Below are 70,348 nucleotides of genomic sequence, written 5' to 3'. Positions count from 1 at the left end.
AGTGTTAATCAGTAGGGATGTTGTTTTCAATGAGTCTGAATTTCCCTGTTTATCTGTTCCTTTACCTACTCCTGAACCTGCCACTGCTCCAAACAAGGTGGAGCATTTACTTGGTCCAAGTCATGATTCTGAAAATGTGCAGAATGTTCCTGATGTGAATATTTTACCTGAAAATCTGTCTGAATCTGTTTTTGATAATCAAGTTGATGCTGATGTGCATGAAGAAATTGATGAAAATATTCCTGAAACTGATCTTAGTGATTGAATGATTATCAATTGGCTAGGGATAGATCTAAAAGAAATATTAGGCAGCCACAACGATTTGATGATTTTCATATGACTTCTCATGCATTTAGTGTGTTTGAATCGATTGATAATGTTGAACCTAAGTCATATGAAGAAGCTTTAAAATCTGAAAATTCTGTGCAATGGTTAAATGCGATGAATGAAGAAATTAATTCGCTGCATGTTAACAACACTTGGATTCTTGTACCTAAACCTGAAAATTGTTCTGCTGTGGACTGTAAGTGGTTATTTAAGGTCAAGAATGAATGTGAATCTGTCAGATTTAAAGCTAGGTTAGTGGCTAAGGGATTTACTCAAAAGGAAGGGATAGATTATACTGAAATATTTGCTCCTGTTGTAAAGTTTACTACTGTGAGAATTATGCTTGCCCTTGTTGCTCAGTTTGATTGGGAGTTGAAACAATTAGATGTTAAAACTGCTTTTTTACATGGTGAACTTGATGAAAAAATTTGTATGAGGCAACCTGATGGTTTTGTTGATTCTAAGTATCCTGATCATGTTTGTTTGCTAAAGAAATCTTTGTATGGATTAAAGCAATCTCCTAGACAATGGAACAAAAAGTTTGATGAATGCATGCTCTCTATGAATTTTACTAGAAGTAATTATGATCATTGCTTGTATTTCAAACAAAATGCTAAAGTTCCTGTTTTCTTGCTTATCTATGTAGATGATATGCTATTGATTAGTTCTTGTGTGAAAACCATTGATCATGTTAAAAATTGCTTAAGTGCTAAATTTGATATGAAATTCTTAGGAGATGCTAAACGTATTCTTGGCATGAACATTTATAGAGATAGAAAACGTTCTGTCATTTTGTTGAATCAGGATACTTATGTTAAGAAAGTTTTGAGTAAATTTTCTATGTTAAATGCAAAACCAGTCAATGTGCCTTTAGCTGGTCATTTTGTTCTAAGTAAAGAGCAATCCCCTAAAACTGATTTTGATGTTAAAAACATGAAGAATGTGCCATATTCAAATGCTATAGGTTTTGTCATGTATTTAATGGTTAGCACAAGCCCCGATATTGCATATTCTGTGAGTTGTTTGAGTCGGTATATGTCTAATCCTGGTGTTTACCATTGGCAAGCGGTCAAATGGCTTTTGAGATATCTGAATGGTTCTGTAAAGTATGGTTTAAAATTTTCAAAGTCTGATGTTGGTGTTAAATTGATTGGATATGTGGATTCTAACTATGCAAATGATAGGGACAATAGAAAATCAACAACTTCTTATGTGTTTACATTGTGTGGTGCTTGTATTAGCTGGAAATCTCAATTACAACACATAGTTGCTCTTTCAACCACTGAATCTGAGTATGTTGCTGTCACTGAAGCTTTAAAAGAAGCTATTTGGTTGAAAGGTCTTATTTCTGAAATTGGTTTTCTTGAAGGTGAAGTTGTAGTATTTTCTGATAGTCAGTCTGGTATACAACTGTGTAAGAATCCTGTTTTTCATGATAGAACTAAACATATTGATGTTAGATTCTACTACATATTTGATGTGGTTGCTAAAGGCATAGTCTATCTTGAAAAAATCCCTTCTCAATTCAATCCTGCTGATATGGGAACTAAGTGTTTGTCTGTTTAAAAATTTATATCTTGTCTGAAAATTTTAAATTTTGATACTTCTGACTGATGTGTTCGGTTTATGTTCTTTTAGTGTAGCTTACTTAGTGTTTGCTACATATTGTCACTTGTACTAACTTTGTGTTTTTCTGCAAGTGGGGCGATGATGATGGCTGTAGGTGACTCTCCTGACCAGTTGAACCGGTGTTGGACCAAAAGGTGGAGAAATGTTGGGTTTGGCCCAATATTTTCTTCCGGCCCATTACCATAGCCTTTTCCCTTCCTTCACATATGGGCTGTAGGGCTTTAATAAGTTATTCTTCCTCTTATTAAAGCAGCAGCCGATCGTTTCCTTTCTCCCCAAGAGAGTGAGCAGCGTGAGATTTATGAGAGGCAGTAGCTTGACAGCGCCGTTCTCGTCATTCTTCTTCCAAACGTAGTGTTCTTTGCTAGGTGCTTGTGAGCTATTCTATTCATCTTCTCTTCTCCTTTTTCCTCTCTATTTCTTAAGTGATATTAGAGTGAGTGTGTGAGATCGGAAACTCCCTCGGCTCGTTGCACTGTCTCGATCAGTGCATTTTCGGCTCTTGTTTGATTGTTGCCTACTGTGTGTAGAGTAATCGGGGATTTGATAGGGAAATCTTTTGTGGTCTTCACCTTGGTTCACTGCGCATTTGGAGAGGTCGTATCAGTTTGTCTGAGCCTCGTTCAATTGCATATATCATAGCTATATATACATGCTGCTGTATTTTTGTTGCTAGTTGGTTGCAGGTTGCTACGGAAGATAAAGGCACGAGCTAGACGATCGATACTCAACAGTATATGGTGTGTATACACATATATGTATATGTATATGTATGTATATGGTGATTTGAGATTTTAAGGTATCAATAATTCTTTGAGCATAAGATATAAATATATATTACAACGAAGTCATATACGTGATGACGTAACGATCAAGTTTTAATTAAAATTTTAAGAATGTTTATATGATATTAAGTATGAAAAGAAATATTTTTAGTTTTCCTTGTAATTTTTATTATATCAAGTCGATTAATAGATTAAATAACACATAAACATACATATATTAAAGAATAAATTTATAAATTTTCAAGTTATAAAAAACATAAGTTTGAAAATCACAAATTATGTGGAGCAAATTTTTGCCTATCATTGTTAGGTCAAATGTTATCTCCTAATCGCAAATAAATGAAGGGTACATGAGCAATTTTATTTTAACGCGTTTAGACTTTTTGTGAAAGATTTTATATAATTAATATTTATTAATTAAAATAAAATTTAAAATCCATTCTTGGCTTAAGCAGTTAAGCTTAAAAGTTGAGAAAAAAGTTTAGAGTAATTTTTTAGTTAAAATTTTAACTTATTAATTAAAATAAAATTTAAAATTCATTTTAAAAAATAAATTAAAAGTTTATCTAAAAAAATTACTTTAAACTTTTTTTCTCAACTTTTAAGCTTAAGCCACGAATGGTTGAATGTTATACGATGACATATACCTAAATGACGGGGACAAAAAATTTGTGTGAGATGGTTTAACGAGTCGTATTTGTGAGACAGATCTCTTATTTGGGTCATCTATGAAAAAATTATTTTTTATGCTAAAAATATTATTTTTATTGTGAATATCGATAGGGTTGACCGGTCTCATTGATTAAGATCTGTGAAACGGTATCATGTACTCAATGATGGGACCATGATTTTGAGAAAGCTTATAATTTGACTTAAATAAAGCTAAATTAATTGGGATGCAACACTGAAGTAATTGACTCGATAGAATTTATTTTAAAACGATCGTGAACACATTTATATGCTTTTGGACAATTACGACCCAGCTTTCTAGTAGTATCATTAAAGTCATTCCCCTACCTATTTTAGGTTTTAATTGAAAGTTATAGTTAAATCTTTCCTTTTATTATGTCGGTTTTCCGATCATAGAGTCAAATTTGGTAATTAAATTTATCTTTATTGATTTTTAGTCCTATTTCGTGGAATATTGCAGAATTGCCGAAAATTCATAACATATTAATGTGATATTAAATATTATTGAAGATTTTACGTGCCCTACAAATCTTCAAAAGCGAAATAAACCAAAAATATCTAATTTTTTACTATTTAAAATATCATAATATAAAATAACAAATTTACATGATTTGTTTTGACAATTTTTATCCTTTTAGGTACAGTTTGGTATATATAGTATAAGGATAAATCAAGGATAAGTATAATGATAAGATAATATGTTGAATGTTTGGTATGATTTTAACAAGAGTGGTTAAATTTATATATTGAATTGTAATGACAAAATTAACCCTATCACAAAAACTTATATTTCACTGTTATCAAGATCTTGTATCTGCATATCTCAATTTTTAAATTATATATATATATATATATATATATATATATATATATATATATATATATATAGAGACACACACACACATATATATATATATATACATGTGTGTGTGTGTGTATATATATATTTGTGTGTGTATATATTTGTATATATGTATGTATTTAATAAACATTTAACATTAAATTAAATGCATTTAAATTGGGGGTAATTATGTAATTTGTAATGTATTTTATCATTACATTAAAATTATCACACCTCTTACAAAGGATGTTTTATCCTTCTTAAAATTTATTTATCAAGAGCCTATGATATTATCATGGGTTTTTTAAAAAGATACCAAACATGGGATAAATGAGATTATTTATCAATCCCACCCTTATCCCATGTACCAAACAATGCCTTAACCTTTACACAGGGCAACGATGCTACTTTGTTTAAATATGTATAAATACATCAAATTAATCCTTTATTTAATTTATAAGTTAATTTCTGATATTCAATTTGAAACTTTTCTAACTTAAAAATTATTTCTATGGTAGTAATATAAAGATTATTTGTTGATGTATGTTGTTTTTAAGCATTTTATTTTATCATTTTGAGTCTAATTCATGCATGTTTTGTCTATGTTGTGTCTATGTTTATTTGTTTTCATTGAATATTCTTCGTATTAATTGTTTTTCATGTCTTTGGTTTGAGTTGGTAATTTGATCTAGAAAGGTGGATTTAAGAGCTGAAATTCGAAGAGTACGCGCTGGGATGGGTAGGGCGGTCAAAATTACCCTCCCCAGTACTAATAAGAAGAAACAAAAAATAAATCAATTTATCATAGTGCACTGGGCAGGCAATTTCAGCCTCCCTAGCGCTCTTGAGTGACACGGAAAAAATGAATTTGTGCAGAGATTGTGCTGGGGGATGAACTTATCCTCCCGAATGCGATCTGTAAGATGCAATTTTTTCCAACTTTTAATAAAGCGGCAAACGTTTGGTCCTACAAAGTGTCGTCTGAACCATTGTCGAGTTCTGTCCAGAATTTGCATAGGATCCATCCAAGTTTTGATCAAGTTTATACTGCTCGTTCAAAACAGCTGTAAGTGGGTTTATGTATTGTTATAAAGTATGATATAAGATTTTAGATTCGATCGATTACTATATGTTTTCCTCAGTTTGTATTGCTTTATGATATGCCTTACTTTCATAAGTTTCGATTTGATGAGTCAATCTATCTATTTAGTTCCAATTTGGTCTGTCCATTCCATTTTGTAATGTTCTTTCATTCCTACGTGATACATCCGTTTGAAATTATTCAAATAATGGTGCATCGAGAAATCCTGTGAGAGAAAAAGTTCAAAGGGATCCTGCTTATGGCAAAAGGCCCTAGAGAGATCCCGGATGCGGGAAAAATCCCCATAAGAAGCCCATTTACAGGAAAAATCCACACAGGGAGTCCAAATCAAGAATATCTCATGATCATTATAATGTGATTTGTTTCGATAAAATCTGATAAGGTTTTGTTCCGATACGTTCTGATTTGATAAGGATTTTGTTCTGATATATTCTATGTCGGATACGATAAGTATTAAATTTTGTTAATATTGTTCTGTTGAATTTCGTTATGCATTATAATTTTTTTAGAAGATATGTATAATATGTTATTCTAGAATTAGATCAATCCTCACTTGCTGAATATTTCCCAAAATACTCACCACTCTTTACTTCCCTCCCCGGATAATAATGAAGAACGGGTGAATGAGACAAAACACGATCAGTTTTGTGGCTGGTGAATAAATCCAGAGTCATGAATACCAAATCTTTGATTTCAAGGTTATAGTTTTTCCTATTAGCTTCTGCATTTCGTACTTGTCTTTGTAAGAACAGCGTCCGCATTATTCGTATTTCTCATATGTAAAGACAACGTTCTTTTATGAATTAGTATGATTTTGGCTATTTGCTATGATGCTTATTCTTTTCAATGAAAATGCTAGACAATGTCGGATGTCATATACGCGTTAGTCTCGAGCCATGACATTCTGATTTCTTGTATGTAGAGCAAAATCAGATAGTCAACTTTTATGATAAAGTAGGAGAGATCCTTGAAAGACGAGTGACTTATACCGTTTTCAAAAGTTATTCAATAGGGTGAACGACTGGGTAATACTTAAGTCACAGACTTGTATGCTTGAGAGGTTGTGTATATCAGTTGGTAAGACTGAAATGGTTGGATAGCTTTTTATTTTGAGACTGGTTGAATGACTTCTTCTGAATTTTCAGTACGTATCAGTAATATGTGCAAAGACAGTTTGATCTAGTACAATAAGTTATTGTTTGTTATCATCAGAACTAAGAGATGTAACATGAGATCCTTTCTATAATTTATGACATATTTTCTCAGCATTACTCCATGCTAGACCATGTAAAAAATTACTTGGCGCCTTCTTATTGCGATATTGCTCATCGTTCTGTAACCTCAAATTCATAAGTATCGAAAATTTGCAATTCATCTTTCTTCTTTGAAATATTTGGCAAGATGGGTTCGTTATACTTTTTAGGTTGTGATATTTTGTAGTTTATATAATGAGTGGGTCTCATGTGAGACCGTCTTACGGATCTTAATCTGTAAGACAGGTTAACCCTACCCATATTCACAATAAAATGTAGTACTTTTAGCATAAAAAGTAATATTTTTTTATGAATGACCCAAATAAGATATCCGTTTCACAAATACGACCCGTGAGACCGTTTCACACAAGTTTTTGCCTTATATAATATATGAATTGTATCTGGATTATTTAAATTGCGGGTACAAAATTTTCGGTGAAGAATTTACAACTTTTCCTTTGATTTAAACTCGATAAATGCTTGTAATTTGTAGATACATTCTTACGCATACATTTTGTAAGGAGCCAGTTTCTAATGGTCCTTTAATTTTTGAGCACGCATACATTTGTTATAATTGGATTTCGAATCATAGATATCGTCCCAGATTTCCGTGGCGGAGCCACATTAGTTTACACTTGGGCTTTAGTTCGGGTGACCCAATTTTTTTTAAAAAAATTATGTGTAAATTTTGGATTAATTTGATATTAACTCGGGTAGATCAATTTAAAATATTAAAAGATTCTAGATTTTAAAATTCTAGCCCGAATAGAGTCATATTTCTGGCTCTGCAACTGCCAGATTTGAGACATTGGTGTCAAATGAGCTACAAATCATCAGGTTTTTTTGTGCATTCACTTGAACCTCCATATTGTATGAAATTAATGTATGATTTTAAATTCTTGCTACATATATAATTATTAAAAGTTTTGAATTGCCCATTAAACACGTTTTTCTCTCATTTTCATGATTTCAACCAACATAACATAATTATTACTTTTAGGCATAGTTTGATAAACTTTGATAAATTAAATTATTAATCATATTTCATTCCATGGTTGGTATATTTTTAAAAGCCCATCAATATCAAATAGGCCATTGATAAATGTTGGTCAATGTGAAGAATACATCACTCTAAAGTGAAGTGATAATTCCATAATATGAAAAGAAAAAAAAAATCATTAATTGACATCTTTGTCCTCAATATTATTTATGATATATAAAATTAATTAAATTTGATGAAAATCGCTATACATGAAAATTAATTATGATAATAGTATATGCCAGATATTTTGAAAAAAAAATGTCGTAATAATAAATATATAAAAATTACAATGAGAAAACGTCAGTTTTTTTATTGCATTACTAATATTTCTTTAATGAATTATATAAAAATCTAAAACCTAAAAAACAATTTTAAATATATGATGGGTACTAATTTTAGTACCCGACACTAGACATGGCCATGGTTCGGCTCTGACCCCGGACCCGAACCGGATCTAGCCAATGGTCAACGTGCCGATTAACCAGGTCAACATGTTTGACAAGAACCGTGATCGTAACTACCCAACCATAGACTGGTTATATTTTATGGTTACGAAACTCGTTGTCCCGATGGGTCGAGGGGTACCAGTCGAGTTGATATTTTCTTATTTTATATTTTTTTAAAAAAGAAACATGATTATAAATTTTACTTTCATTGTTTGATTTTTATTTTTTATTATGCAGATTTTTTAATATTTCATATTAAATTATTTATATTAATTTTTTAATGCAAATAAATAAAACGACTTAATAATTTTTCAACATTAATAAAATACTCACTGTATCTTAAAGTCTTATATTTTCACAATATTATTTTATTTACTTTTTAATGACAGTAGAAACAAGAATATCACGAAATTACAAGCCTAATATATAGTCAACAATAATAAAATGATCTCTCTCAAGTCCAAGAATAAACACATTGAATGGGTAGGTTGAAAAATTAAATATGTAATCAATTGCGGCAGAAATAGTCAATATTTGGACACTCAATGCTCTTTGTACCATTTTCACGAGCAAAAAATAAAAAATTAATTAATAAATTAAATAATAAATCACCATGAAAAAACCACCAACTCCAATATCAAATGCATATATATAGTATATACACACACATGTGCAAGTATTTTTTAAAAAACTAATTTTGTTTTTTAAAAATTTTGTAAAAATAAATAAATAAATTGAATCAGGCCAAATCGGACCGAACCCTTCAATTAACAGGGCCAGGACCCGGACCACCGGTTCTATAACCAGTCATGAGGGGCCGATTAAGGGTCGGGCTTTTCTCGACCTGGACCCGGCCCGTGGCTAGGTCTACCCGACATTAACCCGAAAAAATTTGGGAGTGTAATATTTAAATATGGACATGTATAAGAATTTATTTTCGAATTATAGTATTATTGTAAAAATAATAAATTCGAAAATATTAAATAATACATGTATTCAAAAAAAATTTCAAGCTAATAAATACATAAAATTTGAAATACAGTGCAAGATACACAGTAAATTTGAAAATAAGGCTGGATATCAACTTAATTAGAAGGAAATATTGCGTACAAGATAGGTTTTTCAACAAAAAAGCATCTCAATATTTATGGAAGGAGTATCTCAAAATTTATGTAAGAATCATCTCTAAATTATGGAAGGATATCAATCAAATAATGGTAAGATTTTTGCCACCCGTCTACAAATAGGATAAGCTTTCATTCAAAATTTGTAGTGCCCAAATTTAATACACGTATAACCCATGCATTCATTTAATTATTAAATCATTTAAATTAATTTTAAATGAGTTTTAGCGATGCATGATTTACTTAAATGCGTTATTTTCAAATTATCTATGTTTATGTGATGCACGTTAAAATGTCTTTCGAGTTCCATGTTTCAGGCGATCATTCGAGGCGGGATTGAGGAAAAGACCCGGTGACGATTTGTGGCAATTTAAAATGTGGTATTTTATTTTAAATTGAGAATGGGGCGTTTTAAATAATTTATTAAGCTGTTGGTATTTTTAAAGCTTTAATAATGTATTGAGTGAATTAAGAGTTTAAGACCTTTAAAATTAGTGTGTAGATATTTTAATTGTAGAGTTTGATTCAACTAGTGTGTGTTAACTTTTTATTATTATTTTAAATAGTTTATTTAGTTAAGAGTTTCTCCTAATTAAAACACACACACTTTACACACACTCACACACACTTACACGTTTTTACACACACTAAACATACACACTCACCTTAAGTTCAGTTTTTATTATTTTGAGGAGAGAAAACCTAGGGTTCTTACTCCTTCAAGCAGCCGCCCCCTTCCCTCTTCGATTTCCAGCAATTTTTCGTGTGTTTCCTTCGAAGATTTTAGCGCCACGTTCGTCCCGGATCAACCTCGCTTCCATCTCCGCTTCGGTGTCGTCGTACGGTATTTTTTAAATATCAAAAGGCACGTATATTCTGTTCTTTCTGCATCGATCTTGTCATAGTATGCGTTGTGTATTTTTATGCGTGAAAATTTATGTATGACGTTCGTCGTTTGAGCGGAAACTGATTTGAATGCGTTTGAAATACTTTTTAGATCTGAAATCTCGTAACTTGCTGTTCTTCTCGAAACTGCGATTTTTCCGTCGAAAATTTGAGAAAACTTTCAACTACAAAATTGTAGAACTTTTCGATACCTTCGTTTTGATATAAAATTCGAGATTTTTGGATGCAAATTGAGTGAGTTATGACGTTTTTCGTGGGACTGCTCAAACTGCAACTTTTATGAAAATTTGTGTTCTTGAAGTTTAATTGTTGCAGGCTCCGTTGGGAATCGACGGGCGATCGTTGCTGCGTTTAGGTACGGTTATCATGTTGTTAGGAGTGTTATTGGAGTTTCGTTTCATGTCGTTAAGCACTTGAAATAGTGGGTAGACGTAGGAAGTCATTTCGGTGTCAATTGTCTTCTTTTTGTACGATATGCGTCGTAAGGTGAACATTATTGTTTTGGGAGTCCATACGAATGTGTTTTAATGTTATGGCAAGCTAAGATGGGTCTCGAGGTGTCCACTCATAGTCCGTACAATCGAGTCGAGAGCGTTAAACAAAACATGTACAGAAGTTTCGTAAGTTTTCTTGTCCCGAGGGTGCACGGACCCTCACCCGGACCCCCACACGGGGTCCGTGCCTTTGATCCTTCAGCAGTGTCTAGGACCCGAGTGTACACGGACCCATACACGGACCCAAGCACGGGGTCCGTGCCTTTAATTCTTTTCGGAACCTTTTCCCAGAGTCTACACGGACCTTTATCCGGACCCTGGCACGGGGTCCGTGTCCACCCTTCTTTCCGAACCTTTTTACCCGAGTCTACACGGACCCCTACACGGAGGTAGGCACGGGGTCCGTGTCTTGTATATTTTGGGAAAAATATTTTAGCACGGTTTTGATGTCATGGTTTTGCCAAGGTCGTGTCATGGGAAATTTTAGAACGTCCTAAGTAATGATTGAACTTGAGAGTAGTATGATTTCTACGTCTAAGGGGTGCAAGTTAAGTATGTGATTTCATGTTAGTATGTGCAGCAACGGCCCCGATCGAAGTCCAACGAATCCCTCAATGCCAAGTAAGTATGTTGACGTGCAAAGAAAATATTTTAAATTTTTGAGGTATGCTAAATGTCTTGTGACCAAATTATGTTAGGATTGGAAAGCGTTAAATTATGAACGGGGACCAATCCGCCCGTTAAATTATGAACGGGTTAGATCATGGTTGGAAAGCGTTAAATTATGAACGGGGACCAACCAGCCCGTTAAATTATGAACGGGGATCTTATGTATGTGGCAGTGGATACGTCCTTGTCAGCCCAGTACTGTGGTTTGTCTGATCAGGCATTTATTACGTTATGGGTCACTTGCTTTGAAACATGCCTCTACGCAAAATGATGAAGTTATGTATGTTTACGTATGCAGTATGTTTAAGAAAGTTTATGTTGATGGCACGTCTAGTTTTGTATGTACGTACGTTCAAGTTCGAGTTATGTATGTCCTATTTTAAAGTTGCATGTGATCTTATTACGTAGTACTCGTTATTCGAGTTTATACGTGTTGAGTCTTTTTACTCACTAGACTTGATCGATGCAGGTGAGTATGTTGATGAGGAGGCAGGAGGTGGTGACCAAGGGACAGGCTTGGACTGAGCGGCAGGCTAAACCCGAGGACCGCCCATGTTATTTTACGATTCTTTTTATGCAAGTTTAAAATACTCTGATGTTATGTTTCATTTCAAAACTTTTGGAACAGTGTTTCCTTTTAGCAAATTTTATTGGTGATGTTGATTTCAAATATTTTTATTGATGAAGGATGTAGTGACGACCGTATTTGATTTCATTTCCGCATTTCATTTAGTTTAAAAGAAAATTTTTAATTTTTCCGCAAATTTTAAGTAGTAAAGAATACGGTTCGTTACAAAATTTACACCTCATTTCGAGTTTTCTCTCCATATTTCCAAAATTTCCTCTCCAAAATTATGCTGCAATCATCAAAGTTCTATCCGCGTTCAGAAAATTATTTATCTCGCTCAAATGCTCATAATTTGATCTCCACCGTTCAGAATATACTTTCATATGTTTGAATAACATATCCAAATTTCAGCTAAATCCAATAGTTATTTTTTGTTTATAGCTTTCGCAAGAGGACTACTCAGATTTTAGTCGGAAACTATATTCTTACGATTTTTCGTCCATAAGCAGGTTAGAGGCTTCCAAATCAAATCTTCACCGTTCATAAATTATTTGACGTACTAGCCTAATCCAACGGTTCAACAAGCCACAATGAATTTTATAAAGTGATTTTTCGGTAGATGTGTTGTTGCATTTTCGAAGTGTCGGTTGCATGATTTTTTTATAATTTCTGAGTTCTTCACATTTTCTTACAGATCTAAGGTAAATGGGGTTGTTTTAAAATATGTTGCGTATGAATTATTTTGTTTTTGAAAGTTTCGGTCAAGTACCGTTATTCTGTTTCTACCACTTCTTGATATGATTATCGTATGTTTTATGTTTTGGGCAATGTGAGGATCAACTGGATGTGGGTGGGGATCTCAATATGTATGATACGTTTATGGCCCTTACAGTGGGATTGCAACTGTTATATGACCTCGTCCACTTAGAGGGGTAAAAACTAGGGACTGATATCAGTAAACCATGAAAAGTAGAGGAATCTCAGTGCCTCGACCAAAATTATGATTATGGTTATGATGATGACATGTTATGAAAATCATGTTAGGCATGATATGATATGTGGTTTTCGAAATTCATTTGTATTTGTTATGTATGTGTTCGAACGGCCCTCAGTTACTGAGTGACGATCATATCACTCACCTCTCTACCATCCCAGATTATTCAGAAGAGGAAATCGAGGAACATGAAAAAGACCAGTTTTGGGGCTGATATTAAGATGAATCAAGAAGTTATTTTAGTTTTCGCTTAGTAAGATATAAACGCTTCTGCATATTTTTATCGTTTTAAGAATTTACGTTGTAAAGATAACAAGGTTTGTTGTTTTCAATTGTGTGGTTGTAAAACAACGCCTATATCGACTAACCCCGATCTCAAGATCTGACAGAATTTAGATTGGTTTCGGATTGATTCAATATGTTAACCCTACCTATTTATGTCTAATTTATCCTTATACTATATATCTTTAGGACTTATCTTATCCTTTGTAGTTTAAATTTGATAATCATTATTAAAATTATTATTATTAAACTACACTTTTAAACTTCAAAATACACACGCCATTAAATAAACTAAATTTGTATAGAATTTGTGACTTCAAGAATCCAACATGTTACACGTCAATAATATATTTATAATAAAATTATAATTATTTCCAAGAACCAAAAAAAAAAGTGAATAATCGTCACATTCTCTGAGATTATAAGTCCTGCATTAACACGTAAAACCCATTCTATATATATATATATATATTACATGTAATTCTGAGATGTTGGCTTATATGTGTAATTTATTGTTGAGCAAGCTGACTGATGTCGAATGGAGATGCATCGAGTGGTGAAATAGCATTATATGATCTGGCAGCTGTCGCCTGATTTATAATATCCGTGGGATGATAATTGTCATAGAAAATATACTGATCCCTGTCGCTACATGGAACCTGGTTGGGAACACACTGGCCTCCTGATGATACTATACAGCATGGTGCATTGAAAACCGTAATACCTGCATAATTCAATTTATATAAATAATGAATGATCTTTTTGTTTCTCCATAAACAACAAGTAGTGAGCAGAAATAGAAATAAGGTGATCGATCCTCTAGCCGTTTCAGTTTTGGCAATTACCCAGAGCAGAAGGATTGAAACTGAGTGAAATGCTGGTGATGTTTATGTAGGTAAATTTTGCACCGGGTAGATTGGTATTGAGGTCGTCCACCAGAGGCTTCAACCTATTGTTGAACAGTTGCACGTAGTTGTTTATGTAATCGACACAGCCCGATGCATTAGCCGGAGTTGTGGCCAACACTTGAGGAATGCAGCCTAGCAGCCCAAGACCAAAAACTGCCACCTTTCTTGCCCCACTCTTGTACAAGCTCTGGTGACAAATAATGAAGAAAGAAACTGTTAATTAACCAACCAATCACACGTGAAATATCAAAAATATAATATGCTTAATTTAGTTTCTTGGAATTGTACAATAAGTTGCTCCCAAACAAAATGAGTGTGCCGTTAAATAAATAAAACTAAGAAAAATTGTATTTTTTGTTATGTATATTGGAATTTTTGCGATTTTCGTAATCTATGACGTGAAAATTGGGTTTCAGCCCGTTATGTTTGTGTGTAATGTTACGCCAACACTCTCAATGAAAAATGTCTAAAATGCAAAAGCTTGAAAGATACTGTAAGATTAATACTGAACTTTGATAACACGGAGGGCCAAAAACGGAAATCAAGAAGCACACGTGACTAAAAAATTTAATTTTTCCATAATAAAAACAATAGTAATCACCTTGAGCTGTCGAGAGTATTGTAGAATCAAGCGTTGAGCAAACTTATCTGGTGTAAACAATTTACTTGAGGGATAATATTGTGGCAACAAGTAATTGTTAACATAGTCATTGCTGCCCATATTCACTGCATACAAGCACTTGTTGAGGTATGAAGTGACTCCAAACGGGCCACGTATAAGCAACAAACGAGCGATCGTAATTTGATGATTTAATAACTGTCTGTTCAAACTGATTACATCACCCTAGCAAAATACATACAAAAATAATTAGCATGTGCATCGATCCTTTGGATTTTATGATCCTAAAAATTTAAAAATAAAAGCAAAAACTAATGAATCTAACGAAGCAATATATATATGTAATAATTACGAGAGCTCCTCCTGTATCGTCGAGGATTCCTGCTGCTCCTGATGCATAATTAACTCCTTTCTGGACAGTTGTTCCTGTTGCCGTTGCGAAAGGCGGGACGGGATTAGCAAATCCTAGCGACTGAGCTGCATACACAAACTGAACATGTATACGTACGTACACATTATACAAATAACATGATGAAGAGGGAGGAAAGATGGAATGAAATGAACCCAAATAATCTGGAATGTTTTTCTTGTTGCTGAATCTTCCGGTCGGGCCGGCAGGATAATCAATCCCGTAAGGTTGATAATTTGCCTTGGCGACTGTGATACGCATGTTATTATTTCCATTATCTGATAAGGAATCTCCCATGAAGAATAGACAAGGGACTTGCTGGCCACGGATCATTACTCGGAATTTCATAGAAATGCAGCACAGCGTAAAGAACAAAACCCATTTTGCATGAAAAATGATAATTCGATCCATGAAAAGAATTATTGTTGGATGAAAAATTAATTGGAGAGCTGGGAGATAATGGATTAGAAAGTTTGCATTGGATAGCTATTTATAGAACCTGTAATTACAAAATCTTAAGCTGTGCAAGGGTGGATTCAAGGGAGATCAGTACTAGTGTATAAGCTTTTGCATTTTAATGAAAAATAAACTAAACTTCGATCTAATTATACACTGAAGATATACATATATATAATGAATTTAAAGTCAAAGGTTGTGCTTTGGTATAACAACGAGAAGTTGGATACATCTATGAACGAAGGGTAGGTCTCTTGTGAGACGGTCTCACGAATCTTTATCTGTGAGTCGAGTGAACCATACCGATATTCACAATAAAAAATAATATTCTTAGTATAAAAAATAATATTTTTTCATGAATAACTCAAATAAAATATCTATCTCACAAAATACGACAAATATGATACTGACCGAGTAAGACGAAGCTTTTCTTTTTCAAGGCGAGGTGGTTTTAGCATCCGATCTATGTAATATAATAGGTTTCCCGGTATACTATGAAAAGGAAAGGCCTGACATGAATCGGCAAGGGTAACCTTCCTCATAGGGAAAGGGAGGCCTACCTACCAATACCATAGAGAGGTGAAGCTTATTTCTGACCTTTTTTTCTCTTACTTTGATTTTTGTGGCATTTTTTCTCTCCATTTCTTAAAAAATGAGAAAGTAATGGTTTTTTTTGTCATTATGTTATCGAGAAAACTGTAATTTTGGTCTATTATATTTGTCTATGTGTGATTTTGATAATATATATATTAGAGATATTTCAGTTTTAGTCATTTATATTTTATTTTTGGTAATTATTTTTGTAATTATTCCGTATAAGTGTATGTTGATGTGCCAACATCGCAAGAAAGATAATATAATAAAACTGAAATTAGATAACATATGGATTAAAATCACAAAAAGAGACAGAACAAATATTATGCCATATTATGTGGGAGAGACTTGAAGTGAGGGGGCTATAACTGAAATATATGAATGTTGTATTAAGTCAAGGAGGGTTATAATATAAAAGAATTAAAGAATGTTATTGATTAAGAAATAAATATTGGAGAAAAGTAAGGTTGAAACCACTGTAAATTAATATCAAAAATCTAAATTTTTGCCAGAGATTAATGACGGTTTGAATATATTAAATTCTTAAATAAATAATAGAAGGCAAAAACTTGTGTGAGACGGTCTCACGGGTCGTATTTGTGAGACGGATCTCTTATTTGGGTCACCCATGAAAAAGTATTACTTTTTATGCTAAGAGTATTACTTTTTATTGTGAATATGGGTAGGGTTGACCCGTCTCACGGATTATGACCCGTGAGACGGTCTCACATAAGACTCACTCATAATAAAAAGTACACTCAGATAGTAAGAGGAAGTTTGACATTAAGTAGAGGGGAGTATTATTCACATTCCAAAGCATTGATAGCAACTTCTTCTTATATAATTAGTCAATTGCAAGACAAATTTCCTCTTATATTTACTTTCTTTCTAGAGTACGTCTCTTGTAAAACAGTCTCACGAATCTTTATCTGTGAGACGGTCGACGGGTCAACTCTACCTATATTAACAATAAAAAGTAATACTCTAGCATAAAAAGTAATATTTTTTCATGGATAACCCAAATAAGATATATGTCTCACAAAATACGACCCGTGAGACCGTCTCACACAAGTTTTTGCCTTCTTTCTATTGTAAAATTTTGATTTATATTTAAAAAATCTAAATATAAAACTTTTGTACATTAACCACTAAGAATTTTATTTTAAAAAACAACTAAAAATGTAACATTTTAAATTTTTGTCATAACCCTTTTATTGTAAGAATAAAATATAAAATAATTAAAACTCGATCCCAAATTTAGTAGGGGGACATAAATTTTGGTTTAATATTTTCTCTTCCCAAAACATACATAAAAAATTGAGGTGCGCAAAAGTTTATTAATCTTACAACACAATAAGTATATTTATTTCAATTATATTATGTTTTTCTAAAAAAATTAAATTTATTATGAATTTTATAATATTTAATTAAATTGTATTATCATTTAAACATGTTTAAATACACAACATACATGTCATCATTTTTCCAAATAAATAAAATATAATCGAATTTATATTAGAATTTTTTGCTCCTTGCACAAAATTTTAATTCCAATTATCAAAATAAAAAATTAATGAACTAAAATCTGCACAACATAAATATTTATTTTAAACTTAGATATATTTGGAATATTTAAATTTTTCAATAAATAAAGAACCAAAAATAAATTAGGTTTTAAATGCTTGGTGATCAATATATCAAATTAAACGAAATAAAATTCAGACAGGTACTACTGAATTTAAATCAAATGTACATATGTCCAATAAAAATTTAAGGTGTAATTTAAATTATATTAATAAAAAATTTCCTTTTGTTAATTATATAATTTTATAAAATAAAAATTATATAAATCTTAAAATATAATTTTATAATAGTTAATGAGAACATCAATGTATAGTAAGTTTTGAAAATTAACTAACATTTAAGGTGGTTAATCTTCATAATTAATTATATAAAAATATAATTTGAAGTGTATATAGCATCACTAGATAGATTTATGTAAAGAAGGTTGACTACAAAAAGAGAATTATTATAGATGCATCCAAAATTAACATCAGAATTTTTGTTGAATGGTTGATAGTTACTATTCATCTCACTAATGATATTATCTGATTTAATTTACATGCCTAACGACTTTAAAATACGTGTATAAGAGTTGTTACATGTTCATTTAAATGTTCAATATATCTCTTGTGACATTTATGTGTAATGGCTCATATGTCAAATAAAACAATATCAAAATGTGTTAAATCTTAACATAATATCTTAAAAAATCTCCTTGAATAATGAATCTGTCTCGTAAATCCCAACAAATCAAATCAAACTATACGTATGGTAAGTAACAATCCAACGGACATAAATTCAATTTTTGACATTACTCTATATCCTTCGTTTTTTTGACATATCACTTTATGTTTTAATTCATTAAATTCTTTAGTACTGGTAAATATTCATTAATGGTATTATCTTTTTTGAAAAAACTATATATGTGCTTATATATTTTGTTTTAATATGTATAGAAGCCTTATTTTATATATAAATTTAACACTTATAATTTTCTAAGTTGGTTTTCCAATTTCAATTTGAATTATTGCGATATTTATTTTAATATTATCGTTACGAGATAAAACTAGTAGGAGCGTTTAATCCCGTCAAACACAAGTAGTCAAAATTGAAAAATTAAGTTTTATACAATTTTGTTGTATAGAAATTTAATTTTATACTAAAACTTCTATGTTTCTTGAAAAGTATTTCAAAATTTGAACTTTTTTTTTGTTCTGTGAGAATGCTAATTTAAATATGCATTATGAAAGTTAGTTACTTATCTGATAATATTTAATTTATTTATGTAATGCAACAATACAAATTTTTTTTTCGCGACAGTTTTTGCGACGGATAAATCGTCGCTAATGACGTTAGCTTAGCGACGATTTTCCGCAACGCCGCTAAAGTCATCGTCGCTAAATATTGTGACTGTTTCTCAAAACTCGTCGCTAGCAACGGTTTCTGAGAAAAATCTGAGAAAAATATATTACATAGATGAAAAGGTGTGATAAAATGGAACGAAATGCCCAAATTTATAGACAATTTGCGATAGTTTTTTTGAGAATCCGTCGCTAATAGCGACGGGTTTTGAAAAAGATCGCTAATTATATCGACATTGCAAGAGAACCATCGAGACCAGTCCCCTTGCAATGTCGCTAATGAGCGACGGAAAAACTTATTTTTCATTAATTACAGGTTAGAAAAGAGATGAACGGTAGCTCGTCAAAAAAAATTGAGATGAACGGCCTAACACGTTTTGACTTTTTGGAACAAATTTAGAATATTTATGTATTCATGACTTGGAATTAGTGATGCTATCATTTAGAATATTGAATGGAGCTTTGAGTTGGAAAAAAACATTAATATTTACAATTTAATTATTGTATACCTTTTATCATAATTTTTTACGACACTTTTTTTTAATAATTTGTTTCAAAGTGGTGGTTTTTTATTCAGATTTCTTCCGGTACAAGCATACTGAATTTTTCTAGCAAATAATTCCTAGATGATCTAGAAATTTGAGTATTTTACTTTGTAATTACCTTACTTTATAGAAAGACAGATGATTTTCTGTTAATTTATATATATAAGCCAACTCATAACTTTGATTCATAACATGCATGATCATTTGTTATGTTCTGATTCACAAAACTTATAATAATTTGAATAAACATAATGTATGCATCAACACAAATGAAGAAAAGAAAAATCATCGAACCGATTCGAGAAAGAAAGAAAGAAATTAAACAATCAAACACACAAATTAATCACACATTAACAGCACTCCATTTGATGCTTAAACTCGTCTCCTAATTGAAGAACTGCCATGAATGGCAGCTATGTAAAAGAGTTGAGTAGCTGAAAGGATTATCATGAAAGCTTCCATTGTTCTCTGTAAAACAAAATGATTTCATTATATATCTCACAGTTTGATCAGTTTAGTTTTCTGTCGGAAAATCAAATATATCTTCTGAAATTACTCACCAGACGGGCATTTCGATTATGTAGTTCAATCTCCTTGCATGCAAAACTGACCCAAAAAAAAAGTACAAACAGTACTGTTAGTCGTCAGCTGAAACTAAAACATGCACTAGAAATATAATACAAAATGGATTTTAATTATATTACCCCATGGCTAGGAGTGTAAGAGTCCAGGCAATGCTGGCAGCCGACGCAGCAGCAGGCATGCTATCGGCATCCCAGTATCGTAGATGGATTAACCCGGATATAGCCGATGCAACTCCCACCACGCCTGCTATCAAAGCAAACACCACGAAGAAACCGGTGGCTGCGTTCCCCATTGGAAAATATATCGGCGAGAAGTGTGCGGGTAAATCGAATCCCGGACCTGTTACACCCCAAGACCGTGAGTGGATCAGTATTTATAAAACTATTGGAACTATCGTGTGCTCTCTCACGTAATTTAACTAATTGTATATCGGCAAACTATTTAATAAATAACTCAATAAAGTAATCTAGTTAATTATGAGTTTCCAAAATATTAAATAAATTAGCATGATCTACCTTACGTGTAAAAATCCAGCTCAATTAAGCCTTGTGACGGGTCGAAGACTTCTAAGATCATAAGGTTATGATCTCCGCAGCACAAAATATATAACACATAGTACACATATTCTAGATCTCTCTATTTCTGTCATATAATGCAATAATAAAGTGGTCGATTTTCTGTTATGTTGGAAGATCGGTTAGTGCAACACTAGATTAATCAATACATTATGACATGCATTTACTGTTATTTATATTTTTAAATAATTCGACATGGATTTATCAGTGATATATGCATGTATTCAATCAAGTGGTTTAAAAATTTATTTTTATTAATTATCCAACAAAGACTACTTCTATTTCAGTATATTGAGCTGTGCTTGTTGCATGTACAGAGAAAACGAAATTCTTTACTTGAAGAATGTTGAATTCACATACCGATGACGAAACTGTGATCGATTGCTCTGTTCATAGCCCATCCGCCAATACCCAACACGATTGTGTACATGCAGAAGTTGAGGAACAAAAGCAGTCCCGCAACAGGCTTAAGCTGCTCTGATCCTGCCATTCTTGAATCTGCGTATGGAAACTTTTCAGAGATCGAGGTGCTGCAGAATGAATTGAAAAGGCTAGCCGTTATATACAAGTTACAGGGATGCCGGGCTTGGTTCTTTTCTTGCAAGGCTGCGTCTTCTAAAGGGCTTTAGTTGGGTTGTAAAGTAGATGCCTTGTGTCGAATGCAGGAAATGGAATCCTATTACTCTGTTCTTGGATGCTGACAACAAGGAAATTAAATTGTAATTTTAATATTATAAGTCGGACTGTTTTTTTATTTTAGTCATGCAACTTGTCAAAGTTTGTTTTCATACAGTAACTTGGATTTTTTTTTTTTTTTGATTATTTTTTGTCTGAAACCATTAAATCCATCGATGTATATATATTTGACGTTAACTCTAATGTATATGACATATGTGATAAAATAAAGCTTATATAAACAACAATAAAGAGAAACAACAAAAAATGATCGAAACAAAAAAGTCCAAATTACCGTATGAAAACCAATCTTCGACAATTTACATGACTAAAACAAAAAGCAGCCTAATTACATAATTAAAATTGCAAGTTTTCCTTGACAATAATAAGTTTGCAGTTGTGTGGTTTCTTTTTTCAAGGGTACAATTCAAATTATTTTGGTTGCATAAATATCAAGATAATCAAATGAGTTGGCCTATTTTAGAATTTTGATTATATTGGATAGACTTTGGTCTTGATTTTTATTTTTTTTGGTAATTTTGATCATTTTTGGAACATGTGTACGAAAATATGTTTCGCTGGCTCGACTAACTTTCATTAAGACTTGTTGTTTAATCTTTTCTTATACAAAGAATGATATAAAATGATTACTCCAAAGGTGCAGCGAAGCATTCTCTGCTTGGTTGTGCATTGAGTTAAAGAATATTTTTAGCTAGACTAATTTACACGAAACAATTAAGGTTATTTTTTTAAAAAAAATAGAAATTAATACCTCGATTTCTTCGTTATGGGGTTGTCTAGTTAACAATGGATTAATAAAATTGTTCATTCTTTTTAAACCCTATTTGTCACGCCCCGAGACGGTGTTAGTTGACACCGGCGTTGCTCTCAAATATTCATTCGAAAACAACAAGCCTCAGAAGTACAGAATTTCAGAAAACCAGTCTTTTATTCATAATAATCGTTGTCTGTTACAACTCAAGGATAAATGTTTTACAGCGGAAATGTAAAACCATAAAATTACAATGTCTGACGGAATATAAAACATAAATCAGAACTAAGAACAATGATCTTCATCACCAGCCCCAAAACTGACGTTGCTCCTCTTCTCCTATCGACTCTTCCTCGTTCTTATCTGAGATGGGTTTGGTGGGTGAGTGATATGATTGTCACTCAGTAAGCAGGGGCGGGAATAACTCCCAGTTTTCGAAATCGTTTTCAACAGAAACAGAAATACAATAATATACTGAAAACTCGTATTTCATAACAGAAATCAGAATTCAGAATTTGCAGGTTTCAGAACAGAATTCAGAATTAGTAAGCACTGAACATGTTAGTGAATTTCATGGCTAAACTGATATCAGTCCCCTATATGTTCTCTCCTCTAAGGGGTGAGGCCAGAATCAGAATCAGAATTCAGAAATGTTCAGAATATATATTCCTACCATTAGTTCACTAGGGAGTTTCAGTGCTTCAAAATCATATATCAGAAATCATACAGAAACTGAACTTTAAAACAGAATTATCAAACGGATTTCAAGATATTTATACATAAGCCCACTTACCGTAATTTGCTAAAAGTATTTCGGTTGAAATCTGAAGTCTGCTTGTTCTTGCTACTGGTTTCTGCTGCTCGAAAATCAGCACTCTCTTAGCTCAAATATTTCAAGTGACAACTCAAGATTTTGGTAAACCAATTCAGGTGTTTGAGGGTGATATTTATAGGCAATGTTTCTGACTGTTAGACTCTCAATTAATGGCCATAATCTGCCATTAACAGCCTTTATTCCATGTTAATGCTTCAGTTACAAGTCCAAGCTGAATCAGTAACTGTCTGCTGGAATCTTGCGCTGCTGAATTCTTCTGCTGCTGGATTCTATATGCTGGAATTCTGTCTGCTGGAATTGTGTCTGCTGGAAAAATATCATCTTCTGAATTATTGACTGCTGCTGGAATTGTTAGCTTCTACTAAAATTTTCCATTGCTACTGAATAATGCTGCTGGAAATTCGGGTTCTCACACTATTTGTAAGTTGAATTCACACACAAACTTATGAATTTTTATTTTTTAAAATTTATCAAAATAACTTATTAAAAATATAATATTTAGCGGCACGATTATTAGTTTTTATAAAAATTTAGCTGTCACGCCCCGAGATCGGGGTTAGTCGACATCGGCGTTGTTTATCAATCACACAATTAAAAACAACCATCCTCGTAGCACAGTATAAACCGAAAACCAGTTTATTTCATAATTTCTCAAAAAACAACTGTCTTTACAACTGAATTAAAATAAATCTGCGGAAGCGTCTTACATAAAATTTAAATTTGCTAACTTCAAAAAAAATCCCTAATATTAAATCTCGAAATAACAATTATTCACCAGCCCCAAAATTGTTCAGATTCTTTTTCTTCTACCTGTTCTTCAGATTTATCTGGGGAAGATTGTAAGGGGTGAGTATTTTGGGAATACTCAGCAAGTGGGGAAATTTGAATACCACATAACATTTTATAACAATTTCGAATCATAACATAGCATGTTTTTCATAATCGTAACGTCATATTCATAACATAATAACACTGCGATTTTTCACCTTTCATGGTTTACTGACGTCAGTCCCTAAGTTTTGATCCTCTAAGGGGGCGAGGCCGTAAAACAGTTATATCCCACTGTTAGGGGCCATATGTTGGAATTCCACCCATTTTCAGGGAATCCTCACAGTGTCAAACAAAAACGTACCAACTTTCATAAAAACGTATAGACGGTGTTCGACCGAATTTTTAAAACCAAAACCGAAAATTCATATGTATAAAACCGAAATTTAAAACAGCCCATTTACATTAAATTCTTGATGAAAAACGTGAATAACTAGGATTGCTTGCAAATGAATTTTCGAAAATTCCTCTTCGCCGGCTAGACGGCGGCAGCGCTTCGCTGTGCTCGAAAATTCCTAGGGCGGCTAGGGGAGAGTCTCGAAAATATGGAGTTGAAAATGGTGTGATTTTCGAGTTATAGGGCCCTCCTATTTATAGGGATTGGCTGTTATCCCGATCGAGTGATATCGCGTTTGAATTTGAATCAAATCTTTATCGAGAATCGTGATAAAATCGTGATAACGGGTGATATTCTAAATCTTTCATCTCAATCAAATCTCGAAAATATACACGATATTAATTTAAATTTATCCCAGATTACACCATCCTAGCATAATCAAATTATTAATCTGATATTAAACTGATATGATCACGATACTACAAAATCTCGGGTTTTACATCAACCATTTGGCGGGAATCAAAATATCAATAGTATATGGGATTTTATACCAAAACAATAAATTAATTAATGACCATACAATTTATTTTTCGGTGATACCTTGAAATCTTCGATAAATGCAAATGAATCTTGCAGCAAAATTGATGAATTAAGGTAAGTGTTGAACACTATTTTCTTAAAAAGAATTTTGTCTCGTCTTAGTGCTTTGGTTTATGGCAATCCTTCATCAAGAACCAACAACTCTTTTTTACAATAACAATATGTAAATTGGAATAACAATAACAAGAAAAATGAAATGTACTATTTTTCAAAAGAATGAAGCAGAGGAAGAAAAAAATGAATGTAATATATGCAGAAAATCTAATGATCAAAAGTGCTTTCTTATTATCTTTGATCGTGTATTTATAGATCTCAATCATTAGGGACGTGTTGTTTCATTAAGTGTTGTCTTTTCGTCAAAAAATCTAACGAAAAATGTCAAGGAACACCATTTAGATGCAAGACATCATAAAAACTTGCAATTTATAGTCAATTGATACCGCCGGACACCTAGGCATCTACCTCACAGCCTTGGAAATTCCAAGGCACATAGGCAGGTGCTAACGCGCCGCCCACGGTCCTGGAATAATCCAGGGCAATGAGAAGCGCCTCCACTGCACAACAACAAGTGCCTAAGCACCTCCAGGCCGCACTTTCAAATTAGTCCTTAATTAATAATAATTAACTTAAATAAATATTTCAAAAATCAACAATTATTATTTTTAAAAATCGAATTATTAAAATAGTAAAATAAATATTATACTATTATTTAAATAATATTTATAATTTTTAATACAAATATTTATAATAAATACAGATAAAAAAAATTTTAAAAAAAAGAAAAATGAAACAAACCCCTGCGCCAATTTGGCGCAGAGGTCTGCTTTGGCGCAAGGAACCCCATTGGAAGAAGAAAGACTGCACCAATATGGTGTTTGGTACATCCTTGGAGATGCCCTTAAGTGCCTCCCTTTGCATTTGAAACAATCTTTTGAATTTTTCTTTGCTTAATTTCGGTTTAATAAGTCTTAAACTATTCCAACACAATATACATTCAAAAATTTATTTAATATTATAATTCTAGAATTTTGTTATTACATTTTCCTCACGTTGATTTGGAACACATGATAACATATAATATTTATCATTAAAATTGGTACTAAGGTATCCTCAATAAACAATTGACGTGGGATAAAAATCTTGTAATCAATGAGACGAAATCATCTGTTATACTTGATATTTTAAATTGTGCTACACTTTATTCAAACAAGCCTTGTTTGTAAAAGATTACTAAAACTAAATGCATTAATACCGTACATGAAGAAAATATAATAAATTACAGATAAAACATTCGATTTATCTATTTTTTAATTAAAATCATAAATATATTGTTTTAATCATTTATCATTCTCGAGATACAATTTATTGTTAATTTCTGTCAGGATCGAGATTAGAAATTTAGAAGGGGTGAATAAATTTTCTTTGAATTGTTTTGATTGTGTTAATAATGCTGAAACTTTATTCTTGTCGATAGAGTTTTCAAAAAGTCAATCAGTATGAATTTTGCGGAAGTAGACTTACTGAATCTTATTTGAACAAATGACTACTCAGATTGATGGTTAAGAGAAGATAGACTGAATGCCAAATGAACGCATGAATTCTTATGGATGTTCAGAGACTTCAATACTCCTACATCACCCGTTCTTCCTCAAGGAAGGTTTATACTAAAATACTTAAGTAATTACAATTGATTTGAAATTACTCACTTCAGTTAGGATTCAACGTTATATAGCTAAAACTCTCAGTGAAACTGAAACGGAAGACTTAGAGCAGTAGAGTTCCTTACTCACAACATATATGAATTAAACAGAAGAATTTTGTACACCAATATGATGTTTGATATGATCAGATAAATAACGAATCAGTGTGTGCTTCTTCTTTAATCTGACTTGTAATATTTTTGGTAAGAGCTTTGGCTTTGTTTTCAGTTGAGCATTCTTGTGTTTGGCAAGTTCAACTGATCCCATATATAGTCCCAATTTTCAATGGTAACATGTACAAAAAATATCCGTTCATGACTGCAAATGTACTTATTTTCTATTCATTGTCTTTTTTTGGTATCAGTTGACTTCTGACATAGACTGTCACTTTGATCCTTAACACTAATCGATATAAACAAAAAACTGTATAACTTTAGGTTATGATACTTAATCAATGATCGATGAGGTCCTTGTAACAATCTTGTTTAAAGTGATAGCTTGTCGGTTTGAATTAAGTAGAAGTCTCTTAATCAGTTTAGTCGGTTGATTTTTACGCCGAATATCAGTTTGAACTATCGATCGGTTAGGTTACTGATTTCAGTTTTTGCTCGAATTCAATTGTGATAGTAAGAACTATATTGTTCGACAGACAATAAAATATATCTAATATAACCAAATCAATATAACATGCAAATTTGTGTTTAATCAGAATTAAGTATTGTGCCAGATGTTACAATATCTTGGACAACATGCAGCGGAAAATTAAAGTTTGTAACACAAATTTACTTGAAATAAATGCGATGGACAAGATTGAATATGCACAAGTATTTATGGCAAAAATTAATCATTAGAAAACGTTTACACAAAAACCTATCACTAGCGATTAAGATTAAAATCAATTTCCTCAACACGTTGAGAAAAATAAAAGCTTTCTAAAACAACCAACAATAATAAAACGTAATTAAGAAAACAAAACGCGAAGCCAGAAGCTTGGAGCAACAAAACGATCTTCAACCAACTTCGTTACAGCTGTTTTCTGCAGATATCTCCAACATTCAAGGCAACACGAGCAATGACACTCTTTAAATCAGCACGTCCTTTGGAAGATGTATTTCTCTGAAATCTTTTACGTGCAAATTGCGTGTGTATATATGATTGCAAGCCGGAAGAAGCTGAACTCAATGTCCTTGTTTCTCTATTTATAGACTCAATGTCCTTGTTTCTCTATTTATAGATATTATCTCTCATAGAATTCATCTCAACAAGGAAACCTATTAAACAAGGAAAGTAAGAGTGTTATTGGAAATAAACTTTTTTTAGGCATTAATATCACATCTCATTAAATCGTAGTCATAAATAGCATATCTAAAATATATTTGCTTAATTATCTCATTATCTTATAAAGGCAAAATACATACTTAATATTATACTCAATTCAATCAACAAAGAAAAGATATTGTTAGTTAGCAAAATAATTTAAATCAAGAAATATATCAACTAAATTCGGATATATTATTTCTCTTCAATGATATTTTTATCAAACACCAAAACTAAATGTTACAACAATTTATTTTAAAAATATAGATTAATCAAATGTTTAATCAATGATTACTTGTATTATACAATTGTGACGATCTCACAGATTTTTGGTTGACTCGATTCATATTTATAAAATAAAAATAATATTTTTGACTTAAAAATAATATTTTTTCATAGATTGAGATGAAGATCAATATCACAAAATTAACACGTGAGACGATTTATATTAGCTTTTATGTTTGTAAAATTAAATGATTTTGTTAGAAGATTTTGATTAGTAGATCAATTTATTTAATTTTTCTCTATCAAATGAACTATAGAAACACAACTATTAAATAAAAAATATTTGTTTTGTACACGTTTCTTTAAAATTCAATCAAGAATATCTGAGTCACTACAATTAATTAACCCTTATCTGAATGGAATTTCAAGCTTTAAAGAGGTCAAATTTTCAAATGGTTTACCCACCCATTACCTAGTTAGCTAGGCCGACATATCTACTTTTTTTTTTTATCCTGACATTAATTACTAAATTATATTAAATTTTATTTTTGTCAAAATAATTTTTTTTTTATAAAATTTCATCATTACATTTTGATTTATTTTAATTAACTACGAAGATTCATGTTATTTTTAGGATTTATTTGTAATTATATGCAAAATAAAATTTTTATTTGAATAGTTAGGTATTAGTTCGTATCAGCTACAAGTTGACAAAATCAAATTTCATTTACAATTAAGTTATTTTTTTAATTCAAAAATTCCCTTTTCACAAATTTAACTTCTATATAAATGATGATTTTTTAAAAATTCTTTTTATTAAATATAATGTCATATTTAATTTTGTTGAATATCATGACTATATCGAAATTTCCAAAACAAAATATGTACAAATATAATATATATACTTACAATATTACCAAATTGCTTGTACATATTATAATATAAGATACATATATATAAGACAAAACTCGTGTGAGACAGTCTCACTAATCGTATTTTGTGAAACATATATCTTATTTGGGTTATTAATGAAAAATTATAATTTTTTATGCTAAGAGTATTACTTTTTATTGTGAATATCGGTAGGGTTGATCAGTCTCACAGATAAAGATTCGTGAGATCGTCTCACAAGAGACTTACTCCATATATAAACCCTTTTGGCCACTTAAATATATCGATGTAAATTCAAAAAATATATCACCCTAAAAAGCAAAAATATATATTAAACAAAAGGAAACTTTATGAAATAATTGAAGTCTAACAAGTCTTTACGATATATTAAAATATTGTGAAACCATGCAACCTATGCTCCTAAACCACTTGACTTTAACTAAAAACACCGCACAAGGATTTTGAAATTGATATGCACCAAGTTTTAAATTAATTGCTTTTGATTTGAAATACTACCGATATGTTTACTTAAACATAAAAACTCTCGTGAAACAAATTTTAAATCCGACCTAATTAATAAAAAAGTGAAAAAAATATTTTAGCAAAAATTTGTGTGAGACGGTCTCATAGGACGTATTTGTGAGACATATCTCTTATTTGGATCATCCATAAAAAAATTATTTTTTATGCTAAGAGTATTACTTTTTATTGAGAATATCGTTAGGGTTGACCTGTTTCACAGATAAAGATTCGTGATACCATCTCACAACAGATCAATTCAATATTTTTGCATATATGAGCCGGATCTATATGTTTCGCTTCATAAGAGTTTTATTTTTTTAAAAATGATTAACTTGATCTATAAGTATATTTTATAATAAATATCTATAGTGCAAAATAAGATTAATTTAGTCCATATTTAATTTATTTATTTCGAAAGTATATTATTGAATAGAATATAGTAATTTTTTGAATTTATCTCATTTTTTTTTGTTTTATAATATATAGATATTTAAAATTGAGCGAGAGAAGAAGAGAAGAGGGTTTTCGAACCGCATACATCTACGGATAAATCTTCCATTGGCTTGCGAATTTACATAATATTTCTCTTCTATCGGATTACTTGCATCCACTGGAAGTCTCCGAAAGTGTGTTTGTTTGTTTTCTACGAGGAAAATTACTCATTGCGTTTATCAATTTGTGCAAATAAAGTGAAGCAGGTGATTCAAGAACCGGAAAGGCGGAACTTTTGGCATTGCGAGATAGTTGTAGCGTTAGATCTGTTCGGAAATATGATGAGTACAAGCAGGCGAAGCAGCGGCGGTTCTGGGGTACAATCCATACCAGATGGGTCTCGGAAGATGGTGCAGAGTTTGAAGGAAATTGTGAGCTGTCCGGAGACTGAGATCTACGCTGCCCTAAAAGACTGCAATATGGACCCTAACGAGGCAGTCAATCGCCTCCTATCTCAAGGTTTTTTTTCCCCTGGGAAATACCTAATCTTTTGAAGTTTTTTCGATGTGACATTAATTTTGGTTGTTTGGTATCCCGTTGTTTGGGGTTTAGTGGCTTAGGAAAAATAGGTATTTAGAAATTAGAGACTTGAAATATCTTTATGTTATATGAGGCCTATGTTTGAATTTATTTGGTTGATCCTCGTCTTCAAGATGTTTGAAGAAACGGTGTTTTAATTTTAGAAATGTACGAATTAGTTCTCTTTTAGTATTTGTCAACTGACCCTATTTCAGTCATGAAACAGAATAATGTTCCTGATTCTTGTAGTGTTTGTTGGCATGATAATCGGCTAGCATTAGTGATTTACTTTGCCGAGTTTCTTTCCTTTGCTTTTATTTATCTCGCTCAACTTTCTGTTGCAATTTGAATTCCCTCATCTTTATACACGTGATGACATGAAAACATTTTACTTTTTTTTTCTGAATTATTTACATTGTGAATTTTGGTACCTTGCTAAATCATGTAAAATAAGTAATCTTGGTCTTTGGGTGCATACTTATATGTCTTCACGTGTAGATTAGTAGTTGTGTGGATTAATGTTACATTTCTGTGAAGGCAAATATTCATGTTTCCTCTTTCTGTTATGACTTGATTGGGTTCAACCTTTAAGATGAAAAAGTTTCCTTTTATTGCTACAACAATGGAATTTTGTTTATCTTTCGATTGTTTTATTGTTTTTGCAGATGGTTTTACAGCAGAACCTGATTTTTTCTTAAACAGAATATTTACGTCATTTTAGCTTTTTGGCAAGTTTAATTGCAAAACTAAACAATGTCTCTTTCTGTGGTATATTAGAGCTAAAATTTTGTTACCTTTATTTATTTGACCTTATTTCTGATGCGGTGGTTGTAATTGTTTAGATCCTTTTCATGAGGTGAAGAGCAAACGAGAAAAGAAGAAAGAGGTTCGTGAATTACATCAATGCTTTTCACTGCTGGTTCTCCTCTTTCTTAAAATATTAATTGAGAAAAAGGCAGGTTCATCACCCTGCAGGGGTAGTTCGTTGGCTTCTAGAATTCTCAGCCATGTGTTATAAGAGTGTGGATACATACATCTGGGTTCACTTGGGGCAAAGCATTCTGGAAACAAAATGATTCATTTTCTCTTCTTGAATATCGCCCTTAAAGCCATAATTGCTTGGTTTTATCACGACGTTTTGGATTAATAATTCATATACATATGAAAGTTGGTAATTTTGTTTTTCTTTTGTACTTTTTTTAGGGCAAAGATACTACTGAATCTAGGCCTCGTGGTACTAACAACAGTTCGAATCGAAATGGAAAGAATGCTGTTGATCGATACCTTGGTCGTGGTAGTTCAGCACCATACAGTTCCTATGGTACTTTTAACTTCTGTACAATTTTTAAGTCGATCAATTGTAAGTATAATCGAGGACATTGAAAACCTATTGTATCATACATCTTCCTTGTCAGAGTCAGCTCCTATTCATGGAAAGGTGGCTGATAAGAAAGAGGATGGATCAACTCTGCATATGAGCTATTTATCTTCAGCTCCAGTTGTTGCCGGAAATAACAAAAGCAGTGGTCCTCCTGGCCTCAGGTTGTTCCCATTTGACCATGTCAAAGCACATCTTGTAAAGTTTGTATGAGGTTGTCTCAAGGGTCGTAAAACTTATCATTTTGAATTGACAAACTACTGTCTGGTATTCTGAAATCTTTTTTCTTGTTGGCCTTCTTAGTAGAGATGCTGCCAACTGCCCTTTTTTCCTTTTTAGTAATCCACATTTTTGCTGTTTCAGCTTCTGTGATATATTAAAAGTTGAAACCTATTCCAACAAAAATGTAAAAGACGTGCACACATGCTTATTGTACTGTATTCTAGTGATCATGCACCATTTACCTTACAATTGGATAGTTAGGTCTTAAGATTTAATTGTTTTGTTATATGCAAATCATGTCTTCATTTTGGTGATGCTTTAACCTTTATACTTTCTTGTGTTTGTCTGCCTACTCTGTGATGTAAGGTTTTCAAAAACCTTAAAAAAATTTCTTTGCCAGCAGTCATATATTTGTAGTGCTGGCTCTTTGCTTTTGATGGTCTTTCACATCCATTGCTTACTCATTTTTATTGTGTCATATGTTGCAGTGGTGTATCCATTGACAGTGAGCCATCAGACACCCAGCTATCTTCTGGATTTCAAACTGCATGGGGCGGTGTTCCTAATCAGTTGTCTATGGCTGACATTGTGAAGATGGGTAGACCACATAATCAAGCACCTAGTGCTCCAAATGCATCTCATAATAATATGAATGACCAAAATGTCCAGGGTCCTATGACAGCTGCATTACATCAGAATCTGAGATTTTCAGAAGATCAAGTTTCTGATGTTCACGATTCAAGAGTTTCTTTGGCCCAACAGGTTCCCACCAACGATGACTGGCCAACCATTGAGAAGCCTGTCCCTAAGAACATACTTTCTTTATCGGAGTATCATGTCGATTCTGAGCTGCACTCTGAGCCATATGATGCTTCTGTCAACAGTAATAGTCAGCAGTTTGAGTCCGAAGAGGTCCAAGATGCAGAAGATGTTGTCAATCCTGGAGCAAATGATGTAGGATCTGCTTCTATCTCCGGTAGGTTGATACAAGAGGATGAGTCAGGAGCTGCATCTATTTTTGAGAATGACTCACGTGAGAACACGGGTTCGTTCCAGCATCAAGTTCGTGATTTCGAGCATCATGAAGGTGAATTTTCTTGAATTTCATTCTACTTCAGCTCTTAAATAATAGGTGTATTCCTCCCTTGCAAGTTTTGATGATTATAGATTAATTTTTACTAAAGTAGATTTTGGCATAAGCAATTAAAATTCGAAAATGTCACTAATGATTCTTTCTTAGTAAATTAAGTCATTCGATTCTAATCCTTATTTTTTAGTTATGCTAAATTAAAAAAATGAATCTTGTGTTACTTTAATTGAGGATTTCAAGATGTGTGGATATCTATGTGACAAACTATTTTGTTTTACACCTGTGTGTGTACTAATATTTGTGGTTCAATAAAGGTTATTGTTTTGAAAGCTGACTCCTTAATGTGATATTGTTTCAGATGAACCTGGTGCTTCAGTGTCATCAGTCTCCAGAAACCTGGAACAATTAAATATAAAGGACGGGAGAGGATTACCATCTGAAAGAGATGGTCCATCCGTTATAATTCCTAAACATTTGCTCGTTCAAAATGTGGACTGCTCACACTTGAGCTTTGGTAGTTTCGGGTCTGGCATCAGTGCTGCACATTCTTCCGGGCCTATGACATCTGTGCCTTTAAAAATTTCTTTGGAAAAGACACATGGTGAGGCTGATTTGTCATCAGTTGGGTATACAGACTCCAGGTATATAAATTATTTATCTTTAGGAAAATGTTGTTCTTTTTCTTGTTAATATTATAAGTATTCATGCTCCAAATATTTTTCATCCCAAATTCCCAATTTTGTCGCAGAAATACTGTGTATTTTGTTGATGATTCCATCCGAAATACTTCTGATGGTAACTTATTTCATACGCCTGGTGCAAGTTCTGGGAGTTATGATGCATCATCTGCATCACAGCCAGAAGATTTGAAGCCAGAGCATGCTGAAGTGGCTGATGGAAACCAGTATCCCTTTCAAGCACCCAACCCTGATTATACCTATAATGAGGTCCAACAGCTGAATGCAGCGTTCAGTCAGTCCCAAACAAGCTCCCAGATGCAAACACTTACTCCCTTTTCTAATGTTATGGTATTACTACATATTTGAGACGTTCTCTTTGAAGATGATTCTTTTGATGACTCCAGTGTCATTATGTTAGGTGTCCTAAGGTCTGGATACATTGCTTCAGTTTTGTTGTCGGCAAGTAAGAAAGGAAAATGAAAATGTTTCGATTGACATTTGTACATTCATTATCTACCCTTTTTTGGTTCCATAGATTTCAAAGTTTATATTCTTTCTGTGTTTGTTTTCATATATCATGTCATCTGTGTTTGTTTGCATGTATCATGTTATTAGGGGTTTTATGGTTATCAACTTCTCTGCATTTAATAAGGATGAGGTTCCTACTTTATACAGTTGTTCCGTAGGAATCTGATACATTTAAATGCTTGTTACAGATCTTCCTTTGTTTAATACTCTTCTCGCATAGTTCTTTGACGAAATTCAAACTCTGTTTTTTTAAATATTATTGTCAATTAATCGATATAGTTGGGCATAAAGTTATACTACCTAAACGAATCTGTTGATACGAGTTATGTTGGAATCTGTTGATATCAGTTTTTGCCTTGCTATTACCGTGTATTTGTGTGCCTTTGAGCTAGTTTTTCGAGGAGTTTAGGTGCTTATGATTCTCTATGTATAGTTTGCACCCTCTGATTGTTTAGTAAAGCACTCTAAGTTGGAAACTGCGGGGTACATATAGAGTTCAAGAAGTGGTGATATCTGTATGGATCTTCAATTACATTATGATGATTGAAACTTTGGTGTTTTTTATTCCAGTTTTTTTCATTCTTCACCCACTGCAGATTTTATATCGACACTATCTCTGTGATAATATGTTGCTTTTCGTAGTCTATTATGCTCGTTTTTTCTATTTTTATTTTATGTCATCGTTCTTTTCATTTTTGACTTCTACTGGGATAAAGTTGCTTTATTATTGAAATTTTTCCTTGGATTTGTTTCTTGTATTGTTACCTTGACAGCAATCATACACAACACCATTGCCAAGTACACTTCTGGCATCAAATGTACCTTCCAGTAGGGAATCTGATCTCCAGTTCTCGCCATTTTCAATGGCACAATCATTATCAGCCAAATATGGCAATTCTGTCTCTTCTATTGGTGGCTCAGCAATTTCTATATCTGAGGTAACCCATGTTAATTTCGTAGCTGGAACTTTTCCTGTCATTTTCCCTTCCAATTGTATGCATCTTGTTACCACTTTGTTTTGGCAAACATTATTGATCTCCAAAATATTTGGATTTGCCATTTTGTGGGTTTAATTTCATAATTACTGGATTATTATATTATAGCAATCTATCAAATAAGCTTGTTTTGCATCACTGCTGCCCAAGCCCCATCATCATTGACAAATCATAATCTACTGGGTAATTTTGTCTATTATTGTATGAACGAAATAACTGGACATGTACATGAATCCCGAATGACACATTGGGCATAATTGCATAAACAAATGTATGACCACCTTCTCATCAGAAAAATTTCAACCTCTTTAAGGTATGGCTGATAGAGTTGTGATAAAAAACTGATTGTTTCTGACCAAGTTCAGTAGCTGATTGTGTAATTGGTATCCTACAGGCTTTAAAGACTGCTGGTTTTTCATCAATGCAGTCTTCTCCACAGGCCATTTCTGGAACTAATGTTGCCGCTGGACCTCCTCTTCCTCAACACCTTACCATGCATCCATATTCCCAGCCCTCTCTTCCTTTGGGACCATTTACCAACATGATTAGCTACCCATTCTTGCCTCAAAGTTATACTTACATGCCCTCTGCTTTTCAACAAGCATTTCCAGGCAACGGTACATATCATCAATCTCTGGCTGGAGTACTTCCTCAATATAAAAATAGCATTTCTGTAAGTAGTTTACCTCAGTCATCTACAATTGCTTCTGGTTATGCTGCCTTTGGGAATTCGACCGCCATTCCTGGAAACTTTCAGATGAATCCACCTTCTGTCCCATCTGGTGCAACTCTAAGTTATGATGATGCTTTGGGTTCCCAATACAAGGATAACAATCGCCCGATCTCGTTACAGCAGGTATGCTGCAATGGCTTTAAGAGTGCTTAAATGGATTCTTATACATTGATGATTTTCAAGCTCCATATTTTCTCCATAGAAGTGAAGCATATTTATTGAATCAGACTGACTGAAAGGCTTATGAAATAACTGAATTTACTTTCAGAATGATAACTCGACCTCGTGGCTTCATGGGCTTAATTCCAGAACAATGTCAGCTGTTCCAGCCAATACATTTTATAATTACCCGGGGCAAAATCAGCAATCTGGTGGATATGGGCAAAGCCAGCAGCCACCACAGAATTATGGAACTCCAGGCTACCCTAATTTCTATAATCCTCAAGCTGTCACTTCACTTGATCAGCAGCAGCAGAATCCAAGAGAAGGGTCACTTGGCAGCTCCCAAGGTCAACCTAACCTATCTCAGATTTGGCAAAACGGCTACTAATCTCACCACCTCCTGCTCTTTCCAGGCTTGCAGTGAGTTTGAAATAGGCCTTTCAAGGAGCTCGATATGATTTGACTGGCCTCTACCCCATGCTTTGAGCTTGTATTTACGTGTTTATCGTTGTTGATGCAATGTGGGCATGGGTGTTGTTCGCCTGTCGGTGGAGACCCTTTTTCTGTTCCACTCTTAAATTTTTCTTTAATTTAGTTTCAATCCTTTGAGAAATCTTATCTTGTTAACTTTGCATAAGTTGAATGTCTAATCCTGGTTCTGCATCTTTTAGAAATTGGAATCATCCCCTGTTGATATTAACTAGTTTTTGGCTGATAATCGAGTCCCTGGTTTTTCTGGATACGACAGCTGAGAAAGTTGCTTCTGAATTCATGTCACATAACCTGCATCAATGTTAAATGTGCTTGTGTCCATAAAATCTCGCACTTAAATAATTTGGTTTAGCTGAGAACTTATTAGTGGATGTTTGCATGCATTAATTAGAGAAGTATCTTAGTGCTTCGTCAACTTTGGGTGAAGACGGTTTAGTTACAGAACTGGAAAGCATGTACTAGTATAATCGTTTTTGGACAAGAGTCGCAAGTGAACCCATCGATAAATTGGATTATGCAAGTACTGGAAGTCAACTATCTGGTGGAGCAGGTTCTTGAAAGAAAGCGATTATGTATTTATTCTTTACAAAAATATCCTCAATTAGTCACTTTTTAAAGAGGTTTAAATCATTCCCTTGTACTCGAGCTTGTAGTCAATGTAATTGGTACAAACCCACAGTATACAAGCAACGTGAAGATCAAGTTGGACATATCAAATTGAAATACTTGAGAAAGCGAGTGTGATCATGTACAGTTAGAGTTGAGTAGTCCAAACACTATCAAGATTCAAGACTTACAACATTCACTCATTCACACCATAAGCTACATTCCAAGCATGTCAAACTTCGACCCAGTGAAATTATACTCAATGGTTTTGATAGCATCCGGGCTAACCTAAATCCTTTCTTCTGAAGTTCCCCATTCCAGATGCCTGATAATGAGGCTAACAATTAATGATGTGATCAACTAGTGAGGATCAACGCGAACTTTTGCATAATTTTCGTAATATGCTGAGCCATATCGAGATATTGAGAAAATATGAAGGAATTCACAAGGGTGCATCAGACATTAATCATAATTTGGTTAATCGTCATCATTTTATAAAGAAACTTAGATTAATAATTAGCTGAATCGAGTTTGTAAGGCCCCCCCGCCCCCAACCATGGATCCGGAGTGACATTTATTCTTTTGCAGCTTTCTCTCCAATAGTTTTACAACATAGAGATCATATGCCAAAATCGTAAAATGACAACAGGCTAAAGATACATAGATTCTACAAATGAATTCTGCAATTTCGTATTCTAACTCCAATCACATGGATCATGAATGACATCTTGTCATACAAGGAAACCAGGTATTCAATATCTTCGTTCCAAGCCAGAACTAAGATACATATCACCAAATCTAGGATAAATTTACCTTAAATGGGTGACTTATGATCTTGTCAACGGCTTCTGCAAGAGGGCGGTCATATAAACTTCCCCATTCTTGACCCCGCTGGAATCCGTCTTGTTTCCCACAGCCCACTTAACCTTCTTGTACCCCAACTTACCTATCAAAGGTGTGAACACTTTCTCAAGATCTGCTCTTTTGCTGAAGAAATGATCCAACAACAAGTACCCTCCACCCCTCAACACCCTATCCACGTCAAAAAGCAAGAACTCCATAGATGTGATGGGTATCCACCGGTTTACGGCATGCCCACACCGCACAAGATCCATCACCCCATCAAACATCGGCAGCCTCTGCTGCAAAGGCACATGGAGTGGCACTAATCCCCTAATTGCCACAGCCTCGTTATACGGCGCACCAAGATTCATTGTAGTGGTTACTACTGTAGCATTCCGCAGCTTCATTTGAGCCGCAAACGTGCCGGTACCACCACCAATGTCGAGCGCGAGACGAATGGTACTTTTAGCTGAAGCAGCTAGCTGAAAAAGCTGTGAAATTGGGAGATCAAGATCTGATTTGTAAGTCAAAAATTTTGATTGCTCAGTTTTCATGTCAAAACCCAAGTCGGGTTTCATCCCGGAAAAGCAAGAGAAAGTCTTGCAGCTGTAATGGCCGAGTAAAGCTGTCTTCTCTGGGAGAGCCGAGAAAGGGTTGGTGGGAAGTGAAGTGGGGATACTGGGAAGGGTTCTTGAAAAGCAGCGGCGGCGGGGGAGAGGGTGGCAGCCGCGGAGAATGAGATCCTCGGCAATGGGAGCATCATCGGGGCAAACTGAGAAGGGTGTGTAGGTCATGTACTGGTGGAGGAGTTTGGGGTGATCTCTGCAAGAGGAGGCTATAGGTAATATACTGGTGGAGAGGAGTAATTCTGAGGGGGCGGAGGCGGTGGAGGAGGGTGTTTTCTTGGTCGGTGGAGTGGAGGACTGAAGGGTGGTGAGGTGGTTGATGGTGGCTCGTATGGTGGAGAGCTGGTGGATGAGGTGGTCGGGGACAGGAGGAGCGGCGGCTGGACTGGAGTTGACGGTGGAGGAGAGGTGGTATAGGGATAGAATGTTGGTGGCAACCATAGCCAGTAAGAGTAGCAGATTTAGACCCATTGTGAACCCCATGGATCTAAGATTTTCTTGATCTGCTGCTCTTTTCTTCTTCTTATTAAATCTTAACTCACTATTACAAATAATTTGTTGTCATAAATAGTATTAGAAATTAAAATAATATTTATTTGTTAATGATTGATTAATATTTCAGTGCTAAAATATATTTGGAAAAAAGGTTGTTTCACAACAAAAATACACTTGTAAACATATAATAATATCATTAGCTTATGAGATTTGATATTTACGTTTTATTTTGTATCATATGAACTTTATTTTATATATTAAATATGTGTCCACGTTATTTACAAATAAAATACAAATAATAAAAACTGTTATCAAATTGTTGTAGCACGAGTTTTTAAGAAGCAAGAGCGATTGAAGGGAACTGTATGGAAAGCAAGAGAGAGAACCCGGATCCGAATCACCGCGTTATTCGGACGCTAGCGCGGGCCCGTGTTCTTCCCACTGATAAATATTTCTTAATTTTCATCTTTTTGATGATTATTTTCCTCACAAGCAGTGGCTTTCTAATCTGCAGAAACTAATGGTAACCATTTCCTCTTTCTCTATGATCGAAATTTCTTGTAATATATGTCTCCAATTGGTTATGAAATTTTTTGTTAGGGTTTCTTGCCACAGCTTTGTCTCATTTGTTTTGTTTTTTTTATTGAATCATGATGGCGCTTTGTCCTTCTCTTTCATACCTCGTGCTTTCTGTTCTCGAAGATTTTCTGTGCATTAACGGAAATTTTCAGTTCGTAATTTGGGAATATTGGGCATTTTGCTTATCATGTGTGTCTTGCTCATATTGTTTGCTGAATTTAAAGCTTTTTTTTCCCTTCTGAATTTCCTGTTTCGGAAAAAATAGATGATTAAACTATAAATGGACTTATATGGTGTGGACTGTGGACTTAGAAGACCTGTAGCTTAGTCTTTTTTTATTATTAGTATATTGGGGGTTGGGGTGCTTTTTGTTTTAAGCTAGTTCGAACCTAGGTCTCTGTCCTGTTGGGAGAGGTTAATGCCATTGCACCACTAGGGGTGGTGGCTGTAGCTTAGTCTTTTGGTTCCAAACATAATTTCCTATTTGTAGATCTACTCAAAGTGCTAGTTAGTTGTTTTGAAATCAGGGGCAGTAAATATGTGGAAGAAAAATTAGACAGGCGGACAAATTTTGTGTTCAAATAATTCGAAGAAATCCACTCGACTTTTATGAATGCTTTTCGAATCCTATAACTGGTATTTGTTGTTATTGTTATGAATATGGTTTCAAGTTCCTATTTTTCAAAATGATTTGAGATCACTTCTCCCTATCCTTCTTTTAAATAAAATCTTTTAATCTGAATACATTCTTAGAGCCTCGGATAGCATGCCTTCATTATATAGCACTGGCCTGGTCCAGTATGATTCATTTGGTTAGCCCTATTTCTCAGGAAGTTACGCAAGTTAATTTATCAGGGCTTCCAATTGAATGCCAAAAGGATCTAGATTTTGACAAGTTTGTTTCGGTTGCAAATTCTCAATAATTTGCTTACAATATTGCGTATAAAAACTCAAAATATATTCAATAATTCGTCAAAAGCTTGTACATTATGTATACATTAATGGGTTAACTTAAATCAAACTGCATGGACCTAGAATAATACTTAACTAGCCCATCAAGCCCGGAATTAAGATTTTTACTCTTGTATTTGAGCTAAGTGGATCCACTTCGGCTCTTCCTAATTAAATTGGCTCAAGTTGCTAACTTGACCCACCAACTCTTAAATTATCCCATTAAGACCCCTAACTCTTAAATTAATTATCCCATTATTGGATCTCAGTTAGGCTTCTTAACTTCTTGAATTAGATCCAGTATGCCACAGTTTTGAATAATGACAGTCATGAGCTTTCCAAATGGTTGATTTCCAAATTATTAGAAATTGGAATTGGATGGTCCCCTTCAATAATTATATGGTATTGTCGAGAAAATGCATAAAAACTGTGGATGGAAATAAGTCAGGAATCCTAGTTTCTATGTTGTAATTTAAATAGCTCCTCTGCATGAAATGATCCCTTCTTCCCCTCAAGAAAGTCAAAGAAGGTATGGGAGAATGGAAAAGAAATCGGGTCAGGTGATATTGTATTATTGTCTAGGTAACCTTCAATTGGTTTTGTGCCATAATTTGTTAATGACGAGTTGGGAGTAACAGAATGTTACTCCTTACTGTGCAGCAGAACATCTTATTGATTTGCTATAAAAATCTTTGTGATCCCAATTTTTTGTATTTCCAGGCTGACCCAGAATTAGAGGCCATCAGGCAAAGAAGAATGCAGGAGCTAATGGCTCAGCGTGGTGGCGGCACAGTATGACTAAATATGTCCTTGCTTTCTGTCCATTTTTTAGTTTATATGTATGCTGATGGACTTGTTAATTTGTAGGGTAATCATCAGAACCCTGAACAGCAGAAAGTCCAGGAGGATGCTAAAAGGTGAACTCTCCCGGCTTCTTTTACTGTTTAGGTTGTTATGCAATTACTGATGTTTATGTATGTGTTGGAATATCTGAACGGAGAAATTTGATTGAGCTAGGGAGGCAGAGGAACAAAGGCAAATGATGCTTACTCAGCTGTTGACATCAGAAGCACGAGGGAGACGTACGTTGGATAATGAATAGGGCTTCATTACATTGTGTTATTTCATAATCTAAAGATCCTTGTCTCATGTTTCTATTGAAAGTTTATAACAAATAAGCATTTTTATGCTTCACGCTCTATTCAAATTTGATATATGATTTATTTATTTTAATATATTTGTGTTTGCAGTTGCTCGGATTGCACTAGTAAAACCTGAGAAGGCCAGAGGAGTTGAGGATGTTATCATAAGAGCTGCTCAAATGGGTCAGATTACTGAGAAGGTACCTAGCTCTTTGCTACATGGTATATGCATTTCTCTCGGTGTTTGTCCTATATTGCAACCCAACGAACTCTGACTTTGATGCAGGTATCTGAGGAGAGACTCATATCATTGCTTGAACAAATCAACACCCAAACTAATAAAGAAACCAAAGTAACAGTAAGTCAAATTGTCTCTAATTTTATGGCAGTCTTCTCTCATTCACTGCAATTCTGTGATTCATTCACTAATCATCCAGTTCTATTCTGAAATTTCCCAGATTAAGAGGCGCCAAAGTATTCTTGACGATGACTAGACTAGACGTAGTTCGGTGATCGACCTCGTGTTTATATGGATTGCTTGTACAATTCATAGAGATGAAGATCGTGAGGGGAAAAACATCTTTCTTATGTATTTATCGATGTCTTATCTAGATTCTCCTTTCATATCATGCGTGAGATATCATGCTATTGACTTGGAAGTGACGGCTGTGAGTTCGATGTAGAATTTTGAGAACTATGCTGTTGACTTGTTTAGTGTGTTTTATCCATGGATATGGATTTATCATACACTCTTCACGGTGCCATCCTTCTAATCAAACGGTGGCTAAGAGTACTAAAATTAATGGGATAATCTGGTCAAATCCCATATTTTTTAACTAAAATATTTTTTTATCCAAATCTTTGAAAAAAATTATATTAATATTGGGTTCAAATCCCATGGGAGATGTCTTAATTAGTATAGATTTAGATTTAGATTTAGATTTAGATAAATAAATTCTCCACCCCATTATATAGAAAAATATAGTTATTATCTTATGTCATTCTTTCCCAAAAATTATTTTCACCCATTTTCTAACTCCCCTCCATAATAATTATTTAATTCGTTACTTCACAAAAACTTATTTTCATGGCTCAATAGACCAATGCCGAAATTTAAAATCCTTTGCTCCTTATCATTATTTAAACAAATATAAAATATAATGAAAGTACAATTGCTAAAATCTGATTATGACATCTATAGAAAAAGTCGAAACAATGACATTATTACTAGACAAAAATGTGTCTGACACGGTTTCACTAGTCGTATTTTGTGAGACATATATCTTATTTGAGTCACCTATGAAAAAATATTACTTTTTATATTAAAAATAATACTTTTTATTGTGAATACCGGTATGATTGACATGTCTCAAAGATAAAGATTGGTCTGACCATCTCATAAGAGACTTACTCTTATTACAAAATAACTTTTTGAAACGCATCTACTTAAATACCCTTCTCTAAAAATGTAATATTTAATTCTAAAATTACATTTTTGTTTCAGGAAATTATTTCTTTCAACAACCTTTCCCAAAAATATCAATTTTGTGCAATCAATAAATTGTAATTATTTATTTCATGTCAATATTAAGAATGGGTAAAAATGAAAATTAGAACCTTCACTAGAGATATTTGTTGAGCTGCCATTAATGATCAATATTTCAGATATACATGAAATATAAGAAAACATTAATATATAGGATATTATTATGTTCAATGAATCAGCCATTAAGCCAAAATCAGGAACAAATTAATTACTCCAAACGGCTATTACTTTACAAATGTTTGTTTATGTCACACTAATCATGTTTATTTCGATGCAAATTGGCATTATAATCGTGTTTAAGTACCTATTTAATTCATCATCCTATTTAATTTATGGAATGTCTAAATTTATATTATTTAAATAAAATATCATATAATATCTAGTATTTAATCTATCTGATATATTAATTAATGTTTCACGAAAACTTTTATGGGCGGTCTCATGTATCAATTTTGGATGTGAGACATATCTTTTATCTGATTTCACATGTTTTAGTTTTCACAAAAACTTGTGAGACGATCTCACGGATCAATTTAGTGAGACGAGTCTCTTATTTGGACCATCCATGAAAGATTATTACTTTTTATGCTAAGAGTATTACTTCTTATTGTGAATATCAATAGGGTTGACCGGTTTCACATATAAAGATTCGTGAGACCGTCTCACAAGAGACCTGCTCTTTAGTTTTTGTGTCAAAAATATTACTTTTGACTCCAAATATGAAACCGATCGACTCATCTACTAAATATGAAAAATGTAACTTTTTTTAGTTATTACTATATAATTGAAATAAATGACATAATGAGGATTTGAGAAAGAGGGACACATCTGGACCGAGTGCTTGAAAACGACGACGTCCCTCACAAACCCCACTCCCTCATTCGTCCTCACTTAATGCTTCAGATCTCTGCAATTCTATTCTATTTTTGCTTTCATTCTTTAATCTCTTGTGTGTATATATGTATATATATTCCTGCAATCTCTTTATCTTCTCCACCAGCAGTTAAACTGTCTGGAGTTTGGAGTCTGTATACGTATTTTCGTGTTGCATTCGCTTGATCGACCAGAATTCTCTACACTTGCGTCTTGGATCGTTTGCTCGTTGGGATTTTACGAGAGAATGGCGGTGGGTTCTGGACCTGTGACGCCTGGGCAGGTATAGTGTTGATTTTTAGAAATTCTGGGCTGGTGATGGTTATTTCAGCTTCTCTTCTTGCATTGGCGGTGCATTTTAGTTAGTTTACGTCTCATTTTTTTTTAATGTTGGCGTGCAGTTTTGGGAAGTTTGTAGTGTTTCTGTTTTGAATTTTCACTTGTAGTTCTTTTTTCGTTTCGTTTTCCTTTTTGTGGCGTGATTATAGTTTGTTTTGTTCTCTCTCTTATTATTATCAGCACTAGGAAGTGATGTTCGGTTGATCGATGGTATTGGGTTATTCACGTGTGATTGGTTGACGATATTTTGACAACTATTATGTAGTGACATCCGTTGCTTTGTTAGGTTATTTTTCTTGAATTTATTTTGTTTAAATCTGCTTTTGCTTTTTGCTTATCTGTACTGCTTGTTAAGTTTAATCTTTCCTTGAACTATGAATCACTAGACATACTGTGAAATCATTACTTATGATGTTTCAGGTGTCATTTTTGCTTGGTGTTATCCCAATTTGTATTGCATGGATATATTCTGAGTGGTTGGAACATCAGAAGTCATCATCCCCTTCAAAAGTGTAAGCGTAGATTGCTTCTTTTGTCCTCTTCTTACCTGCAGTCTACATATTTTCCATATCTTGAAGCATTATACATGGCAACTGAAATGTGTGGCTTTTTCAAGAACTGGAAGGGTAAAAATTAATTATTTTGCATTCTCGCTCCTGTTTTGGTACCGAGTTGCTTTCATGACAGTAGTCATTCGGATATAAATCTTCTCGAATTGGAAAATAAAATTGATAAGGAAGATGATCGAGCTGTGCTGCTGGAAGGTGGTTTTGCTAACTCAACTCCGCAGAAGTTGTCCACCCCGTCGATTAAAACTAACTTAATCAGGTGAGTGTGATGATTTTGAATGGTAAATTTGGATGGTTTTGTCACATTTAGAAGTCCTTCGACCTTTTTGTGGATTTAACATTTCAGGTTTCTCACAATGGAGGACTCATTTTTGCTTGAAAATCGACGACTTTTGAGAGCAATGTGAGTTTGTTTATTATTTTGATTTCATCGTATAAGGTTCTTTTCATATTGTGAATGATGTCAAGATCTTTTGCAGGGCTGAATTTGTGGGAATTATAGTTTATTTCTATTTGTGTGACCGCACAACTTTTTTTGCGGATTCCAAAAAGGTGCCTTTCATCTTTATCCATCCTTTAATTTTTGGAACTTTTCATTCATTTGTTTAAGTAATGTGTGCAGTAACATGATTCTGATATTATTTATTAGCATTTCATTGACTTCTATTGTTAATCAAGTGGCATAAGGAGAGATACACTGTTATTCTTATTATCAACTATATTTTAATGTATTTTTTTTCAACCTTTTAACCAACCATGTAAATGATCGTAATAGGTCTATAAACTAAAGCCAAATTGCTCCTATTTCTCATCTTTTGACTTGTAATACATGTTATACGTAAATTATACTCTTCCTCAGTCAGTGTAAGCTTATTATTTGTTTTTCCTTGTTGGACAGAGTTACAGTCGAGATGTATTCCTTTTTTTGTACATTCTTCTCATCATAGCTTCAGCAATGACATCTATCAAGAAACATAATGACAAGTCAGCATTTTCTGGAAAATCCATACTTTATCTTAATCGCCATCAGACTGAAGAGTGGAAAGGATGGATGCAGGCAAGTATTTGTGGCAAACCGTTCATATATATGGTTTAGAATCTTGAAAGAGTTGTGTGTGAAGCATTTATCTGGATTCTGGTTGAATACTAAGAAAGGAGAAAAACAGAATAAAAACTACTGCATTCAAGTTCTCTTTCATAAGTTGCACAGAAATGTTTAAGCTCTCGCAATGTTCTTTCTGCCAGATGGAAGTTGGGATTTTTTTACTTCGCACCTGTCTACAATTATCTTCTGTTCACCAGCATCTGATACTTTCATATCATTTTGATACTTTCTGTGTGTGTTATTTCTGTGCATTCACACTCTGTGTGCAAAGTTTAAGTTTTTCCTTTCCTATTATTTATCTTCTGCTCGGCAGAAATCGGATACCTGTAGATCATTTTGATAAGTCTGTGTGGCTGCTCCTGCTGCGCATTTACAGTAACACGCCTTGTGCACAAGGCCTTTGACAGTTGTATGCCTTTTGCCATGTTTTATAGGTTCTGTTTTTGATGTACCATTACTTTGCGGCATCAGAAATTTACAACGCGGTTCGTGTTTTGATTGCTGCATATGTGTGGATGACTGGGTTTGGGAACTTCTCCTATTACTATGTTAGAAAAGATTTTAGTATTGCTCGATTTGCACAGGTGACATTGTAATCTGCTTTATATTTTTTCATTGAACTTGATTTTCTTATATTTTGTTTTCTTTTTACGTTGGATTTGGTTTATTAAAACAATTTTCTTAAGACAAATATGATTTGTTGTTTGTGCAGATGATGTGGAGGCTAAATTTTTTCGTGGCATTTTGTTGTATTGCTCTCAACAACGACTATATGCTTTACTATATCTGCCCAATGCATACTCTATTCACTCTTATGGTATATGGGGCCCTTGGGATTGGCCACCACTATAATGAGATAAGATCGGTGATTGTTTTGAAATTTTTTATGTGCTTCATTGTGGTGATTTTGGTGTGGGAAATACCTGGAGTTTTTGACATAATCTGGAGTCCTCTGACTTTTCTGTTCGGTACGTAACCATCAGTGACCTTGTACTTTTTGTGGTTTCCCATGGCAATTTTTTTAATGTGATGAGCATTTAATCATAATTGGTCAAAATGAGAAATTTAAATTTATTTTTAATTTCTAGTCTGATTTAAGCCTCAGCTGCCTGATTGTTCTTTTATCTTAATGACAGGGTACAGGGATCCTGCCAAACCAGATCTTCCATTAATGCATGAATGGCATTTTAGATCTGGGCTTGATCGCTATATATGGATCATCGGAATGATTTATGCCCATTATCACCCAAATGTACTGCCAAAGAGAGAGATTAAATTGCTGATGGTACCTTCTTTTGTGATCTCTTTAATCAATTTTATCCTTGTAGGTTGAAAAGTGGATGGAGAAACTGGAGGAGTGTGAGACTAAGCGGAGACGGTCAATTAAGATATCCGTCGTTACGGTCGCCTTAATTGTAAATCATTTCATTCACGAAACTGGATTTTGGATGATTCATATTTACTTCGAAATCTAATCTCTTGCTAATTTCCTGTTTTAAGCTGGGCTATTTCTGGTATGAATGCATTTACAAGCTGGACAAGATTGCTTACAACAAGCTTCATCCTTACACATCATGGATGCCAATAGCGTGCGAATCAATATTTTTTCTTAGTTTATCTACTTATTCCTAAATTATCTTTTCATTCTATTTGAGTGATAAATTATTTCTATAGTTGGCAAGAAAGAGGGCTTTATAGCAATGTCCAAAACCATAAAATTTAGTTTGCTGATCGGTGGAAATCATCTGTGTTTTTATCTTTCAGCGTCTACCTATGTTTGAGGAATTTCAGTCAGCATATTCGAAATTTCTCTTTGACTCTTTTTGCGTAAGTTTTGTTTTTTGTTATATTTTTATTTTAACTGTCTAGCTCTTTCAGTGAAAAAAATTGTCATCTTTTTTGGGCTAAAGCTAAACCCAGGGGTTGTTTTCCATTTTTTTTTTCTTGTTGTACCACTGTTTTTGATTACCAGGTGGCTTGGAAAAATTACTCTGGAAACCTACATTTCCCAGTTTCATATCTGGCTGAGGTGTGTGAGTTTATTCTCTTGCTTGTTTGTCGATATTTACTTATTGGAATGATTATTTGATACAAATTCCATTGCTTATACATGGTCTGTCATAGTAATGTATTCACTTGTTTGCTTCTATTAATATGATAAACGAGAAGTACTTTTTCCCCAGTAGAAGGCATATAAAATTTATTTTTAAAATGTTTTCAGTGCTTATTCCAAGATGTTTTCTTCTTGTTCGTCTGAGGAACTAGGGAGTTGTGAAATTTGCCACGTAGCTAACACTATCTAAATCACATGGCTAACGAGTTTCCTACAATATGCAGATCAAATATGCCAAATGGACAGCCTAAATGGTTGCTTTGTTTCATTCCAGATTATCCATTACTTAACTTCATGCTCACCACCTCCATTTACGTCTTGGTAAGTAAATTTCTGCTTTGTTCCAATTCTTTTCTCTATCTTTTCGATTGCAACTTGAGGGAGAGCAAGTTTTGTTCCTGCGGGGTTTGAACCCCGACCTCTCCCCCGATGGGGATAGGACTGTACCCACTTCACCACACGGGTGGTGGCTGTTTTGTTCCAATTCTTCAAGTTAATGACTGATTAAAATTTCCTTGCCTAATGGAATTTCTGTTTTCAATCTGTTCACCACCACAGGTGTCTTACCGGCTTTTTGAACTGACCAACACATTCAAGGGAGCTTTCATACCCACGAGAGATGATAAGAAGCTATTTTACAATTTTGTTGCTGGAACATGCATCTGTGTCGGTTTATATTGCATCGCATTAGCCCTTCTTCAAGTTACTCACTAACATGACAGGTTAGTTCTTTATCCCTGGATGATCATTGTATACTGTATAGTTAGTGATGAAAAAAGTTTGCCCGACAGGGTGCTTAAACACGCTTGATGCTTCTAACCCAGGATTCATTTCTCAAGTTCAACCATAAAAGTTCTTTAAGCAGTCAAAATTTCATCTGCTGGAACCATTAGAATTTTGACCTTGTGATTATTTTGTTGGACGAAATGGTTGAACCATAAGACATGAAGCCGTTAAAAGGTTTAAACATGGCATTAAGATGTGTTGAGATGACGCGTATCTGCAAGAAAAATACTATTTTTGGCTTTGTCATTGGATGTGGCTTGTCAAGCACCTGAACTCGAATGGTTCGGTTTTTAAGCGGAATCTCCATATACTATAGTTCCACTCTTCAGTTTATACATAATCATTATTTTTGCAGGAATTCTCTATCAAAAATGTGAAAGCGGAGCTGTTTGAAAAAGAGATATTGGTGACTACGGAAGTTGGAAAAAATACATGGACATTATGGTTATAGGAAAGGCCTTACCTCGGAACTACATGATGAGGCTAGAGCTTGCTACCAGTTTTGTTAAACATCGTCACAATCTCGATTTAGTTACGATAGTAAATCAGTTATTAGCTCGAATGTTAGCACGAAAAACTGATCATAGGAAAGCATGTCCAGGAACGTTTATTTCCACGTTTTTGCTCATTTAGTTCTGTTTACACATTCATGTATGATCGATCGATTTCGGTAAAACATAGTTTCATTTATTTCTACAGCGTTTCTTGATACTCGTGGATGGATTGTTGGTGCTTGATTATGGTTTGAAAAATCAAGCAACATTTGTGGGTGAGATTGTTATGTTCCGATGGAAAATCAGTGTGAAGGATAGACAATAGTTTACGAAGATAATGAGGTAGCCAAATTTATTACGTAAATTTGTGTTAATAAATTAATAATCGTAATAATCAAATAGTATTACATGATTTACATTCAAATTTGTCACAAAAAATTGTTTGGATGAGGTTCACAATTCATGAAAATTCGATCATTTCAAAGGCGAGCTACATTACGAGTCAACTTATTATTGTGTGACTTATTGAGTTAAAAGTGAAACGTATTTGAACGGACACCAGCTCATATTTGAAATTGTCCTAGTTCGTTAGGGGCTAGACCTCATTATTAACCAGGGGTCGGAAAAGTTCGAGCTCATAGTCTCTTTCAAAAAAGAACGAGCTCAAGAAAATATCAAAAGGGTCGAGCCCAATAAAATTATGATAAGGCCTAGCCCACAAACCATTCCATAATGGTCCAAACCATTATTGTGACTAAGACATACAAACGCAAGAGTAGTTAAGAGAATACGAAAATATTTTCTTCAGTGGATAAAGACTTTGATAAATATGAGATCTGATCGAATCTCATCGAGATTAGACGAGAGTCTTAGCCGTCATGGTTAAGGAGTCCTACCATATGATGTTTCTTATCTCTTTGGTTGCATTCCTTCGTAAGGTAAGAACATAAGTAAGATTCTACCCTAGCAAGAATCATACTTCAACAAGATAACTAGCCTCTCATGTTTCTATAAATGTCAGTATTTGATCACGGTTTTACGACATTCACACTTTCTCGCACACTCAGTATTAATATATTGCACTTTGCTCTTTGCTTTCATAATCATAACACCGACTTAAGTATAAGACGAGTCACGCCAGAAACTGTTAGAGTTGATGCCCTACAAGTCAATTGTTGACTAGAGATTTTATTGACTCAAGTGTAATAAACAATCTTTATTTTAATATAATTCATTTTTAATGGTTTGTTATTTCTTTATCTGTATACCCATGTGAACAACATAGATAAAGATCTTGATTATACTTTAATACAAATGAATCGTAATTCGATGTTGAAACTCGTTTGTAAACACTGTATGATCTAAATTCGTTTCTAGTCGATTCGGCCGCCTAAAACATGGATAAAGGTCGCTTGAGCTCGAGACTAGCATCTGTGATGTTGTGTACTACGTTTCTTAGTAAGGGCATAGAGATGTGTAAACATGCAGATGGGTAGTCCTATGATGATTATACCGAACAACCCTCCTTCGGATTTTTCAAGTGGTTATCATTCATCGAGAGGATAAGTCCGTGGTTATGATTGTACACCATTAGTCCTTACGACCCGAGACAACACTGAGGCTCTATATGCTAGGGCTGTTCTTTGACTCGTTTACCGGCTCCAGGAGAGTCATCAGGTGGCGAGGTTGGGTACAGTTACGACACATATAGGAGCCAGTGCATTGTAGTCGGGGATTCACCGCTCACCTACGGGTGTGGATATCCTATGTGATCTGATGAAATAATAGTGCATGGAATATCTGGCCAGAGTACAAGATGTACGTTGGAGAAGGAGTTCTCCAAATAGTACACGCGATGCCACTATTATAGTATCACATAGTTATCGAATTAATATGCAACCCTCGATGAACCAATGGTTGCAGATTCGATCGGGATATATGAGATGAAAGGACCGTACTGTACGTTAATCATAATTGACTGGTTCTTGCAGGCACTATCTGTGATACCTAGGAGATCATGAGGCGATGCTACTAGACGCTCTTACCATGATCCGATGGGTGCAATCAGAAATGAGTTCTGACATTCTTGATCAAGGTGTTGATGAAAAGAATAGGCTAACTAGGGTAAGCCCGAATAAAGGATTATATCCCGAATCACAAAGAGTTGTGAACCCACGGCTAGTTGTATCCCTGAACCATTGAGGGTCACACAAACACTGGATCGTTTTGTTCCCGTTGAGAGAATGAATTCAAGAAGTTGAATTTATATTATAGTAAATTCCAAGAGTTGAATTTATGATAATTAAATTTTGAGAGAATAAATTCAAGGAGTTGAATTTATAAAATTTGAGGATTTAATTTATTAAACTGAAATGTTGGGTTTATTGAATATTAAATTTTGGAGGTGATGAAAATTCAAGTAGTTGAATTTATAATTTAAATAATAAATTCAAATGTTGAATTTATAATGTATTTAATTTATTAAGCTCAAAAGTTGAGTTTATTAATTAATAAATTAAATAAGGTGGTAATGTGTTTAATGAGCTTGTAGGAGTACAAGTCCAACATAATAAATAATTAAAGTTTTAATGGACCTTGATTAAATTAATTAAATTAGTTGGACTATCCCAATTAATTAAGTCAAGCTCATTAATGTTAATTATGTATTAGGTCATTGGATAATTATATATAGGGATTGAGAAGTCAAAACCCTAGCCACCGACCATCTAATTTTCGAGAATCATCCTCCAAAGAAAGAAAAAAATCGGCCACCTTCTTTTGAGCCGTCTCTCAAATAATCTTCTCCTACGTTAAATCTCTTCCAATATTTCTAGTGCAATTTGGAAGAGGATCATACAATTCAGTCGTGGATCTGATAAGAAGGAATCGAAGAAGGTTCGTAGGGAATCAACAAGAGCTAATCTGTTTATACCGGATTAGTTGAAGCCACGTGAATAATTCACAAAGGTATAATTTTCTAACATCTTATGTATGTTTTTGTTAAAATCATACGAGCGTCCAAATCAAATCATATTTTGATTGTCAAAATAAACAAAAATTTTAAAACTTCCGCTGCTTTTGGACGTGTAGAAAACCAGATCCAACAGAAACATCTTCGACGCTCCTAACCTTAATTTTGTCTATGCAAACCCATCAATAGTTACCCAGTCCCAAAAACTTGGAAGATTTGAAGATCTGTTCACCAAACTAAACCTAAGATAAAATTTTGGTATCATTAATATTAAATGTAAATTACATTTTCTAACCGAGGCAAAAAAAAAAAAGCACTAGTTTTTTAAAGCCCTTAATCGGTTCAAATTCGAAGATTAATTCGTTTAGGGTTTAAACTTCAACCTCATTTCATTCCATTCAAAGATTGCTATTGTACTATATTAACAGATATTTCAAGAATAGCTCCGCCTGATTCGTATCCCTGTCTCACGAGTTATACTTCTTTATACAGTGTGCAAATTCGTATTGGTTAAAAAATTTAAAGAAAATTCTTGTCGACATAAAATGAACCAGCCTTTGCCTCAGGAGTCATGTAGTTCGGGATTTACCTTCCTTCCTGTCACTTGAACGATTTTATAAGATTTCAATCCGTGTCAAATTGAGGGTGATGCCTACTAAAGTTGATTGTTGAAGTTAATGGATAAAGCTGAAATATAGCAAGCTTGAAAAAATTCATTTCTATTCAACTCAAAGATAGCATTGTATTCCAATAATTCACAAGTTTAGTTACAAATGGACGACAATCTCAATTGAGTGCGGTTTCAACAGTCAAATTCATTTTCCAGGGGTGAAGTTTGTAGCATATGCCCAGGCATTGTTGTTAACTGGGTCTGCAAGGTGATCAGCGAGGTTCTCCAACGGACCTTTTCCAGTCACGATGGCTTGCACGAAGAATCCGAACATGGAAAACATGGCAAGTCTTCCATTCTTGAGTTCCTTAACCTTCAACTCAGCGAATGCCTCGGGGTCGTCAGCCAGACCCAATGGGTCGAAGCTGCCACCTGGGTATATTGGGTCGGTGACCTCGCCGAGTGGCCCGCCGGCAATACGGTAGCCCTCAACAGCTCCCATGAGAATAACCTGAGAGGCCCAGATGGCCAAGATGCTCTGAGCATGGACCAAGCTTGGGTTGCCCAAGTAGTCAAGTCCACCTTCCTTGAAGATCTGAGATCCAGCCTTGAACCACACGGCCTCACCGAATTTAACACCATTGCGGGACAAGAGCTCTGGGAAGACGCAACCAAGGGCTCCAAGCATGGCCCATCTGCTGTGAATCACCTCCAGCTCCCGGTTCTTGGCGAAGGTTTCAGGGTCGGCCGAAAGTCCCGCGGTATCCCAACCGTAGTCACCGGGGAATTCACCCTTAAGGTAGCTCGGGGCCTCACCAGAGAATGGTCCCAAGTACTTGACGCGATCGGGGCCATACCATGGGCTGCCTGATGAAGCAGGCTTTGAAACAGTCTTCCTCATGGAAATCCTCCCAGTGCCCGTGATCTCGGAAGCAGATGGTGATTTGACCGCCTTTCCGGCCATGGCAGGGGAAGAGAGAGCCATCGTCGATGAGGCCATTGCTAGCTGTTGAAGGCTGGTTGCTGCTTATGGTATCTAAAGAATTAATGGTTGATTTGGTTGCGGGATCTCATAGGTACTTATACAAGCGGGCTCTATCCTATTGTTTATCTTTGGAGATCAAATGCTGTATTGTGATTGGTTGGGGTTGTGAAATCAATCAGCAGCAGATTCTTTTCTTTTTTTCAATGTCACGCTTGGCAAACTCCCATTGGTTGCCACCAAGAATCTGCATTGGATACCAATGAATTTTGATCTCAAACGATGTAGTTGGAGCCGTGGAGGCACAGACAATTCACAATCACGGGTGTGTCTGGCAATTGACGGTTTTCTGATATATTATTTGGTAAACTTGTATGATAATATAAAAAAATGGGTAATTTTGTGTACCAAAATTCATCAATTAAACGGAAAACGACAGGGTGAAATGTATACCATGTTTATTCTGTTAAAATCTTGTGAAAATGTCGCCTTTTTCCCCTAAAAAGTATTTAAAAAAACGTGTCATCTTTTTTTTACAGCAATGTGTACAATTCTACGCCTTAGAAAAGCTTCGTTAGCATTAAAAATATTGAGACTTGGATGGGTTATTCATTGCCAGCTAGACAAAGAGCAGTTGTGTAATCTTGAAAAATTTGTTTTGGAAATAAAATTAATGATGATTTTTTCTAGAAGGGAAATTCGACCAAAAACAGAAAAAGACGTGGAATCAAGAAATTATCATGGATTTGTTTGAGTTTATTTTGGACAGTAAACGAATTTACTTGCTGGAATCCAAGTTCTGGATTCTATGAAGCTTGTAAATAAGTTGACCATCGTCTGCTCGATTGAATATCAACAACTGGTATAAGAGCGAGGTTGGTGGTCTCGTAATCAAGGTTAATGGTAACCAAGATTGATGTGGAACATTTTGATGGCAAAACGGATTTCAAATTATGGCGCAGAAGAATGTATGCAATATTGGTCCAACAGAAAGTTGTATGGTGCTTGGAGGGGAGAAGAAACTTCCTGAAACAAACTCCGCAGATGTAAAATATGTCAACATTGAGATAGATGATGAGGACAAGGAAATTATACTTCTGAATTCGTTGCCAAAAATATATAATACGTTCGATGAGACAATGTAATATTCTAGAGAGACTTTATCTTTTGAAGATGTACAAAAGGCCTTGAAGTCTAAGGAAACAGAATATCATTTAGAGATCACACCACAACATTCTGGTGATAGTTTGTTCACAAGGTGCAGATCTGAGAAAAGAGAATTCAAACGCAGGCCCAAGAGTAGATCAAGATCTAATACGAAGAATATTAAGTGATTCCATTTCCACAAGCCAGGCCACTATAGAAGAGATTGTCCCTGACAGAACTAAATCTTTCGACAAACCTAAAGAACAAGGTGAAGTAGCTGTGGCAGCTGATTGTTATGACAGTACTGAGGTTCTTTGTGTGGCCGATATAAGTAGTAATCAAAGCTGGGTATTGGATAATGGTTGCTCTTTTCACATGAGCCCTAATAAGAGTTGGTTCGAAACTTTTCAGGAGATTGATGGGGGCCAAGTCATATTGAGAAATAACAAGACCTGTAATGTAAGAGGTACAGGGTCGACAAGGTTTAAGTTAAACAATGGAACTGAGAGAGTTATATAAGACATCAAATATTTTCCAGAACTTGGAAGGAATCTCATATCACTTGGATCATTTGATAAATCAAGATGTATGTTCAAAGCCGAGAAAGGTGTGTTGAGATCAGCCGAAAGAGGCTTAACCATTATGAAAGGCTTCAGGGAAAATGGCTTATATGTTCTTTCTGGCACCGTGTAGTGAGATCATCCTCATTAGCTGAAAAGGGATATAACCACACAAGACTATGGCATCTCAGAATTGCTCACATCAGTGAGAAAGGCCTTAGTGAACTTCATAATCAAGACTTACTGGGAAAGGAGCATATCACCAATATTGATTTCTGTGAAGACTGTGTAAGGGGTAAGTCCACTTGTTAAATTCTCCGGGGGATCACGTCTCAAAGGAAATTCTATACCATGTATACTTGAATTTATGGGAGCCATCCAAAGTCACTTCAAATGGTGAATTTATGGCTGTACACTCTGAAACACAATGCAAGCTTTCAAAAACTTTAAAGAATGACATCAGCTTCAAGAAACACAAACTATAAGAAATTTAAGGTTTTGAGAACAAATAATGGGTTGAATTTTGATCCCCAAGAATTCCAGTATTATTGTAAAGTAAGGGGGGTTAAAATACACTTAACGATACCTGGAACTCCCCACCAAAATGGCTTACCTGATATGATGAATCGAACAATTCTAGACAGAGTATGGTGTATGTTACTGCACTCAGGACTCTCAAAATCATTCTGAGCAAAAGCTGCCTCTACAGCGTGTTATTTGGTAAATAGGACTCCCTCTTCCTATTGGCTTGATACTACAATTGAAAAATGGTCTGGTTCACGACCAAGTCTAGTTAAACTTTAGAGTGTTTGGTTGTGCAACTTATGCACATGTGAAGCAAGGAAAACTAGAGGCTAGGGCCATCAAGTATGTTTTCCTTGGACATCCAGATGGGGTGAAACGCTACAAACTTAGGTGCATAGAGGCTGGAAACTCAAGGAATATAATAAGCAGAGATGTAACCATCAAGGAAGATGAATTTCCTCTTAAAAGTCTCCACAATGATGATATACCAGAAAAACACAATCACGATTCAGAGAAGACTTAAATTGAGGTTGAGCTTCCCACCTTGACCTCGCACAATGATGAAATAATAGATGACAGTACCCATGTAGAAACATCAGAAACTTCTCATACCTCTCGTGATCAAGGCTATCAACTAAAAAGAGATGGGCAGAAAAGGATCATCAAATCACCGCAGAGGTTTGGTCATGCTGATTTGATCTCTTACTCCAGTAGGGGAAGAGATAAGTGATGAAGAACCTAAAAACTTCAAGGAAGCCCTGAATTCACCATAAAAGGATCTTTGGTTGCTTGCTATGCAAGATGAAATAAAATCCTTACACCGGAATATAACATGGGAACTGGTACTAAACCGAAGGGACAAAGAGTGATAGGATCCAAATGGATATTCAAGAAGAAAGAAAGTATTCCAGGAATAGAGAAACTAAAGTTTAAGGCAAGGCTAGTAACCAAGGGTTTTTCCCAAATTGAAGAAATTGATTACCAAGATATTTTCTCACCATTAGTCAAGCATAGGTCCATAAGATCTGTTTTATCCATAGTTGCTCAACATGATTTAAAGTTGGAACAACCAGATGTTAAGACAACATTTCTTCAGGGGGGATTGAAAGAGATTATCTACACGAGTCAACCAGAGGGGTTTGAGGAAAATGAAGACATACCATTGGTCTGTTTACTGAAAAATTAGTTCATGGGTTGAAGCAAGCATGAAGCACCGAGTCAATGGTATAAAAGATTTAATGTCTACATGATGGAACATGATTTTTTTAGAACTGAGCATGATTGGTGTGTTTATACCAAGAAAGTAACAGATTCAAACTTGTTATACCTACTTTTCAATGTCGATGATATGTTACTGGCATCTCAAAACAAATAAAGAAACTAAAGTTGTAAGTAAGTATTAAATTTCAGATGAAGGACTTAGGATCTGCTAAGAAAAATCTTGGAATGGAAATAGTCATGCATCAAGACAAGAATAAACTGTTCCTAACTCAGCTAGGGTACTTGAGAAAGGTATTAAATTTTTTTGAAATGTCAAACTGTAAACATGTTATTGGGACTTTGCACGACACTTTAAGCTCTAGAATTTACAAACACCTCAAAATGATGAAGAAAAAGACAACATGAGATTAATATCGTATGCAAGTGGCGTAGGGAGCTTAATATATGTCATGGTCTGTACAAGACCTGCTTTGGCACACTCAGTAAGCATTGTGAGCAGATTCATGGCCAATCCAGGGAAAGATCACGGCTGGCCCTTAAATGGATATTTAGATATTTCAAGGGCTCTCTTAATCTTGGTCTCAGGTTTAAAGGCACAAAGGATGAATCAAGAACAGTCACTGGCTTTGTTGACTCAAACTTTGCATGTATTATTGACATAGGAAAATCTCTTGCTAGATATATCTTTACATTAAATGATATTGCGGTTAGCTGGAAAGCCATGTTACAACCAGTTGTGGCACTATCGACTACATAGGCAGAACATAGTCGTCACTGAGGCAGTTAAGAAAGAAATATGGTTTAAGGGGTTCATGAAGGATCTTGGACTAAAGCTGGATTGTGTTGATATTCATTGTGTAATCAAATTTTTGTCCATCTATCAAAGAACCAATATTTCATGAACGAACAAAGCATAGCGCCGTGGTTGAATCTGAAAAAGTTCTTGTAAAGAAATTAGGACAGATGACAATCCTACAGAAATGTGTACAAAGATAATCACAACCAGCAACGTGACAATTGGTCTAGAGCTTAGAAGAAGATTGTCGGGGGTACTGGTATGAAATTTCAGGATAATTGTCAAGGTGGTGAATTTTAAATCCAGTGTCAATTATCCTGAATGAAGTCAACTATTCAGGTCAATAAGAAACCAATTTATAAGCTGGAGGTCACGTGGGAATGAGCCACCCATTGTTGGCCATTCCCACGCCCAAGCCCAAGCCCCCGCCTTGCCTGAAGTAATGTGTCTGGCCTATGGAACCCGTTCCTTTAACTGAAGACAAGAAGTGTAAATGCTGACTACGTTCCATTTTGAATACTAACGTAGATGTTCTAAAGACATCTATATCAGGGATAATTCAATCCTACCCCTGCAGGCAGCATTGACTGCAGGGGTACATCCAAAGACCACGATTTTTTATGGTCCAATTTTTTTTTTTTTTTTTTTAAGTTTTTCTTTTCCCATGATGTGGAATCTCAACCACTCATATGGGGTGTGGGCACTGCCCCCACACCCAAGATCGAACCTACCCTATATTAGTGGATATTATATCATTCATCATCTCATAAAAAAACGTGAAATTCGTATATCACAAACACATTTTATTTATACCTCAATTCTGTCATATTTATTTTAATATCAACATTCATTATTAATAAATCTCATTGTTCACTCATTCATCTATATTATTATTTTACATTAAATAAATTTTCAGTTTTATTTACAACATTTAAATTATTATTATTTGAAATAAACAAAAATATTATATAAATTTTTTTATTACTTCGAATTATTTCATTTTACTTGTAAATGTACTTTATTTAAACTTAAAATATTATAAATTTGAAATAAAAAAGGCACACTTCCGTACAATTAATTAAAAACATATAAATATTCCGGAATAAGTAAAATACTAACTAAATAAAAACTATTAAGATTTACTAAAATTAAATTTAAAAAAAAATTGATTGATAGTTATAATTTCATTTTATTATTTTAAAAAATAAATTAAGATATAAAATATGAGAGAGATCATGTGGGCCACCCCCTGTCTTCCTCCAAACACACTCGTGCCATACCATCGTATGTGCACGCGTCAGGCTTCCATTTTTTAAAAATATTTTTTTTTGAACTTCAAAGAAATGAATGCAAGAGCTAACTTGACATTGGGAAATTATTGTTTCGCATTGGTTTTAATCTAATGCAGATGCTCTAATAGACTTAAAAAAACATGTTTAGGTGGAAGCCTATATTATTAAGGGTTACAATGAAATGAAAACAAGTAATTAATTTCGTCATTGAAATATTTCTTAGTCCCGAAAGCTAGGTGGAAACGTTCACCACCAAGACTTTCCACTGTTGCCCCAAACATGTGGAGAGGAGGTAAATCACGGTGATGGAGCAACCTCTTAGATGAGAGGCCAAATATACAAGGGGATTCGAACATTGGTTAAATACAAATGACACAAATTAAAGCTACACTTTTGAAATTTAATCATTAGAGTCATATTATTCTGAATATTACTCAAAATATATATTTTAAACTTAAAAGAATACATAATAACATACAATATCTAGACCCTGAAGTCCCGCGATCGTCTGATGCTATGATTTTTGTGTCCTCATTTAGAGGTTACGTGTTCTTTATAAATCGTCCATGAAATCTCTATTTATGATCAATCGAGCAAGTTCAATTGTTCCCTTGACAAACAATAAAAACAGGAAAAACAATTCAGATTCAACTCAAAGAGGATCGTATTCTTCTAATTCACAGTAATTGAACGACAATCTCAATTGAGTGCGGTTTCAACAGTCAAATTCATTTTCCAGGGGTGAAGTTTGTAGCATATGCCCAGGCATTGTTGTTAACCGGGTCTGCAAGGTGATCCGCGAGGTTCTCCAACGGACCTTTTCCAGTCACGATGGCTTGCACGAAGAATCCGAACATGGAAAACATGGCAAGTCTTCCATTCTTGAGTTCCTTCACCTTCAACTCAGCGAATGCCTCGGGGTCGTCAGCCAGACCCAATGGGTCGAAGCTGCCACCTGGGTATATTGGGTCGGTGACCTCGCCGAGTGGACCGCCGGCAATACGGTAGCCCTCAACAGCTCCCATGAGAATAACCTGAGAGGCCCAGATGGCCAAGATGCTCTGAGCATGGACCAAGCTTGGGTTGCCCAAGTAGTCAAGTCCACCATCCTTGAAGATCTGAGATCCAGCTTTGAACCACACGGCCTCACCGAATTTAACACCATTGCGGGACAAGAGCTCTGGGAAGACGCACCCAAGGGCTCCAAGCATGGCCCATCTGCTGTGGATCACCTCCAGCTCCCGGTTCTTGGCGAAGGTTTCAGGGTCGGCCGAGAGTCCCGCGGTATCCCAACCGTAGTCACCGGGGAATTCACCCTTGAGGTAGCTGGGGGCCTCACCAGAGAATGGTCCCAAGTACTTAACACGGTCAGGACCATACCATGGGCTGCCGGATGAAGCAGACTTTGAAGCAGTCTTCCTCATGGAAATCCTCCCGGTGCCTGTGATCTCAGAACTGGATGGTGATTTCAGCGCCTTTCCAGCCAAGGCTGGGGAAGAGAGAGCCATTGTTGATGAAGCCATATCAGTTGAAGGCTGGTTTTGCTGATTCTATTGCAGGATCGTCAAGTGCTGTCTGTGGCTTGAGTTGCTTTCGAAACCTGTGAAGGTATTTATACTAATTTGGCCTATCAAAAAGGATCTGATGTTGCAATATTATTGGCTGGTGGCATTCCAGGAATTCAAATTGCACGTCTATTTGGCAAGGCCTATCATCACCACTCGAAGATGGTAAATTTTTTCCCTTGAAACCAATAAGATTTTGCCAAGTGTGCCAATGGATACAATGAACTACGCTTACAAGGAATTATAGATAGCCTCCAACGAGGATAGCTGCTATTATCAATCCAATCAAATTACGTGAAATATAATAAATAGATTTTGTTGAAAAAAAATAAACTGAATCGACTGAAATTTTTATTGGAACCCAACAAATCAATTCGAACTAAAAATCTTCGGAATTTTAGAAAAATACAAGGTTGTGTTTTGATATTTCAAATATATGACTTTCTCATATATTTAAATGTATTATTTTGTTTAAATAAGTATGACCATAAATTTCAAATTTACTCGTTACAAGTTTATATAGTATTTCATGTTAAAAAGAAGGTAATTCAAGTTCACTCAATAATGTAATTTGAAATGACAAAAACTTGTGTGAGACGGTCTCACAGGTTGTATTTGTGAGACAGATCTCTTATTTGAGTCACCCATGAAAAAGTATTACTTTTTATGCTAACAGTATTACTTTTTATTGTGGATATGAGTAGGGTTGACCCGTCTCACAGATTATGATCTGTGACACGGTCTCACATGAGACTCACTCGTTTGAAATTCATTCTACTTTTATATCATTAATGTTTAAACAAGTGAGGTGAGGTGTTCATTTACGATTTGATCAATATTTTATTTTTGTAAACAATAAAATTAATCAAAATCCATGAATTTCAAATTCATCTCTCCATGCTATAATTTTCATTAAAATTTTGATTAAAAATTGGATTTATGTACTTCTAATTATGTAGACCACTGCGTTTTTATATTTTTACGGTTTTTTTATTTTATTTTTCAATTCTATGTTCCAAGTCGAATTTGTTCTCCAAGCCTATATATGCTCTATGGCCGACGAAATTTTATTAATAAAATCGATTTAAATAGAAATTTTTTATTCAATTTAAATGAATTTTTAATAGAAATAATCGAAATTGAACCAAATTAACCGGTTTAATAGGCAACATTTCATTTAGGAGTTAGATATATGTATTATTATTATCATGTGAGTTAGATTAAAGTTTTCGATGATGAATAATTATATTATGTAATTATGTTTACATCAACTAAGGGAATTTATTTATTTTAACCCATGTTATAACTGTATTTCTAAAATTGGTCTTTATTAAATTTTATGCACTATAGAATTTTATAGTTTAAAGATCATAAAATATCTTTTTCTTCTTATCTTTTTTTTTTCTTAGAGTAAGTGTTCTTAGGGCCAACAGTTGACTGAAAGTTTTATTGCTCTATTTACAAACGAGGTTTATTTTAATATAATTTACATTATTTTGACAAAAACTTTATTTGTTAACTCACGGAAGCTACATAGATAAAAAACTTAAATGTGTTATAATATACAAGAGATAAGATCATATATTTGATAGAAGTCGTGAAACACATTTTTATTTACTATTTATTTTAAACATGTTCTTATTTGATTCGGCTGCATAAAAGGAGGATAAAGATCTCTTGAGCTCTATATTAGTATTTGAGATGTAGTGTACCACGTTTCTTTTATGTGGACATAAAGATGTTTAAACATATAGATGAGTGTCCATATGATGAGTTCATTAAACTATTCTAGCTCGAACTTTCCAAATGGTCACTATTTTTCGAGCAGAAAAGTCAGTGATTATAGTAGTACAATTGTAGCGCCCTTACCCGAGCCACTACTAAATAGACTAATAAACATGCAACATTAAACTTAATAACAACAATTAAACAGCGGAAACCAAATACTTAATCATCTTACAACCCAAATGAAAACAAAACAATTACAGCAGTCTTAAACATTAATACAACCATAACAAATACATGATTCTGAACGAGAAAACGATAAACCACAGAAAACCTCCACTGGATCACCAACGAAAACCCAACTGCTCTAGCCACTGTCTTGGTAGTCCGAACCGTCCAACCTAAGACATGTCCCGTGGAATGGGGTGCCCAAGATGAAAACAAGGACGTGAGTGACAATCGCTCAATACGAGAATGTACGAGTATTCAAACTGATATGATGCATGCGAAATGCAATATGCTCGGATATCAAGGATCAAGTCAAGAATCTCATGCTCAGTCTAGAGGCGCCTGAGTGTGTAGTCTATGATCTGCCCTAGGCATGTTTTGGCTCCCACACTCATCATTAAGACGTGGACCTGCAATGTCCAGGTCATCAGAGCCTGCGGGTCCCGTCGGACACTGTAGCTCTCGATGCCCCATCGTCCACAAAACAGAATAGGGCTGAGCGGCCCCAACAAACGAGGTATATCTCAAAAGATATCAGGCTCAACATGATATGTCATGCATAATATGCCAAAGCAGTAAAACATGTATCATGCAACAGATAAATATGCAGCATATAAGTGTGTATACTACGCTTGGATATCTCATTCAGTACATCATGTACCTCACTAAAACAATCTGACAGAAAGCTCTGAACCTAGACAATACCAACATAATGAAATCACTAACAAACCAGATCAAACATGCTACAAAGATCTCCCTAATGATCCTTAAATCACTATCTAAAGATTTAGGATTATACCTGCGTCCATCGTCAGCCCGCTGATGATGTCTCGATCTCAGTTCACCGACCCCTTCTCGAGTCGATACTAGCTCCAAAACTTCCCGACACCAAAGTGCCCTAGAAACTGGCTAGAAAACCTAAGGTACAACTAGAACTATCTCTGAAGAATGCGGTGAAGGAAACAAAAGAATAAGCTTCCATTTATAGGCTGCATCCGCACTATTTCAGAAAATACGAACCAATCTTATCTGCCACGTGTCAGAATCTCATTGGTCTAGTTGGATTTCTCGAGATAATGTAATCCGAAGTAGGTCGGTTTATCCTTTTTAAATTCGGTGGATACCAACAACTTGATCCCGATTTATCAATTCTTTAATAATACTTATTAACAACTCATTAATTATGTCTTAATTAATACTTCATTCAAAACAAATATTCGGGTCATTACAACAACATTTGTCCTTATGACTTGATACAACACCAAGACTCTATATCTATTCTGTGACTCGTTTGTTGTTCTATGAGGGTCATCAAGTGGCGAGACTGAGTGTAGTTACAACACATTCCAGAGCTAATGGATTGTAGTTAAGAATTTACCGTTCGCATACGAGCTTGGATATTCTATGTGATATGAAGAAATAATAGTACAAGAAGTCTCTGGCCAGAACAAGACGTGTACTTGAGGGAAAAGGTTCTATAGTTGTACATGTGATGCGACTATGTATATTGTGAGATGTTTTACATGGTTATCGAGTTCATATACAACATTCGATGTACCAATACTTGTAGATTCGATTCAATATATATGATGGAGTGACCGTACTATACACTAACCATATTCGAGTGGTTCTTTCAGGCACTATCGGCGATACTTAAGAATCATGAGACGATACTACTAGATGCTCTTACCATGATTCAATTTGGTGTGTCCATACATAAACGAGTTCTAAAAATCTTATGATCAAGATGTTGATGCATATAATGAGGTTAATTAGAGTAAGCTCAAATAAGAGATAAATGTTGTAGTGAATCACAAAGAGTTGCAAACTCTCGACTAGCAATATATTTGAACAATTGAGTGTGAGAACCCGAGTTTCCAGCAGTTCAGTAGCAAAAGCATTTCAGTAAGCAATGCAAAATTTCAGCAGAAGATAATATTCAGAAGCTGGTATTTTTCCAGCAGACATGTATTTTCCAGCAGACATGTAGTTTCCAGCAGATATAATTCAGCAGCAGAAGAACGAAATTCCAGTAGACAGTTACTAATCCAACCCATGACTTGTAACTGAAGCATTTAAAATGGAATCAAGGCTGTTAAATGCAGATTATGACCATTAATAGGGAGCCTAACAGTCAGATTTCGGCCTATAAATAACACTCTCAAACCTCTGAATTGGGTTACACAAATCTTGAGAGTATCACTTGAATTTTCGAGCTAAGAGAGTGCTGATTTTCGAGAAGTAGAACCAGTAGCAAGAACAAGCAGATTTCAGACTTCAACCGAAACACTTTTAGCAAATTACGCTAAGTGGGCTTATGTATAAATATCTTGAAATCAGTCTGTAATATCTGTTTTAAAGCATAGTTTCTGTATGTTTGATTTATGATATCTGTTTCGAAGCACTGAAACTCCCTAGTGAACTAATGGTAGGAATATATATTCTGAACATTTCTGAATTATGATTCTGATTCTGATTCTGGCCTCACCCCTTAGAGGAGAGAACATATAGGGGACTGATATCAGTTTAGCCATGAAATTCACTAACGTGTTCAGTGCTTACTAATTCTGATTTTTGTTCTGAAACCTGTAAATTCTGAATTCTGATTTCTGTTATGAAATACGAGTATTCAGTATATTATTGTATTTCTGTTTCTGTATAAAAATAATTTTCGAAAACTAAGAGTTATTCCCGCCCCTGCTTACTGAGTGACAATCATATCACTCACCCACCAAACCCATCTCAGATAAGAACGATGAAGAGTTGATAGAAGAAGAGGAGCAACGTCAGTTTTGGGGCTGGTGATGAAGATCGTTGTTCTTAGTTTTGATTTATGTTTTATATTCCGCTGCACCTGTTCAGACATTGTAATTTTATGATTTTACGTTTTCGCTGTAAAACATTTGTCATTGAGTTGTAACAGACAATGATTTTTATGAATAAAAGACTGGTTTCTGAAATTCTGTACTTCTGAGGCTTGTTGTTTTCAAATGAATATTTGAGAGCAACGCCGGTGTCAACCAACCCCCTGTCCCGGGGCGTGACATTGAGAGTCACACAAATATTGGTATTCATAATCATGTTGAGATAGTCAAATTCAAGAAGTTAAATGTGGTGATATGAATTTGATATATATGATCAAACGTTTATCTTATAAAAGACTTTATAATTATATTTCAATGTTGTAAGTTTGAGAGAGAGAGAGATTCGTAAAAAAAGTGGGGAAAGTACAAATGTCAATTAAGTGTAGAAGTGTTTTAAAATTGGCTGCCATACAAATTAAGTTTATTAGTCAAAGAATCAAACAACATATTATAACAATCAGCTATTTATAATCATCGTATCGGTAACATTAGATCGTCAATCGTGATTATTACAATGAACCAAAGACGAGTTCTAAAAATGTGGATAATTTTGTTTTGCTTGGAGAGTCTTAATCCAAGTCCAATTTGAAGTATTGACACCCACATGAACTTGAAATCTAATAAGAATAAATATAAAATAAGAATAAATATAAAAAGCCAAGTGAGCTCATTATCAATTATAATTTTCAGGAACTCAAAACTTGGAAAACGTTTCCCCTGTCGAAAGAGAATTCTAAACACCATATACATGATTTAAAATTTTGTATTATTTCCACACATTCTCTCTCAACAATTAATTATTACCATTATAATCAGTGAATAATATGATTTTTTTTCCCAGAATAATTGAGATAAATTTATTCCATGTATCTTATCTGTTTTTGAAATATAAAAATATAAATGATTTGTCAAAAAATTGTTAAAAAAATAAAGATGATGCTTCTATCCCAATCTGTCGTCACTTGACGTTTAAAATAAAGACTCCGGAAATATTCATTATATATTATTTTTATTTTTAGTTAATAACATTAATAAACTATTAATCGAAAGAAATTATTATTAAAAAATAAATAGCATTAAAAAAATATAGTAAATAATAGAAACAAAGTATTGATTTTAATATTAAAGTTAAAATCACAATATTTTTAAAAATAATTAGTATAATAATTATAATAATATTATATTAATTGAGGAGAAATTATCATGTAAATATTTTTTCATGTAAACTTTTTTACTTGTCTGCTTGATCTTGTAAAATTTAGCATGGCTAGTTTAGTAGTTGATTAACGTAGCATAAATGGAAAAAATACGACTCAGTACTCAACAAATCCCCAAGTTTAATTACAAACGGGCAACCATTAACGAAGAATTATAAAAGTCGACTTTACTTTCCAGGAGTAAAGTTCGTGGCATATGCCCAGGCATTGTTGTTAACTGGGTCTGCAAGATGATCAGCGAGGTTCTCCAACGGACCTTTCCCAGTCACGATGGCCTGCACGAAGAATCCGAACATGGAAAACATGGCAAGTCTTCCATTCTTGAGTTCCTTAACCTTCAACTCAGCGAATGCCTCGGGGTCGTCAGCCAGACCCAATGGGTCGAAGCTGCCACCTGGGTATATTGGGTCGGTGACCTCGCCGAGTGGCCCGCCGGCAATACGGTAGCCCTCAACAGCCCCCATGAGAATAACCTGAGAGGCCCATATGGCCAAGATGCTCTGAGCATGGACCAAGCTTGGGTTGCCCAAGTAGTCAAGTCCACCTTCCTTGAAGATCTGAGATCCAGCCTTGAACCACACGGCCTCACCGAATTTAACACCATTGCGGGACAAGAGCTCTGGGAAGACGCAACCAAGGGCTCCAAGCATGGCCCATCTGCTGTGGATCACCTCCAGCTCCCGGTTCTTGGCGAAGGTTTCAGGGTCGGCCGAAAGTCCCGCGGTATCCCAACCGTAGTCACCGGGGAATTCACCCTTAAGGTAGCTCGGGGCCTCACCAGAGAATGGTCCCAAGTACTTAACGCGATCGGGGCCATACCATGGGCTGCCTGATGAAGCAGGCTTTGAAACAGTCTTCCTCATGGAAATCCTCCCAGTGCCCGTGATCTCGGAAGCAGATGGTGATTTGACCGCCTTTCCGGCCATGGCAGGGGAAGAGAGAGCCATCGTCGATGAGGCCATTGCTAGCTGTTGAAGGCTGACTGCTGCTGATGTTATCTAAGGAATTAGTGGTTGGTTTGGTTGTGGGATCTCATAGGTACTTATACAAGCGGTTTCTATCGTATTGTTTATCTTTGGAGATCAAATGCCGTATTGTGATTGGTTGGGGTTGATATTGAATGTCCATTTGGAAAATAGATTTTTTGGGGATAAAAATCTCAATTTTCGGTCCGTTTGTATTTGCAAACCAATGGGAGTTTGCCAAGTGTGCAACTGGATACAAGAAAACGTCATCGAGGATGATAGGTGGAGAATTAACAATCACATGCAAACGCAAGAGGCATCGATTGATTATTATAGAGAAAAAGACGAGTCCACCAATATTAGTCCCATTTGGATGATAGCAATGTGGAAAATTCTAGACCTTGGAAAGAATTCGCTTAAATCCTGCGATCTGTGTCTGTCTGAAATCTTTCAAGCCAATCGGAGCATAGACATCTCCAGATAAGTTGACAACTTCTGATTTGCAAATAAAATCATACATTTCTTTGATGATTTTTCCATAAAATGGAAATTAAATCCAAAATTCGAAAATATGGAATCAAGAGATCATAAAATTTCGAAAATTCATCTTGCTTACTAAACTTAAATTAAACTACAGCAAACAAATGATAATTAGCTCAGAATATTATAAGCTTTTGAATGTAACCCAAGATTCCGCTACTTTTAAGGGACATGCGTTAATTAGACCATATCTCATGAGATTTTAGACTTGTTTGTAAATTGTATATATCCATAGAAACTGAGAACCACTTAAATAAAATCTTATAAACAATATCTTAGACTTGAAGGCTTAACGGTCTCACGAATTTTTATCTGTGAGACCGATCAACCCTACCGATATTCACAATAAAAAAGTAATACTCTTAGCATAAAAAGTAATATTTTTTCATAGATGACCCAAATAAGATATCCGTCTCACAAAATATGACCCGTGAGATCGTCTCACACAAGTTTTTGTCTAACGAAAAAAGAGAAAATTAGATAAAATTACATAAGATTGTCATCAACCGAAAGTCGAAAAACAATCAGATTTAGCATTGTTATCATGAAAAGGGGATTTTGATCAATAATCTTTGCTGGTATAGAGGTTACAAACACTTTGTTAGTAAAAAGAGGTAGAACGTAGGATCCACCCATGCAACTAGGTCGTCCTAGCCATCCATATTAGTAGAAGGGTAAAATATTCTTTTGCAAGAATGTACGAAAAAACTTTGAAATCCTCACAACTACCTGCTTTTCAATTTGTGTTGCTATTATTTTACCATTTTAATACCCTATTAAAATATTTGTGTAATGCTCTTAACTCCTGCAATCTCTAAAAAAAAAAATTGGCTACACGAATTTTTTTATAAGAGCTTTAGAGAGTAAAATAGACAAAGATCTTACAACCTTTTCAACCACGACATCAAAGATAAGTCGCACACTTGTACTCCCTAAACTTACAAACGTCAATAAAATTCTTCAGTTAGGTCATTTCCTTGCATTATTTACAAAGTGCTACGTGCATGAGAGCCACCTCTTGAATCTGCGGGGCAAAGTGCTACATGACGGGAGCCACCTCTTGAACCTGTAGGAGCCACCTCTAGATTCTCGACACTGGTGGATCGAGGGGTCAGGTCGCGACGAGGACGTCCCGTTCTGAAGGAGGGGTGATTGTGATACCCTTGTTCCACATCTTAAAAATGAAAGATTTAAAATGAGTTTATAATGGGTCATAATGGACTTCTATAACAACTTGAGTTAATCATTTTCGTAAAGCGATGACGAATACGAAGTAGTTGCTATAGGGGCCAATTGTGTAGTCACGCAGGGGCG

The 70,348-nt window shown here is 34.5% G+C and overlaps 9 protein-coding genes across 14 annotated transcripts; 3 read left to right on the top strand and 6 right to left on the bottom strand.

The window, feature by feature from the left end:
• Window positions 1-13,617: 13,617 nt before the first annotated feature.
• Window positions 13,618-15,767, bottom strand: LOC140804874 (GDSL esterase/lipase At1g29670-like). Its single transcript, XM_073161031.1, has 5 exons — window positions 15,244-15,767; window positions 15,032-15,156; window positions 14,662-14,904; window positions 13,998-14,247; window positions 13,618-13,876 (listed from the first exon to the last, which is right to left on the bottom strand). Exons 1-5 carry the CDS (start codon window positions 15,497-15,499, stop codon window positions 13,662-13,664), a joined length of 1,089 nt encoding a protein of 362 aa, XP_073017132.1. The 5' UTR covers window positions 15,500-15,767; the 3' UTR covers window positions 13,618-13,661.
• Window positions 15,768-19,911: 4,144 nt separating this feature from the next.
• LOC140804773 (membrane protein PM19L-like) lies at window positions 19,912-21,365 on the bottom strand. Its single transcript, XM_073160898.1, has 4 exons — window positions 21,128-21,365; window positions 20,312-20,531; window positions 20,168-20,213; window positions 19,912-20,075 (listed from the first exon to the last, which is right to left on the bottom strand). The coding sequence occupies exons 1-4, from the start codon at window positions 21,255-21,257 to the stop codon at window positions 19,980-19,982; spliced, it is 492 nt and encodes a 163-aa protein (XP_073016999.1). The 5' UTR covers window positions 21,258-21,365; the 3' UTR covers window positions 19,912-19,979.
• Window positions 21,366-29,961: 8,596 nt separating this feature from the next.
• Window positions 29,962-36,951, top strand: LOC140805139 (uncharacterized). Of its 2 annotated transcripts, none has more exons than XM_073161340.1 (10): window positions 29,962-30,420; window positions 31,323-31,366; window positions 31,684-31,801; window positions 31,896-32,022; window positions 32,569-33,167; window positions 33,529-33,811; window positions 33,994-34,198; window positions 35,152-35,316; window positions 35,768-36,229; window positions 36,375-36,951. In XM_073161340.1, exons 1-10 carry the CDS (start codon window positions 30,240-30,242, stop codon window positions 36,654-36,656), a joined length of 2,466 nt encoding a protein of 821 aa, XP_073017441.1. In that variant the 5' UTR covers window positions 29,962-30,239; the 3' UTR covers window positions 36,657-36,951. The 2 variants fall into 2 exon arrangements, with proteins under 2 accessions (XP_073017441.1, XP_073017440.1); XM_073161339.1 differs by having other exon boundaries at window positions 33,919-34,198.
• An 85-nt stretch (window positions 36,952-37,036) lies between these two features.
• LOC140805140 (probable methyltransferase At1g29790) lies at window positions 37,037-39,379 on the bottom strand. Of its 2 annotated transcripts, none has more exons than XM_073161342.1 (2): window positions 38,180-39,379; window positions 37,037-37,051 (listed from the first exon to the last, which is right to left on the bottom strand). In XM_073161342.1, exon 1 carries the CDS (start codon window positions 39,316-39,318, stop codon window positions 38,194-38,196), a length of 1,125 nt encoding a protein of 374 aa, XP_073017443.1. In that variant the 5' UTR covers window positions 39,319-39,379; the 3' UTR covers window positions 37,037-37,051; window positions 38,180-38,193. The 2 variants fall into 2 exon arrangements, with proteins under 2 accessions (XP_073017443.1, XP_073017442.1); XM_073161341.1 differs by lacking the exon at window positions 37,037-37,051 and adding an exon at window positions 37,453-37,691.
• Window positions 39,380-39,653: 274 nt separating this feature from the next.
• On the top strand, window positions 39,654-42,751 carry LOC140805220 (uncharacterized). The gene is made up of 7 exons (XM_073161454.1): window positions 39,654-39,853; window positions 41,581-41,652; window positions 41,728-41,777; window positions 41,878-41,942; window positions 42,111-42,202; window positions 42,289-42,360; window positions 42,461-42,751. The coding sequence occupies exons 1-7, from the start codon at window positions 39,851-39,853 to the stop codon at window positions 42,494-42,496; spliced, it is 390 nt and encodes a 129-aa protein (XP_073017555.1). The 5' UTR covers window positions 39,654-39,850; the 3' UTR covers window positions 42,497-42,751.
• A 1,618-nt stretch (window positions 42,752-44,369) lies between these two features.
• LOC140804718 (protein REDUCED WALL ACETYLATION 1-like) lies at window positions 44,370-50,027 on the top strand. Of its 4 annotated transcripts, none has more exons than XM_073160813.1 (16): window positions 44,370-44,704; window positions 45,181-45,272; window positions 45,448-45,588; window positions 45,676-45,732; window positions 45,809-45,881; window positions 46,228-46,386; window positions 46,869-47,018; window positions 47,147-47,402; window positions 47,571-47,686; window positions 47,763-47,849; window positions 47,935-48,023; window positions 48,199-48,261; window positions 48,407-48,463; window positions 48,772-48,868; window positions 49,106-49,269; window positions 49,689-50,027. In XM_073160813.1, the coding sequence occupies exons 1-15, from the start codon at window positions 44,669-44,671 to the stop codon at window positions 49,259-49,261; spliced, it is 1,629 nt and encodes a 542-aa protein (XP_073016914.1). In that variant the 5' UTR covers window positions 44,370-44,668; the 3' UTR covers window positions 49,262-49,269; window positions 49,689-50,027. The 4 variants fall into 4 exon arrangements, with proteins under 4 accessions (XP_073016914.1, XP_073016915.1, XP_073016913.1 ...); XM_073160814.1 differs by lacking the exon at window positions 49,689-50,027 and adding an exon at window positions 49,490-49,667; XM_073160812.1 differs by lacking the exon at window positions 49,689-50,027 and having other exon boundaries at window positions 49,106-49,283.
• Window positions 50,028-53,493: 3,466 nt separating this feature from the next.
• Window positions 53,494-54,479, bottom strand: LOC140804453 (chlorophyll a-b binding protein 21, chloroplastic). Its single transcript, XM_073160493.1, has one exon. The coding sequence runs from the start codon at window positions 54,406-54,408 to the stop codon at window positions 53,614-53,616; it is 795 nt and encodes a 264-aa protein (XP_073016594.1). The 5' UTR covers window positions 54,409-54,479; the 3' UTR covers window positions 53,494-53,613.
• Window positions 54,480-60,554: 6,075 nt separating this feature from the next.
• On the bottom strand, window positions 60,555-61,533 carry LOC140804455 (chlorophyll a-b binding protein 40, chloroplastic-like). The gene has a single exon (XM_073160495.1). It carries the CDS (start codon window positions 61,451-61,453, stop codon window positions 60,659-60,661), a length of 795 nt encoding a protein of 264 aa, XP_073016596.1. The 5' UTR covers window positions 61,454-61,533; the 3' UTR covers window positions 60,555-60,658.
• A 6,099-nt stretch (window positions 61,534-67,632) lies between these two features.
• On the bottom strand, window positions 67,633-68,556 carry LOC140804625 (chlorophyll a-b binding protein 21, chloroplastic). The gene has a single exon (XM_073160697.1). It carries the CDS (start codon window positions 68,489-68,491, stop codon window positions 67,697-67,699), a length of 795 nt encoding a protein of 264 aa, XP_073016798.1. The 5' UTR covers window positions 68,492-68,556; the 3' UTR covers window positions 67,633-67,696.
• Between the last annotated feature and the right edge of the window lie 1,792 nt (window positions 68,557-70,348).

The sequence above is a fragment of the Primulina eburnea genome, chromosome 11, assembly GCF_022965805.1.
Source record: "Primulina eburnea isolate SZY01 chromosome 11, ASM2296580v1, whole genome shotgun sequence".
In the NCBI taxonomy this organism is placed as follows: domain Eukaryota; kingdom Viridiplantae; phylum Streptophyta; class Magnoliopsida; order Lamiales; family Gesneriaceae; genus Primulina; species Primulina eburnea.
This window is presented reverse-complemented; position numbering and strand designations above follow the sequence as displayed.

Coding starts and splice junctions, on each gene's coding strand:
- LOC140805139 (XM_073161339.1), top strand. CDS start 30,240: ATGATGAGTACAAGCAGGCGAAGCAGCGGCGGTTCTGGGGTACAATCC. Junction 31,802..31,895: donor AGCACCATACAGTTCCTATG/GTACTTTTAACT, acceptor CTTCCTTGTCAG/AGTCAGCTCCTATTCATGGA. Junction 32,023..32,568: donor AGTGGTCCTCCTGGCCTCAG/GTTGTTCCCATT, acceptor CATATGTTGCAG/TGGTGTATCCATTGACAGTG.
- LOC140805220 (XM_073161454.1), top strand. Junction 41,943..42,110: donor ATCAGAAGCACGAGGGAGAC/GTACGTTGGATA, acceptor TTGTGTTTGCAG/TTGCTCGGATTGCACTAGTA. Junction 42,203..42,288: donor TGGGTCAGATTACTGAGAAG/GTACCTAGCTCT, acceptor ACTTTGATGCAG/GTATCTGAGGAGAGACTCAT.
- LOC140804625 (XM_073160697.1), bottom strand. CDS start 68,491: ATGGCCTCATCGACGATGGCTCTCTCTTCCCCTGCCATGGCCGGAAAG.
- LOC140804455 (XM_073160495.1), bottom strand. CDS start 61,453: ATGGCTTCATCAACAATGGCTCTCTCTTCCCCAGCCTTGGCTGGAAAG.
- LOC140805140 (XM_073161342.1), bottom strand. CDS start 39,318: ATGGGGTTCACAATGGGTCTAAATCTGCTACTCTTACTGGCTATGGTT.
- LOC140804773 (XM_073160898.1), bottom strand. CDS start 21,257: ATGGCAGGATCAGAGCAGCTTAAGCCTGTTGCGGGACTGCTTTTGTTC. Junction 20,532..21,127: donor CGATCACAGTTTCGTCATCG/GTATGTGAATTC, acceptor GGGGTGTAACAG/GTCCGGGATTCGATTTACCC. Junction 20,214..20,311: donor CTTACACTCCTAGCCATGGG/GTAATATAATTA, acceptor TTTTTGGGTCAG/TTTTGCATGCAAGGAGATTG.
- LOC140804453 (XM_073160493.1), bottom strand. CDS start 54,408: ATGGCCTCATCGACGATGGCTCTCTCTTCCCCTGCCATGGCCGGAAAG.
- LOC140804874 (XM_073161031.1), bottom strand. CDS start 15,499: ATGGATCGAATTATCATTTTTCATGCAAAATGGGTTTTGTTCTTTACG. Junction 15,157..15,243: donor AAACATTCCAGATTATTTGG/GTTCATTTCATT, acceptor TTGTGTATGCAG/CTCAGTCGCTAGGATTTGCT. Junction 14,248..14,661: donor AATACTCTCGACAGCTCAAG/GTGATTACTATT, acceptor ATTTGTCACCAG/AGCTTGTACAAGAGTGGGGC.
- LOC140804718 (XM_073160813.1), top strand. CDS start 44,669: ATGGCGGTGGGTTCTGGACCTGTGACGCCTGGGCAG. Junction 48,262..48,406: donor TTCTCTTTGACTCTTTTTGC/GTAAGTTTTGTT, acceptor TTTGATTACCAG/GTGGCTTGGAAAAATTACTC. Junction 48,464..48,771: donor CAGTTTCATATCTGGCTGAG/GTGTGTGAGTTT, acceptor TACAATATGCAG/ATCAAATATGCCAAATGGAC.